The sequence below is a fragment of the Medicago sativa genome, chromosome 6 (genome assembly GCF_051527215.1).
Source record: "Medicago sativa cultivar Bolivia chromosome 6, Bolivia_mono, whole genome shotgun sequence".
Taxonomy (NCBI): domain Eukaryota; kingdom Viridiplantae; phylum Streptophyta; class Magnoliopsida; order Fabales; family Fabaceae; genus Medicago; species Medicago sativa.
In genome coordinates, this window is record NC_140754.1 from 10,727,266 (window position 1) to 10,798,633 (window position 71,368).

The following is a 71,368-nucleotide window of genomic DNA, read 5'->3' on the forward strand; positions in this document are numbered from 1 at the left end:
CCTTATTGCGATCATCATTTTATCATCCAACAATTCCGTTACTTACATATCTCATCGATGTATAAGCCTTCCTCATCAAATGGTGAATATATTCTTTTATTTTATACATTAATTTAGTTTGAAGCAACCCATTTATTTATTTATTGTTTTCTTTATTTATTATTATCAGTGTTGTCTTCAAATGAGCCAGAAATAGCCAGGATCCATGACGTTTTCTTAAGTTTTAGAGGTGATGATACTCGCGCTTCCTTCATTTCACATCTCTATGCTTCTCTTCAAAACGCTGGAATCAACGTTTTTAGGGACGAAGATTCGCTTCAAAGAGGAGATCACATTTCATCTTCATTGTCACGAGCAATTGAACAGTCTCAAATTTCTATAATTGTTTTCTCAAAAAATTATGCCGATTCCAGATGGTGTTTGGATGAGTTGGTAAAGATAATGAAGTGTCGCACAACCATGGGACAGGTGGTTTTGCCTGTGTTCTTCGACGTAGATCCCTCTGAAGTGCGTAATCAGAGAGCCGAGTTTGGAAGAGCATTTCGAAGTCTTTTGGAGAAAATATCTAACGAGGTGGAATTAGTGCAAAGTTGGAGAGGTGCTCTGCTTGAAGCAGCTAGCATAGCAGGGTTTGTAATACTCAACTCCAGGTAATTTTATTCAACAATTACTACTTTTCAAATTTTTCAATCTTCATTGCCATTATTATAGTTTGTTTGGACATACAAGAGTGGTTGTGTAAAATACCACGAGTCTATGATGCACGAACAGAACTATGGACTATGAACATGTTGGTGTCCAACACCGGACATGTCTTCAATAAGTGTCACTTCATTAAAATGTTTTTAATTATCGAAATAGTTTGTCATTCATGTTGTGCCACATGGACGAGATTTACAATTTGTTATAAATCTACAAGTGTTGTAGATTATTTGACTTGCTTGTAGCTTTGTTTCACCAATGCTATTGACACTTACTTTTTGTAAGCATTCCAGCTTACACACACACACGTCCTATCCAACCATAGTTTGATTGTTGAAACTTCCCCTCTACTTTTGACATATATTAGCATGTATATGTCTATACATTTATACATATATTCTATTTTTGTAGGAATGAAAGTGACAATATCAAACGTATTGTTGACAACGTTTCTCATTTGCTAAACAAGAAAGACTTGTTTATTGCTAATAATCCAGTGGGAATTGAATCTCGAGTACAAGATGTGATTCAATTGCTACCTGTCCAATCAAACGGTGTTCTAATACTAGGGATGTGGGGCATGGGGGGAATTGGCAAAACAACCATTGCAAAAGCCATTTACAACATAATTGGCCACAATTTTGAAGGTAGGAGTTTCCTTGCAAATATTAGGAAAGATGGGGAGCAAAAAGGTGGACAAGTGGGTTTACAAGAACAACTTTTGTTTGATATTTGCAAAAAAACTATCAATATACCAAACATTGGGTTAGGAAAAAAGACATTGAAGGATAAACTCTGCCATAAAAGAGTACTTATTGTACTTGATGATGTAAATACGTTAGACCAACTGAATACTTTCTGTGCAAGTCGTGAATGGTTTGGTTCAGAGAGTTTAATAATCATCACAACCAGAGATCTGGATTTACTTGAAGGGAGAGTTGACAAAATATACAAAATGACAATAATGAATGAAAGTGAATCTATGGAGCTTTTTAGTTGGAGTGCATTCAAGCAAGTGAGGCCTATCGGAGATTTTGATATAATCTCCAAAAATGTAGTTGAATATTCTGGGGGATTGCCGCTAGCTCTCGAAGTCCTTGGATCTTATTTGTCTAATAAGACGAAATTAAAATGGGAACTTGTATTGGAGAAGCTCAAAAGAATCCCCAATAAACTAGTGCAGGAGAAGTTAAGAATAAGTTATGATGGATTAAATGATGGTGAAGAAAAAGAAATATTCCTTGACATAGCTTGTTTCTTTATTGGGATGGACCGAAATGATGTTATCCTTGTATTAAATGGATGTGGATTTTCTGCAGAAATAGGAATAAGTGTACTTATTGAGCGAAGCCTTGTGACTGTTGATGAACATAACATGCTTGGAATGCATAGTTTGGTGCAAGATATGGGAAGAGGAATCATTCGTGACGAATCACCAATGATTCCTGAGAAACGTAGCAGGTTGTGGGATCAGGAGGATGTGATTGACGTATTATCAAGACAAACTGTAAGAACTTTGTATTTTTATATTTTTTTAATTATGGAGTTAAAATATCTAAAGCTTAAGAAATGAATGGAAACATATTTAGTTGTCGGCATCCAATAATTTTTTTTTTTTTTAATGATGAAATCATCGCAAATTAGTTTCATTGTGAACTTTTTGTGCTTCATGACTTCTAGCTAGTAAGGAATGATTAGTTTCATGGAAAGTTTTACATCCGCCTTGTTGCTTTAATTTGTGGATGTTTTTTCTTTTTGGTCCATTATATTTCACAGGGAAAAAAAGGTGTTTTGGGACTGGCTTTGAAGTTGCCTACAACTAATGCAAAATGTTTTAGTACTAAAGCATTTGAAAAGATGAAGAGACTCAGATTTCTTCAACTTGCTGAGGTAAAACTTGAGGGAGATTTTGAATATGTTTCTAGAGATCTAACATGGCTGTCATGGAATGGATTAAACCACATACCTACAAACTTCTTTCGAGATAATTTAGTTTCCATCGAGTTAGAGAACAGCAATTTGGAACATCTGTGGAAGAAGACCATGGTATTACGTTGGATTTTAGTTTTTTTACACTTCATAAGTTATTATCACTTCTCATATTTATGGTTGAAATTTAAATTAAAAAAATGTGACCTTTCAATTTTAGAATTACATTTTAAATTTCAACTTTATGAATTCAAAGTAGAATTCTTGGACAAAACTTAGTAATTTTCTGCAACATTATATACCAAAATTCACTTCTTTCAAATATTTTACACTGATATTGGTATTTAAAAGAATAACTATACAATAATATAAACGATTTACTCGCCATTATTTCAATTTACTTCTTGAATCCTCTTCCCTATGTTCCTCAATAATATTTTTTTGTTCTTGCAGAAGATGGAGAAGCTAAAAATTCTCAATCTTAGTCATTCTCACTATCTCATAGAAATCCCTGACTTTTCAAACATGCCTAATCTTCAGAAGTTAGTACTCAAAGATTGTCCATTGTTGTCTGAGATTTCTCCTAGCATCGGACATCTCAATAAAATTCTTCTGATAAACTTGGAAGACTGCATTAGCCTATGTAGCCTCCCAAGAAGCGTCTATAAGTTGAAATCTCTCAAAACTCTCATTCTTTCTGGTTGTTTAAAGATTGACAAGCTGGAAGAGGAATTGGAACAAATGGAATCTTTAACCACTTTGCTTGCAGATAACACTTCAATAACAAGACTACCCTTATCAATAGTGAGACATTGCAACTGCTCCCATTTATTTTTTGAAGTTTCTTTGTCAAATTTCCTTTTGACAATTTTGTTATTGCAGGCGATGGAAAATCTGAAAAATGTCAGTCTTAGTCATTCTCACTGTCTGACAAACACCCCGGACTTTTCATGCTTGCCTAATCTTGAAAAGCTAGTACTCAAAGATTGTCCAATGTTATCAAAGGTTTCTCCTACAATTGGACATCAGAAAAAAATTCTGTTGATAAATTTGGAAGATTGTATTTGCCTATGTAGCCTCCCAAGAAGTATCTATAAGTTGAAATCTCTAAAAACTTTGATTGTTTCTGGTTGTTTAAATATTGATATATTGGAAGAGGACTTGGAACAAATGGAATCTTTAACCACTCTGCGTGCAAATAACACTGCAATAACAAGAGTACCCTTTTCAGTTGCAAGGTCAAAAGACTTTAGATTTATTATTTCTGGGTGCAGATATGAAGCATTCTCACATGATGTATCTCCCACTACCAGCTCGGAACTTGAACTTTCTCATCAGATGGCATTATTTTTGGATGATTTGCATGCCTTGCAACCAACTGCAACTACATCACAAATATCAAACCATTTCTTGAAGTCTCTTTTAATTCAAATTGGAATGAATTGCGAAGTCACTAATATTTTGAAAGAGATAATTTTACAGGTTTGACATTCTCTCTCTCACCCGCCCCCCAAATGTTTGTGTGTGTATCCCCTCCTACATTTGAACTCTTAAGTGTATAAGTCTATAACAATACATGTAAGTGTATATGATTATTTGCATTAGGTGTAAAATACTTTTTTTTTATCAAAGGTGTAAAATACTTCATTCAAAATAATGAAATCCTTAACATATTTATTTTTAAATTGTCATCCAAATTCTCACAAATTTTGGTATCAATCACTGACAGCTTACTTGATACGTGGAAGAATTATAGTCTTTAAAATCACTAATCTAAAATTGAAATGCTTGTTCTTTTATAAGAAAATTTCTATCTTTATTTGTTTAATGAATGACAAGGTGGTATATATTTGTCAATTAAATTTTTTGCTTATCTCTACTTTCACAGAATATGGATGTCAATGTGAGCGGTGGTTGCTTCTTCCCCGGTGATAGTTATCCAAATTGGTTAACCTTTTATTCTGAATGTTCTTCTCTAACTTTTGAAGTCCCTCAAGTGGAAGGGCATAACTTGAAGACAATAATGTGCATAGTCTATACTTCAACCATGGACAACATAACATCAGAATGCCTTAAATGTCTGTTAGTGAAAAATTACACGAAGGCCACCATTCAGCTCTATAAGTGTAATAATACATTAGTTTCCTTTGAAGATGAGGACGGGCAGAGGTTAGTATCAAGTATAGAACCTGGTAACAAAGTGGAGGTCGTTTTTGTTTTTGAGAATGATTTCATTGTGAAGAAGACAACAATTTATCTCGTATACGATAAACCAGTTTCAAAAACATTGGAGTTGTATCACATACCAGATTCGAATTCAATTGCTTGTATTAATGAAGAAAATGAACGCCCTGTCAAGAGATTCTCTACTGAAGAGGAGCCCACTGATGACTTCAATCAGAACAGAAAAAAGAAAAGCCGTGTGGAATGAATCGATGAAAGATAGTAAAGCAATGGCCAAGCAAAAATCAATTCTTATGGTGACTGCAAACTTGTTTATCGGCAACAATTGTTTTCCATTTCTGGCTGAAGTTTCTAGATTTTATCCATGGTGACTGTTGAAAGATTTTAATTTGTTCTGTACTACCAATCTTGCTGCTAAGTAGATCAGTACTTTTGGGGTATGAACCCCAAATTTGAAGAGAGCCAGACCAAGTTACTTAAAGGGGTGAGGATATTATTGTAGAGTAATGCTCCACTCACTTTATATTATTGGCTTAAATTATGGTAGATCTTACATTTAAGAATGAGTTTTATTTAAAGTGGTGCGGTTTGGATCAGTGTAGAGGTAAAATATTGTCCGATTCAAAATAAAAATCATATGTGGTTCGGTTCGGTCTTCATGATTATTTCAAAATAAAAATCATATGTGGTTTGATCAGTTTTTGGATATCCAAAATGCAAAGTATTTTTTTAAGAATATATTTTTTTTATTAAAATTAATATTAAACAAACACAGTAAATAATAATATGTTTGATGCAAAATATATTAAAAAATTAAAATTATAGTATGAAAATTATCGATTATTTTTGCAACATACAAAATAATAACATAGATTAAATTAGTGCAACATATAAGATTAAAAACCAACCAGCAACATAATAATGCAATATATAATACTAATAAAAGAATAAATAAGTATTAATATTAATATTTATAAATAGAGACAACAAAACTTTCATAAAAGTAAATTGACGATAAAAAAAGGGTATCTTTTTCTGGTTTTGAATACAACAGCTATTCCACCCACCAACAAAAAGTATTTTCTTTCATTATTTGTTGAATTGAATCCACACACTTCACCTGTTAGTTCATTGATTCTCTTTCATCTAACCCACCCGTTTTATTAATGTTATCATTCCTCACACACATTTATCATTAAGCTCAAAATCAAAGTGCAACATAAAATAGTCTTTAATCTATTCACTTTCTCCCATCATCATCTCATCTAATCACTCCGACTCTATTTCATTTTTACTAAAAAAGAACACTAGCTTCCAACCACACCTTACCAATATTGTTCTTCACGGTCGTTGAGATATTGTCTATCTCTTGGTTAGCTTTCCATATGTTAGTTATACAAAGTCGTTTGAAAAACAGAGAGCATGGAAAACAAAGTTATATGAAATATTAGAGTATGTTGTATGCATGAAATATAAATTTGTTGAAATATAAATTTTTTTAATTGTATTTTCAAACAAACAGTTCAATCGAATCAATCCAAACTGAACCAAACAAGTTAGGTTGGTTCGATTTCTTTTTTGAAAAACAGTAAAAACCGAACCAAACCAACTAATTTTTCATTGGTTTTTTTATTAAAAATTTATCTAAACAGAACCATTACACCCCTACAATCTAGAATTCTCTCTTTCTTTAAAACAAAAATCTAGAATTCTCTCTATTTTTTTTACAAAAATAAATGATATTCATTCATTCAAATTGATAGAGTACATCGATACAGCGCAAATTCACTAAAAACAAAAAGGATGAATTTGCGAACAAACTCACAACATCCATGTTAATAGCATAAAACGACAAAGTACAAAAGTCATTGATTGGATCTGCTCTGGATCGAAGCTGCTCTGACAAAACAAGAAAGACAAATAACGCCGCACAAAAACGACGAACAAACCAACGTCGCACAAAGACGACGAAATCACTAAATCAAATAAAAAACGAAGTGATTTTGGGTCAAAAATTGACCATAAATCACCCCTCTTCGATAGACGAATGAGATAAAACTAGAGTTTTGATGACGGCTCACCAGAGAGAAAGGGAAGAGAGAGAATCTAGAATGAGAAGGTCTTAGGTGGTCACATGACCAAAAAATTTGATTTGGTCACTAGACACCAAAGCATTGCCAATTTCTTTCTTCTTCTTTTTTTAGTTTTTTTTCTCTCTCTCATTGTTGTGGGGTGTCATTCATTGATTGGATGTGACCAAATTCATATTCATGATCCAAGACCACCCAAGAATTTTCCATCTAGAATTCTCTTGATTCCATTGGTTGGAAGATAAATATGCAAAGAAATTTGAAAAAGAATTTAATGATAATATTAATAAGCATGACCCACTGCCCACTATCAAATTTTCGTGTCTCCATTTATCTTTGACGAAACAAACGAATAAACCCGGCGACTCCTTGAGAACATTACGCTGACTTCATTTTTCTGCTCCCTTTCTTCGGTTTTTTTCTCTCTTTCTTTCTTTGTTGAATCCACACACTTCAATCACTTCACTATTTAGTAATAATTTTTCTGTTTCAGCAATTAGCTAGTTCGTTATTCTCTTACATCTCAATTCATCCATTCATTCATGTCTTCCTCCAGTAAAGCAATTTCTAAATGGAGAAAAGTAAGTATAGTAATAAGAGCAGTGTTTCGCTTCAAATCTCTCAATTTTGGCGAAAGTCGAAACGGCGAAACAAGGATCCATGATGTGTTCTTAAGTTTCAGAGGAGAGGATACTCGTGCATCATTCACTTCACATCTCTATGCTTCTCTTCAAAATTACGGAATCAAAGTTTTTAGGGACGATGATTCGCTTCAAAGAGGAGATCACATTTCAACATCACTCCTACGAGCAATTGAACAGTCTCGAATGTCTATCATAGTTTTCTCAACAAATTACGCGGATTCGCAATGGTGTCTTGATGAGTTGTTGAAAATAATGGAGTGCCACAGAACCATTGGACAAATGGTTCTGCCGGTGTTCTTCGACGTAGATCCATCGGAAGTACGTCGTCAAACTGGTGAATTTGGAAAAGCATTTCAAAATCTTTTGAATAAGATTGGGAAGGAAGAAAATGAGTCCCTAGCATTCAACTTGGGGTTTACTGAGTATCTGGACAAAAAGTGGAGAGAAGCGCTTCGTCAGGCAGCTGGCTTTGCTGGGTTCGTCGTTCTAAACTCAAGGTAAAAAAAAGTTTTTGCGTAACTATATGTGTAGAAAGTAAAATCGAAATCAAAATGATGCATTTTCCCAAAACAAAAATAATGGTAAATATATGTTATAAATTATATATAGTCATAAATGATCAGTTTAAAGTCCACAAAATATTTAGGCTTAAACGTACTATTCACCCCCTAAGTTTGTAAAAGTAACGATTTTTGTATGAATTCCACGATTTTGTGCGATTTTGATGCGATTTTACTAGGATTTTGGCTCTTTCGGAATTTTGCTATGGATTTGAGTCATTGAAGGTGAATAAAGTCGCAAAATCCTGAATTTTAGGATTTAAGTCGGGATTTTGACAACAATGGTCGGTCTAAGTAAATATCAATAATATTATTTATTACTAATATTATCATATTATATTTTATACTGTGGATTAAATTATAAATTTGTTGCCTTTTCACAGTAACTTGAGCTTTCAGTATACATTAATTTTTGCATATTTAAATGTATTATGTGTTAGAACTGAAGTAATTCTCTAAAATTCATGTTAGATAGCAAAAGGCGGTTTATTGATCTATTAGTTTGCTAGTCTATTTAAATTTATATCACATTATTTATTTAAAGATATTCATATATTCATGTTAGATAGCAAAAGGCGGTTTATTGATCTATTAGTTTGCTAGTCTATTTAAATTTATATCACATTATTTATTTAAAGATATTCATATGAAATAGACTTTTGTACGGACTATCATGCCATATCATGCTTTCAAAAGGCCAGAGATTCTAACCTAAAAAATAAGTCTATGGTAAGCCACATGCCAAACTTAGGCCTTAAAAAAAAAATTCAGACCATATTTAGGTCTTGCAAAACCTATCTCGGCCTAGCCTATTCCCACCCCTATACTTGAAATCAATCATTAAGTTGGTCTTAAACTGTTTTTTTTAAAGAAGTTAGAAAATCCAAAAACATAGGTATGTATTTATGCACCTTTTCTTTGGTTTATTTTTTGTAGGAATGAAAGTGAGGCTATCAAGGATATTGTTGAAAATGTTACGCGTAAGCTTGACAAGACAGATTTATTTATTGCTAATAATCCTGTGGGAGTTGAATCCCGAGTGCAAGATATGATTCAACTGCTGGACCAAGATATACACCAATCAGATAATGTTCTTCTACTAGGGATGTGGGGTATGGGGGGAGTTGGTAAAACAACCATTGCCAAAGCTATTTACAATAAAATTGGTCGCAATTTTGAAGGTAGAAGCTTCCTTGCAAATATTAGGGAAGTTTGGGAGGAAAATGCTGGAAAAGTGAATTTACAAGAACAACTTCTCTTTGATATATGCAAAGATATGACAACCAAAATACAAAGCATTGAATTCGGAAAACTTGTATTGAAGGATAGACTCTGCCACAAAAGAGTACTAATTTTACTTGATGACGTTAATACATTGGACCAACTAAATGCTTTGTGTGGAAGTCATAAATGGTTTGGTTCAGGGAGTAGAATAATTATCACAACAAGAGATAGACATATACTTTGTGGGAATAGGGTTCATAAAGTATTCAAAATGAAACACATGGATGAAAGTGAATCAATTGAGCTATTAAGTTGGCATGCCTTCAAGCAAGCGAGTCCTACAAAAGATTTTGCTGAAATTTCTAGAAATGTAGTTGATTATTCTGGTGGATTGCCACTAGCTTTGGAGGTCCTTGGGTCATATTTGTTCGACAGAGGGATTACAGAATGGAAAAGTGCATTGGAAAAACTCAAAAGAATTCCTAATAATCAAGTACAGGAGAAGTTAAGAATAAGCTATGATGCTTTAAATGATGATACTGAGAAAGAAATATTCCTTGACATAGCTTGTTTCTTTATTGGGATGGACAGAAATGATGTTACACTTATATTAAACGGATGTGGACTTTTTGCTGAAATTGGAATAAGTATCCTTGTTGAGCGGAGTCTTGTCACTGTTGATGATAAGAACAAACTTCGAATGCATGATTTGTTGCGAGATATGGGAAGAGAAATCATTCGTGGGAAATCACCAGAAGAGCTCGAGGAGCGTTGCAGGTTGTGGTTTCATGAGGATGTGCTTCATGTATTATCTGATCAAACTGTAAGAACTTCGTATGCTTTATTTGTTGATTTTCACAAGAACTTAGAAAAATTTGTCTGGTTATGAATCATGTGTCGCTTCCTTGTTTATCTGCCTTGTATCTTTAAGCTTTGCATGTTTTTCTTTTTGTTTCAAAGGGAACAAAAACTATTAAGGGGCTGGCTTTGAAGTTGCCAAGAGCTAATGAAAAATGTTTTAGTACTAAAGCATTCAAGAAGATGACGAGACTCAGATTGCTTCAACTTGCTGGGGTAAAACTTAATGGAGATTTTAAATATCTTTCGAGAAATCTGAGATGGCTGTCTTGGAATGGATGTTGTTTACCACATATACCTGCAAACTTTTATAGAGAAAATTTAGTTTCCATCGAGTTAGAGAATAGCCATGTCAAACTTTTGTGGAAAGACGCCCAGGTATAGGTTTTGATTTCTTTTTTGGCTCTTCATGAGTTGTGTTCACTTTTCAAATTGTAATGCTATTTTATTACGTTGTACTTTTAAACATTTTTTCGTCTTTATTTCTGCTTGCCTTTCAATTTTTATAAGTACTGCAGTGAGACTATTTGAAATATTCAAGTTGTTAAGCATATTGTTTTCTGTTGTGAAACATTAGTTTGTTTAAATTTTGAAGTTAAAAAATGTATACTTTTCCAAAAATACTTGAGGAATTAGATGATTATTTTCACTTTGATTCTCTTTTAGATGTTAAATATAATCATTTTACACTATTATACAATGATGTTTTAGCACTTTATTCAGAATCTCAGTTCTCCAATTTGGTGGTTGTGAGAATGAGACTTGTCTAAGAATTTAGCAATAGATAATTGGTTATTAGTGTAAAGAGGTTTTACACCAAGCAGGAATTAAAATTAAATATCCAATATGATATTAAGTAGGAAGATGGTTGACACATTGACTCTAGTTAATATGCTCAGACATGGCTTTTTCTGATTTCTGCACTAATTTTGGTATTTGAAAAAATGGCACTGCATTATTTCAAATATTTTACTTACCACATTCAAGGTAAGTGAGACGTCCTTAAGTTTCCCTTTGACATGTCTGTTTTTGCAGTGGATGGAAAAGCTGAAAATTCTAAATCTTAGTCATTCTCATTGTCTGACGCGCACCCCTGACTTTACATTCATGCCTAATCTCGAAAAGCTGGTGCTCAAAGATTGTCCAATGTTGTCTGAGATTTCTCCTAGCATTGGAAATCTCAGAGAAATTCTTCTAATAAATTTAGAAGATTGTGTTCGCCTTCAAAGCCTTCCAAGAAACATCTATAAGTTGAAATCTCTGAAAACTCTCATTCTTTCTGGGTGTGTAATGATTGACAAGTTGGAAGAGGACATAGAACAAATGGAATCTTTAACTACTCTGATTGCACATAAAACTGCAATAAAAAGAGTACCCTTTTCAGTAGTAATGTCACAAAGCATTGGATACATCTCTTTGTGCGGCTATGAAGGATTTTCACGTGATGTGTTTCCAGCGATCATTTGGTCTTGGATGTCACCAACAAATAATTTCCCACCTCCATTTCAAACAACTAATATCATGTCATCTCTTGTTCCTTTAGATGTACCACGTAGTAATTCCCAGGAACTATCATCGATTTCCCAGTACCTTCCAAATCTTCAAAGGCTTTGGGTAGAATGCAGCTCAGAACTTCAACTTTCTCGTGATGCAGCAATAATTTTAGATGCCTTGTATGCCACAAGTTATAAGGAGTTGGAACCAACTACTTCTACATCCCAAGTATCAAAACATTCCTTAAAATCTCTTTTAATTCAAATTGGAATGAATTGCCAAGCCTCTGATATTCTGAAAAAGATAATTTTACAGGTTTGACATTCTCTCTCTCTGCCCTATTTTATATGTCTGTGTGTGTATCCACTCAAACATTTGAATTTCTTAGTTTATAAGTCTATAACAGCACATGTAAGTGTATACAATTATTTGATATAGGTATAAAATACTTAAAAATCAAAATAATGAAAATTGTCTTCCAAATTTTCACAAAGTTTGTTATCAGTCATTGACAGCTTACTTGACACATGTGGAAGAATTATAGTCTTTACAATTTTTTCAAGATATAATCTCTTATTTTTCTTGCTTTTACATAATTTGATCCTAAATCACTAATCTTTAATCGAAATGCTTGTTTCTTTATAAGCAATTTTTTTTTATTAAACCTCAACAGTGAAATTAATATACTTTCGATTAAATTTTGCAGAATATGGATCTCGATAGGAGTGGTTGTTGTTTGCTTCCTGGTGATAGTTATCCAAATTGGTTAACCTATAATTCTGAAGGTTCTTCTGTGAAATTTGAAGTTCCTCATGTGGAAGGGCTTAACTTGAAGACAATGATGTGCATAGTCTATACTTTAACCCCTGGTAACGTAACATCAAGTGGCCTTAAAATCATGTTATTGAAAAATTACACAAAGGCCATCATTCAGCTCTATAAGAGTGAGGCATTAGTCTCATTTGAAGATGAGGAGGGGGAAAGAGTAGTATCAAGTATAGAACCTGGTAACAAAGTTGAGGTCGTTTTTGTTTTCGAGAATGATTTCATTGTGAAGAAGACAGTAGTTTATCTCGTATATGATGAACCAATTGGCAAAAAAATAGAGTTATATCATGTACCAGATTTGAACGACGTTACTTGTAGAGGTGATGAAAATGAATGCTCTGTCAAGAGATTCTCTACTGAAGAGGAGCCTGCTGATGACTTCAATAGTTTGAGTAAAATTTGGACAGAACTGTTTTTAACCTTAATTCATCCTGAATGATAGCATATATGGATGCCAAGAAGAAACTCTGATTTGTCTATTTTACCACAACTTCATTCTCAGACTCAATGATTATCTTTCTCAAAGCTCATTTCATTTGCTTAAACATCCTGCAACAACATTTATTTTTAACCAACTTTGTGCGACGAGTTCTTGGCAAATTTCTCTCCACGATGTGGTAAGCAGTTGTTTTTAATGACAAATGTTATCATTGTTAGTATTATGTTGAGACTTGAGAGCGAGGATCAAACCTCGCTCAACTCTTTAAATCTCCAATTTCAACTACCGAACCAACTTTATATTCCAAAAATGTTTTAAGCAGTTAGACCGAGTATTTCTCATTTTTCTCCAGGTGACAAATAAGCTTAATTTCTTGAAGGCTGAATGAAATTTTGAGCAGACACTTTATTTTCCTCGCGCTCGCTACTAGAAGAAACCATTTGTGTTCGGAAGTCTCAGACGACACAAGATTAGTAATTTTTTATGTGTACCGATGATGAGTGAAAACTGCATTGATTTGTGCCAACTATGAATCTATATATGATGGTTTTCTTTGTATTCCAACTACAACAGTTCATAATGCAAAATGTATTTAATTGTATTTCTTGTCTAGCTTAATGAATGTTTTTGATGACTTTCAATTAAAAAAATTGATTTGAGTTTAGTCTAAAAAATTTAAGAGATCAAATCAAAACAGAGTCTGGAAGTTGAAGTCAGTCTAAAATTTATATCTTGAGACAGTAAAATAGAATAAAAATAAATAAAAACATGTATGTACTATGAAACCACTTCAGATTCTGATCTGAATTCTAATTCTTAAACAAAAATCCCATTTCTTCTTCTCAATATTTCCAGAACTAGATCAATCAGAAATTCCAGATGAATACATATAATTTATTCCAATCAAATATGTATGAAAAGCAAATATAAAAGATATATCATATATATTCCTTCAAACTAAAGAAACATGTGTTGAAACATATATCAATCAAATCAATTTTAATAGTTGAATAAGTTCTCATAATCTTTTCCATCTCACATGGAATTATTCACAGCAACAAAAATTCACAGGTAATAAATAATATAATAAATAATATAAAACTCTAAATAACTAATAGCAATTACATCTTCACATTAGAAGTTCATTACACAATCAGTAATCACACACATATAGTTTCTTTACGCGGATTTAAGCATTTAAAATCTTTAAAGGGAACAGTGCAAACATCGAACGATGTTTTGCATATAAAATAAAATGTTTTTACATATAAAATAAAAAGTTACTTCCATCCGCTCTTTAATACTCCCTCCGTTTCAAAATGAGTGTCGCTTTAGCCAAAAAAATTTGTTTCAAAATGAGTGTCGCTTTCAGTTTCCAATGCAATAATAACTTTTTCTTTTCAATTGTACCCTCCAATTAATACTCTGCACACTACTTCCAAAGTATTACTTTTAAAACTAACCAATAGTTAATAAGGATAATTTGGTAAAATAACCATTCTCTTTCTCTTAATCATTGCATTTCTTAATATGTGTGCAAACACCTAAAACGACACTCATTTTGAAACGGAGGGAGTATAAGATAAAATAATAATAATAAAAATAATGGTCCAGTTATAAGAATATGACATAACTTTTAAGTTGTAATTATTAATTATTTAAATGACTTTTTTAACAGACCCAATTCTCACTTCCAAACAGACCCAATTCTCACTTCCAGTTTCCTCCCCACTTTTGCAACACCAACTCCAGTTGATTGAAAGCAAGGAAAGAACACATTTCAAGAACCTTTCCATCCTTTGGTTGCACAAGAGAGAGCAAGGAAAGAACATTTTTTGGTGGGTCCCACATCTGAAACTTTTCCTTCTCAAATTGTGAAGAAAGCATGCTTTGGGCATCTATCATGGTAAAATGACAAAAACAACCTCACTTATCAAGAATTATTTTTCTAAAACGGTGCAGCGTTTTTTCTTTTCTTCCTTCAATTATGTTCTATTTTTTTAATATAATGTTCCATTTTTTGTGTGACTATTGTTCCAAAAAAAAATCTATGGTAATTTTTTATGGATATTTTTTTTTGAAGAAATAAAAATGGGATATAATAACAACGGCGATGTAATACTCCTTAGTACAAGGTGTACCAAAGGAGCCACCCCAGAATCAAACAGTCATACACAGAATTTACATGAATGGAGGTCAGACAATACCCAAACAAAATAAGGGATCCGACCACCACCTTTGAGTACCATAAACAAAAACAGTGTTATGAGCTTTTAACCACCATAGAGAGTGGAATTTTGCCTTTTCTAAAAGCTAATCTATAGGTGTTTCAATGTTATTAAATAACCTGTTATTGCGTTCATGCCACAGAAGCCACACACAAAGCAACCAAACCAATTGAAGAAACGACCGTCGAGCCTTTGAATAACCAGGATAATGTATAAATTGATAAAAATGATCCATGATATTTTATGGATATACATCATCAACTTTTATCACTATATTTTTATACATAAATATCATGGTCAATATATATGTTCATATTGATACAAGGGTATTTATATAAACTAATAATTATATATCTTTCTTTCCTTTCCACTTTCTTATATCACTTTCACTTATATCGTTTAGCTCAATTGGTTGGGACAATAGATAAAATATGCAAGGTCCAGAGTTCAAACCCCGGCCACTACCAAAAACAACTAAAATAATCATCTCCCTTTCTGCTCACTTTCTACTCACTTTTATTCCTTTATCATTATTTCCCCTTACTATCTTTCCTTAAACTTTCTTATCTCATCCAAACGAAGCCTTAATGATTATCTTTTTAATATTACTGAATGCATTCAATGTTTCACAACTTTCTACAAGGGTATATTTGTAAAAATATTAAAAAATTACAACAATTAATGATTGCAATGATTTTGATGTTTTTTGGTTTTTCTTATTATAAAAAGGATTTAGTGAGTATAGAAACACTACGTTAGTTTTAATTTTGAAAGTAGTGATAAGTTTTCAACATTTTATCAGCAAATAAAATTCACACTAGTGTGATTCAACTATTTAATAGATTTTGTATTTACAAGACATTATATCAATACTTATAATTTTTATTTAATATTTGTAAATATTTTTTTATATAACTATCACAATATTACTTGATCCGTGCGAAAACACGGGTCTTTTAATAGTATGTGTAATAATATAATATATATATATATATATATATATATATATATATATATATATATATATATAGATTTTGCTAGAAGCCACTCATGAATGTATCTTTTAGCAATCCACACTTTAAGGTGCGATTTCCACTTTTTAGTTATAACTTTGCTAAAAGACGCCTTCATAAAAATTAGTTGGTGTTTTTTAACAAATGCTCATAGAATAACTTGTTAAAAGACACCTTCATGGTGACTTCTAGCAAAACATATAGGGGAATGCTACAACACACCCACTCACTTTTGTGAAGGTGTGTTTTAGCAAGGTACACCTTCTTGAGTTGGACAAAAACACCATTATTTTTAAATTAAAAATAAATAAAGATGGGGATGAAAATGTCATTTCACTTTTTGTTTCCTCTCACCTCTCTTCATCTTCCTCGTTAGTTAAACACGCCGCCCAACATTTTTCCCTTCTCCGATGTGCAATTCATATTTCCTGGAGAAGCACCACACCAATTGAGACGACCGAACTCCCTTTGATCCTCTTCCCCGGAGCAATCTTCGCTACCAGAACTTCGAGTTTCTCTACCGCATCATGATGCTCACACTTCGTCACACTGGTTTTTGATTCGGCGTCATCTACACCGATGTTGTTTCAAGAATAGCAGAAGTCGATTGAGAAGTCATAAAACACACCAATTCAGATTTCTGTTATAAAAAAGATTCAGATTTTTTAATTAGTTCTTTTAAAAACAAAACAAATTTTTTAATTTAATTTCTCGTTTTTAATTCATAATATGAATTGGGGTTTCTTTGATTTTGTATTTCTCCTAAGGTAATATCCCTGAGATGTTTCATGACCAAATGCATTTTCTTCATTCTTCACAAGCTCACAGGGTTCGTTCTGTTGAGGAAGATGGAGACAGGAGAGAGGAAACAAAAAAAGCAAAATGACATTTTTATCCCCAATTTTATTTATTTTTAATTTAAAAATAATGGTGTTTTTGTCCAACTCAAGAAGGTGTACCTTGCTAAAACACACCTTCACAAAAGTGAGTGGGTGTGTTGTAGCATTCCCCAAACATATATATATATATATATATATATATATATATATGGTTTGTTACAATAGACCCACTCATTTTCATGAATGTCTATTTTAGCCCCCAACACCTTTTCATTTTGACAAAAAGATACATGTTTTTGTTTTTTGGGAAAATTAAAATTGAAGGGCACACATGTAATTTACTTAAAGGTTAGATTTTCTTTTTATGAAGCATCAAATTCAATCTTTTTTAATTTGTATAAGGATGAATGTGAAATTAGTCATTATTGTTACTTTCTTTCTTCTCTGTCTTCTACGGTCTCTCTCAATCAAATTCAATCTTTTTTAATTTGTATAAGGATGAATGTGAAATTAGATTTTCTACTCATTATTGTATAACAACTTCTTCTTTCACGTTTCTTACTTTCCCCTTTTCTATTCTTTTTATCATTTCTTCAATCAAGTGCATCAACTTGTTGTTAAAACCTATTCTCATTCATCCATTCATGTCTTCTGCAAGAACCGACACAAGTTTCCATGACGTGTTCCTAAGTTTTAGAGGCGAAGATACTCGAGGATCGTTCACTTCACATCTCTATGCTTCTTTTCATGATGCTGGAATAACTGTTTTTAGGGACGATGATTCTCTTAAAAGAGGAGATCACATTTCAACAGCATTATCACACGCAATTGAACAGTCTCGAATTTCTGTTATCATTTTTTCAACAAATTACGCGGAATCGCGATGGTGTCTTGATGAGTTGGTGAAGATAATGAAGTGTCACACAACTAAAGGTCAAATTGTTCTACCGGTATTCTACGGTGTAGATCCATCTCAAGTACGTCGTCAAACAGGTGAGTTTGGAAAAGTCTTGGAAAGTCTCTTGGATAAGATTTCAAAGGTGGAGAAGGAGGAAGACGAGTCATTGAAATGGAGAGACGCACTTCGACAGGCTGCTGACCTTGCTGGATTTGTAGTTTTAAATTCCAGGTAATTAAATTTATTCAACTATTATTATACTTCTGATTGTGCATATAGAGAAAATATTTGTGAATTTTGTAGTAGGAAGAGTAGATGAGTTAAATAATTAGAGGTAGAGACAGATCTAGTGATTTTTTTTTTTCTGGAGTGTTATTTGAACAATTAATTTACAAAGGAAAAGTAGGTATTGGCACAAAAATCAAAACAATAGAGAGATAAAATAAAAAATAATGTGAGTATGAGAGAGAAAGTTGTCACAAAAGTTGTCAAAAATGGATGTTCAAATATCATTTTTTTTCTGAGATCTCTAGTGATTAATGAATCGAATAAAAATATGGTTTGAATTACTATGCCGACTTTGATTTATTGAGCCGACCATATAAGTTTGGTTTTTGACAGTTGGTCGTTGTAACTAGTGCAAATTATATTTTAAACGTTACTTTCTCTGTTTTAATTATAAGCAAATTTGACTTTTTAGATCCATTCAATCAGTGGCGGATCCTTACGTTAGGTTTTGAAAGTTCAGAGTCACTCCTCAGTCCTTTTTTTTATTATGATGTTACTAGATTTGAGACCCGTGCGCCGCACGGGTCATATTGACTGTATAATACAATTTGTATTGTATAAAGTATATCATAAAAATAAAATAAAAAGTTGATGTTAAATAAGGTCTCCAATTTTATTTTTATTTTTAATTTACTTGATAAAAAGATCTCATTAATTTTGGTTAAATATAAAGGTCTCATATATGAAAACTTCTGTTGTCCAGAAAGTCCATTCCACGTCTGTCATTATACAATCAAACTTGTTATTTTTTTTAAAAAAAATAATAGACAACAAATAAATTCATTAAGTTAAGGCACAATAATGAGCTAAATGTGGTTTACATCGTCAAATATTTGCTCTGCGTATATTTACAACTTTGAATTACACAAAATACTTAAAGTACAACACCAATGTATCACAAACTATACATACATAATTAATAAACATTTATAGTATTCTCGTTGAGTCATTCTCGTGCTACATTTATGCATAAACCAGTATACCCAACAACTAAATTATCTTCCTTCATACTTCAGTATTTATTTTAACTTCAACAAATAAGCAAAAACCTCCATACATGTTTGCCAAATGCCTTGCAAAAACAGTCCTGAAACTCCAAAAATTAACATATCTTTCTCTCGTAATATAAACCTCCAAAGATTGCATTAGTGAACCTACACATATATGACAATCATGAGATATTATTGCATTAGTAAACCTCCAAAAATCATGAAATTCAATATACATGATGTGGATTAGTTATGCAAGAATGAAGTCTCTCAACATAAATGGGCAGAGAACAAAATCTGTAAGTTCTCATTGGTTATTACTAATCCCAACCTAGATTGCACCAGAAAAAACATACTTTCTATCTCATGTTATTCAAACTCATTATCTAGAAGGTATTAAAAGAAATAAGATATCATAAGTCTCCTTGAAATTCACGTCTAGTTATAAACTCACTACGGGGAAGGTAGAAAATGAAGGCATATTATACGCAAGCAGTGGTTAATTCAAAAAGAAGATAGCATAATCTATGAAACTTGAGTTCTTAAAAGGTCAAACACAAAAAAGGAGTACAGACTGGAAAAAAAAGATCAACAGTAGAAGAATCTGAGGACTGAGGACTTGCCATGCTCAGAGTAGAAATATATAGAAGAACAATGAACAAAAATGAACTCCATGATTTCATATGAAAAACACTAAACCCATGAATATGATTATACCTTCTAAAATTCCCTAATTGGTTAATCCATCTTTGTTGTTAAAAAAGTGCCCTCTTAAATGCATAAGCATAAATAAACAACATTTAGGCAGACCTCAAAGAACCTTAACAAATCTTCCTCAAAGACACAATGATTTATGACAGAAATACTTGAATACATACATAGATCCATACATACATACAATTAGTAAATGACATTTCCTTCATAACTAAATTTTTTTGCCGTAACTCATGTATTATGTTACTTCAATATTCCAGGATTGTGTGAACTTGTGTAAATAGGTACATATCCAAAATGCCTCAACAAAAAATAATCAGAAAACTGCAAATTATATTGATCTAAATTATATATATGATGTATTCAACAACACAGAAGCTTCAAATTGATATACCACGAATTGTGGCCAAAGCAACGTTTAGGAAAAATCACTCTCGAAAAGAACTCAATTGAAGGATTTGTGTACTATCACTTTGATATTTCACCAGTTTGATTCATGAACCACATAATATAAAAGATAAAAGAATTAAAGCACAAACTTAAACATATTGGCATGGATATTTGACGTATAATAAATTGAAATTCAAACAAATATATGCTACTCATTCGATTATCATGTTCACCACATCAGTTTTTTCTACATGAAATTGGAGACACTTCAGTAAAAGGCAAATAGAAAGAGAATGAAACTATGAATATAAAATTGTTAAGACAACACCAATGACAAAATGAGGAACAGAGAGTAATAAGCTTTGGAAGAGTGATAAGCTTCCTCAACAACATAATAATTTGAAACTAAAATAAATTTTCTTCATCATATTTTTTAGAAGTCAATCAATGTCCATTCTTAGAACTTTTTACCTGCAAACTTTTATATGAACTTTAACCAGCACCAAATTAACAGTCGACCACTCCCCTAATTGTCATCACCGAACACAAACAGCAGCAGCACCCACAGATAACAGCACATTACAGCAACAGCTCACGATAGCAGCAGCTCGTGATTGTCCAAAAACAGCCTCTGCAGGTGCCAAAAAACGCAGGCAGCAGCACAGGCCTGTGCAAACAGCTCACAACAGCGGCACAACACGCCTCAAAACATCCCCTCGTCGAGCACCCAACCTTGTATTGTAAATTGAAGTAGAAATTTAAATACCATACAAATCAAACACAATGACAACAACAAAAATCTACCTAAATTTGATCAAAAGAAACAAATCTTTCCATTGGCTATTAAATACCAAAACAAAACCAGAGAATTAGTGAACCAAAACAGATAAGGCAACATTAGTCATTCGTGGATTCATCAATTATCTTCAGTTAAATATGGAGAAAGCAAGTTTGATATAACAAATTGCATTACTATAGTTGGATTCCTATAATGCATTACAACTCTCATCAAAAACTCATTTTAATACCAAGCTAGGTTGTGTGCGTATATATGAAAGTTCAAGGCTTCAAGCAATCATAAAAAACTGCATTTGGTTGTGATGCACCTTCAGTCTTATCTATTTCTTTCGCAACAATCATTCTTCAGCCAAAATCAATGGCTTCCAACCGATATAACAGAACAACACTTCTTTGAAGATCTTGATCAGCATATCAATTCACTTACCAATCAAATGTCCAAAAAACACAATAAGAGAAATACAAAAATTTCAAGTTAAAGTATTTTCTCCAGGTTTTCAAGTAAGCAAACCAAAAACATGTCTGTTTATATATTAAGAAACATAATTTCATTCTAAAAAAAATCACACAGAATCACATAGAATATTATATATGTCAATCCAAAAAGGCCCTGCGTTAAATTCAACAAACTTAAGTTCAACGAATCGAATAAAAAATAAACCATCTTCAAATCCTAACTCTGAAAAATTGGAAAGAGAATGGTTTTTTGTATTTTTTTTTTCAGTTGGGCTTTTCATCAAACAGTTAGAATACATGTGAAAAATATACATGTAACAGTCCAAGAAATCATGAATTCAAAAGGTTTATAGATACTAACATGAAAAAGTTACATAAAGAAAAGAGAAAAGATATGCGAGGATGTAACCTGCGGCGAAGGCGTGACCGGTGAAGGCGTTGATGGTTGGCATGGGATGAGAGAGAAGTTCGGAGACAACAGAGCGGAGGCGATAGTCGATGAGGATCATGCGAGAGCTGTTGTTTTGTGCCCGATCGACGTCGTAGCCGTTGGAGAAGAATTTGCGCGGTGGTGATGAGGGCGGAGGAGGATGGATTTGATTGAATTGAGAAGTGTGGGGTTGAGACACTGTTCATCGTTGCTGGTTAGTGTTAGGATGAAGATGTTCGAAGCAAATTTGTGCGGAAACCGACGGTTGATGGCTATGTAGGTGCTGGCGTGGAGGAAGAGAGAGATTCTAGGTGTGAAGAAATTTGAATAAGAAAGGTCTGTTTAATAATTGAATTGAAAAATCAAATTGCATAAATAATATAAATAATAGTAAGCCTAAAAAAATGGAAAGGCAAACTGAAAATGAAACTTCCAAGACAATTTGAAATTCAAATTCAACAATTAGTGGGAGGGAAATATTTGAAGGGTTTCATAGTCAGAATTAATTGCATGGAATTAGAGGGAAAATATTAGGGTTAATGGTTGCATGACCTAATAAGCTTTTAGAGTAAGGGATGTATGCGCCTTTTCATTGCTAATTTTTTTTTAGAGGTTTTTGGTCATCTTTTTATCGGTATAATATAACTTTTGGTTCATGTACACATGCATATGTTCATATATGCATTATTTGTCAAATTAAAATAATAATTTATGTTCTTTTTTTAAAATTTATGAGCTAAGGAGTAACAATTAATAGCCCAACATTCATTTATTTGGCTATTACTTTTTCCACCCTACAAGGTTCTTGCGCGTCCTACTTTTTTAAAAATTTATTTGGCTATCACTTTTCCCACCCTACAAGGTTTTTGCGTGTCCTATTTTTTTAAAAAGTATGTACTTCGGATTTTATTATCCGAAACGAGTTTGGATTCTAAAATCCGAAACCTTTCTATATATAAAACGCATAGTAGTCAATAGCGGCGCTATAGCGGCGAATAGCGGCCGCGCGGTGCGGTGCGGTCCCGGACCGCTATGCAATAAGCCATAGCGTAGCGTTATGAGATAGCGGCGCAATAGCGGCCGCAACACTGCATAGCGGTTTTGCAGTCTAGCACCGCTATTTCATTTTACCTGAAAATACAAGTTTGTCCTTGGTTTTTAAAAAAAAACAAGGGTATTTTTGTCATTTTCGTCAAACCCTAATAACTTCAATTTCTCTCTTCATTCTTTCATTCTTTACAGCCGCATCTTCTCATCTCAAAAACGCATCTCATCTTCTCACTGTTCATCTTCTCAAAACCGCATCAAACGGCAGATCTGTTCATCTTCTCCTTACAGCCGCCGTTCCTCAGGTTTGCTCTCTTCTATAAATCTTCCTTTCTGTTTTGTTCATAAACATATCACAATATGTTTTGTTCTTCCTCTCTGTTTTGTTCTTCCTCTGTTTTGTTCATAAACGTATCACAATCTGTTCATAAACATATCCTCTGTTTTGTTCTTCCTCTCTGTTTTCTCATGAATGATTGAAAAAAACACAAATGACTTCGGTTATCTGTGAGATCTCTATGATAAACTCTACTCTCAGACGCAGGACACATTTAGTTCAATCTTTCTCTGTTGTTTTCCTCTACTGTTTTGTTCATCCTCTATTCTGCTCTCTGTTTCCTTATTTTTGTTGTTTTTGTGGACAACACAGTCATGGCAGCATCAGGTTCTGGTGTTCAATCAAACTCTTTGTCTGTTGACTCATGTGCTCAAAGACATAAGCGGACCGGTGATAATCTCGACATTGCTTGGCAATTTAATCACTGGAAGGATTTGAATGATAAGAAAAAGATTTACTGTGATTTATGAATGTGTCATGAGATTTGAATGTTATATTTAATTTTATATTAGATATATGTTTGTTTATAATTTATAGTATTATTTATATAATTTGTCCACAAAAGTGATGAAATAGCGGTCATAGCGCTAGGCGCTATCCCGCTATAGCATTTTTGGGGTCGGCCGCTACGCGCCGCTATCCGCTATTAACTACTATGATAAAACGAAAACATTAACTTCCCCATTTCAGCAGTCTTATGTTTGAACATTTGGTTTCTATTTTAAATTTAGTGTTTGAAAATTGTGTTGTTTTTTATCGTTTATATTATATTATTTATTTTATACGATCACGAATGCATGTTTATATCAAATTCTTATCATATGTATGTCTCAGCCAAAACAAAAAAAAAAAAACTATTGTCTCTGTGCTGAGACAATTTGGATTATATAATCAAAAATGGTTTATAACATTTCAGATTATATAATTTGAAAATTGTCAAACACCCATAAATGTCAATTTTTTTTAGTAAAAAATGCACTTTAGATTATATAATCCGAAATGTCATACAACCATTCGGATTATATAAACCTTTTTGAGTAAAAAAGACATGATTTTTTTACCCAGAACGTGAAAACTCCAACAAATCCTTTTGGAGGTACTAAAAAACAAAGAACACCAAGTGAAATACAAAGGGGAACAACCCACTTGGGTTGGCCTGGTGGTATTGGCTTGTGTCTTGAGAGTGTGCTCCTCCGCAAGGTCTCAGGTTCGATTCTCTCCCGTACCAATTTAGGTGGGCTATTTAGCTTCTTCAAAAAAAAAAAATACAAAGGGGAAATTGTTTCAAAGTTTATTTGTCTATGATGTTTATAATAATCAGAATAGAAAAAACAATGATTGAATTAATCACCAATTTAACAAAAAGAAATTAATGAAACATTGTGTTTGAGATGATCAAAATGTAGAAGAGAGAGTATTTTGGAACTGGGTGGAGTAAAAAATGGTGTCGGCCAAGAAACTCAAAATGTAGAAGAGAGAGTATTGTGGAACTGGGTGGAGTAAAAAATGGTGTCGGCCAAGAAACTAAGTGGAAGAAGATCGCCAAACTTCTTAGGAGAGAGAAAGTTATAGAGAATTATAATTAAAGTTGTAAACTTCCAAGAAGAAGAAAAAGCAACCGGCTATAAACAGACACTTTTTAAGGTTCACCGATGGTCTCATTAAAATGAGGTCCATATTAGGGGATTCCTTTTTTTATTTACAAAATTAATTTAAATTTTTTTTAAAATAAAATTTTATCCAATGAATTGTTATTAATATTTGAAAGAAGGTGGATGGATTGAATAGATTAAGAGATTGATGGATGGTAGATTGATGTATCAATTTGTCAACCTAATGCATATACATGCATGTACCTATATACCTCTATGCATGCATGTCTGTTATATGTAAAAGCACATGTTCTTGGGTTTGTTTTTATAGGAATGAAACTAAGGACATCAAGGATATTACTGAAAAAATTACTCATTTGCTTGACAAGAAAGACATGTTCATTGCTGATAAGCCAGTGGGAGTTGATTCTCGAATGCAAGATGCTATTCAACGGCTAGACATCCAACAATCAAATGGTGTAATACTACTTGGGATGTGGGGTATGGGGGGAATCGGAAAAACAACTATTGCAAAAGCCATTTATAATAAAATCGGCCGCAATTTTGAAGGGAGAAGTTTCCTTGCAAATGTTAGGGAAGTTTGGGAGCAACCAACCAAACAAGTGGATTTACAGGAACAACTTCTATCTGATATCTTCAGAGGAACGACGACCAAGATACAAAGTATTGATTCTGGGAAAATTATATTAAAGGATAGGCTTTGTCATAAAAGAGTACTTGTTGTACTTGACGATGTGGATAAGTTGGAACAATATGATGCTTTGTGTGGAAGTCGTAATTGGTTTGGTTTAGGGAGTAGAATAATTATCACAACCAGAAACATGCATATACTCAGAGGGGATAGAGTTGACAAAATATACTCAAATAAAAAAATGGATGACAATGAATCACTTGAGCTTTTTAAATGGCATGCATTCAAGCTAGTGAATCCCAAAGCAGAATTTGTTGAAATTTCTAGAAATGCCGTTATGTATTCCGGGGGATTGCCGCTAGCTCTAGAAGTTATTGGGCGATATTTGTATGAGAGGGATGTAACAGAATGGAAATGTGTTCTGGAGAAACTGAAAACAATTCCCAATAATGAAGTGCAAAATAAGTTAAAAATAAGCTATGATGGTTTAGACGATAAATCCCAGAAAGCAATATTCCTTGACATAGCTTGTTTCTTTATTGGTAAGGACCGAAATGATGTTATACATATACTAAATGGCTGTCGATTGTTTGCTGAAGATGGAATAAGAGTCCTTGTTGAGCGAAGCTTAGTATATATTGATGATGACAACAAGCTTGGAATGCATGATTTGTTGCGGGATATGGGAAGAGAAATCATTTGTAATGATCCACAAAAGGATCCTGAGGAGTATAGCAGGTTGTGGCTTCCTGAGGATGTTGATGATGTATTAGCAAGACAAACTGTAAGAACTTTGTATACCTTTATTTTATTCTTTTATCTAAAATATGCAAATCTTAAAGAAGAAAAACTAACATATATTCATCTATGATTAAAATCCATTTGTTTTGTTGATTATCACAAGAACATCAATAATTTGGCTATGTACCATTTTGTGCTTCATGGTTTCTGGTTTCTCACAAGGAAGCTTAAGATAGTTTTCATCGCAAGATTTTTTTAACTGCCTTGTATCTATTAGTTGTGCATGCTTGAATTTCTGGCCATATCTATTGCATAGGGAACAAAAGCTATTGAGGGATTGACTTTGAAGTTGCCAAGAGATAGTGCAAAATGTTATAGTACTGATGCATTTAAGAAGATGAAGAAACTCAGATTGCTTGAACTTGCTGGTGTGCAGCTTGATGGGAATTTTGAACATCTTTCAAGAAATCTGAGATGGCTTTCTTGGAATGGATTTCCTTTATCATGCATACCTACAAAATTTTATCAAGCAAATTTAGTTTCCATCGAGTTAGAAAACAGTAATGTCAAAGATTTGTGGAAAGAGACCCAGGTATTAGTTTTGATTTTATGTTTTTGCATGTCATGAGTTATTTTTACTTTTTCAAATTTATGGTGAGATTTAAATGAATAGTAGTATCAATTGCGATACTAATATATGGATAGTCCTTTTTTTTTTAACAAGGCAAAATAATAAACGAATAGTCTTGAATTGTAATTCTAATTTAAATAAATCTAATTGTGCAAGAAAGTTTATGTAGTTTTGTGCAAGAACTTTGAATGTAGTTGAAGAATTGGAAAAATACCTCCAATATTGACTATTTGATTAAAGAAACTTAAAATTTAAATTTCAAAACTATGAACTAGTACTACCTTTGTCCCTAATTATAAGCCTCATCATTTGAAAGGAAAAAAAAATTAACTTTTCTTAATATATATGAGGAGTACTAAAGGAGCTTATAAATAGGAAAGGATGTAGTATCATTTTAAATCTTTGAACTACATCAGCAAAATTTTCAGACATGGCTTTCATAATTTCTACAACAATATTATACGAAAACGTCTCCTTGTTTCGAAGTTTTTTCCCGAAAGTAATACTACACCAATGTATATTGTTGGTATACCCCCTCCGTTTTCAATAAGCAAATTTGAATATTTAGGTTCATTCAATTAATGATGTATGCGGTCCACAATATGAACCGCATACATCATTAATTGAATGAACATAAAAAGCCAAATTTGCTTATAATTAAAAACGGAGGGAGTAAGAAATAATGATGTGCTACATGTCCCAATAACTTTTCTCACGATAACGTAAGTGTAACTGCAGCAGGGTTTTTTTCATTTCCATCTACTCATGTATTCCAACAATTCCAAAATCTAACGCATATCCTTCATACGTGATACCCTCATGATGTGTTTTTTAGGGATAAATAGCACCACTGTAGAAATAAATAAATACAAATCTAATGTAAATGTCTTACTTTAAGGTTAGTGATACATAGTAGTTGCTTTCGTTTATTATTTAATGCTTCTTCCCTATGTCTTCTCTTTTATTTGTGTTCTTGCAGAGAATGGAGAAGCTGAAAATTCTTAACCTTAGTCACTGTCATTATCTGACACAAACACCAGACTTTTCAAACTTGCCTAATCTTGAAAAGTTAGTACTCACAGATTGTCCAAGTCTTTCTGAGATTTCTCCTAGCATTGGCCATCTCAATAAAATTCTTCTGATAAATTTGGAAGATTGTATTGGCCTATGTAACCTCCCAAGAAGCATATATAAGTTGAAATCTTTGAAAACTCTCATCCTTACTGGCTGTTTAAAGATTGACAATTTGGAAGATGACTTGGAACATATGGAATCTTTAACCACTCTGCTTGCAAATAACACTGCAATAAAAAGAGTGCCTCCTTCAGTACTGAGATCAAAAAGCATTGGATATATCTCTTTGTGCGGTTATGAAGGATTCTCACACGATTTATTTCCAATCATTCAGTCTTGGATGTCACCAACAAATAATCTCTCATCCCCAAATCGAACATCTGATTTTTTGATGTCACCTTTTAAACGGATGTCAGCTTCAAAGAGTCGTCCAGATAAACTGTCACATTGTAGGAAATTTAAATCAAAGAGTCGTCCAGATAAACTGTCACATCGTAGTAAATTTAGACCTTTTACATTTTGTTGTAAACTTAGTTCAGATGAAGTTAGTTCAGATGCAGTTTGTCGTTTAAATGAACTGTCGTCTACTTCCAACCAGCTTTCAGGGCTTCAAAGTCTATGGGTAGAGTGTAGTTCGGAATTTCAACTTTCTGAAGATGCAAAAATAATTTTGGATGCCTTACATGCCACAAACTCTAAAGAATCTGTACCCACTACAACTACATCACAAGTATCAAATATGACTACTTCTACATTGGTTCAAAGCTGCAGTGAAGTGCACGTTTTAGGATCAAAACATTCCTTCAACTCTCTTTTAATTCAAATGAGAATGAATTGCAAACTCACCAACATTCTCAAAGAGATCATTTTACAGGTTTGAAATGCTCTCTCTATCCCCTTATTTTATGTTTGCTTTGTGTGTATCACATCATATATTTGAATTCTATAGCATGTGCGTGTCTATATAAATATCAATACATGCAAGTCTATACAATTATTTTTTATAGGTGACCAATACTTCAGCAATTATTTGCTATCAGTCATTGACAAGCTTACATGACACACATATGAGCGTGTGGGAGAATCATTGCCTCTACATTTTGTCTCTCAAGATATACTCTCTTATTTTGCATTCTTTTACCTAATTGATACTAAATCACAAATGTATAATTGAAATGCTTGTTTTTTCATAACCAAATTTTTCTGCTAAACCTGATGCATAAGAAATGTGAGTGTTACGAGCTGAGCGAAGATTTATAATTGGAATGCTTGTTGAGATGGGAGGGTACAAAGAAAGAATATCCATTTAACGACATCTTGGTCATGATCATATCTTCTAAATTTTCTAAAAAGGGTAATTTTTTATTAATACTTTAAGTGATATTGATGAACATTTTCTTGAGATTACAAAGTTTTATCATTGAGTTGACACCTTATGGAAAGATAAATTGAAATGGGCTAACTGAATATTTTTACTAGTCAAAATTAAAATTTACAAAATGGCTCACTGAATATTTTTAGTAGTCATAATTAAAATTTAAGAAATAACTCTTATATGATTGAACTCGCAAATTCAAGAGAATGAAATTGTATTTTATTTAATAAAAAGTGATGAACTTAAGAGCTGTACAATGGTGAAAACAGAAAAATGAAAGAGATAAACCAGAGTCAAAGACTCCTAATTCAGAGCATAGGCACTGAATGTCTTCAACACACTCTTATTCTCCCTTATAAACTAACGTGGTCTCCTTAAATTGTGGTTCAAGCCACTAATTAATTGGTCTCCTAAAATTGTGGCTCAAATCACTGACTAATTATTCTCCTAAAAGTGTGGGTCAAACCATTAATTAATTATTATTCCTAAGACTCTGGTTCAAGTCACCAAGCTTCCCTCAGCTTCTACCCCTTCCTAAGAATCATGCTTGTGTGGGTTGCGCCCAATGATTGGGTCATAATCCTATTGGATCTTCGTGTCCTAAAATGTGTATGCATCTTCCATGTAAATTATATATTTGTTTTACAAGTAATCCTTGGATAAGTTTTGATTTTGGTAGCATGTTGAGTTGCGGTATCCTTTGAATGGACTTTGTTTTTATGAAAAGAAACTATTACACACTTACAGTTTTCAAAATTTTAGAGAGTGGTACAATTTGTCATTATCATTATCTCCCCCTCACTATTATTTTGGTTAATATGGAATTTTTAAGTGAGACCAATAGTCTGTATAATGAATCGAAGCAAATATTTCTGTGTAATTTCTAAAAAATTGACAACTAAATTATCATTAATTACTTTATGAGAAAATTTGTGTCTTTAGTTGTTGAATAAATGACAACGTGATATTAATATACTTGTCGATTAAATTTTGAGCTTATATCTGCTTTCACAGAATATGGATGTCAATGGGAGTGATGGTCGTTTTCTCCCCGGTGATAGTTATCCAAATTGGTTAACCTTTAATTCTGAAGGTTCTTCTGTAACTTTTCAAGTCCCTCAAGTGGAAGGGCGTAATTTGATGTCATTGATGTGCATTGTCTATTCTTCAACTCCGGATAACATAACATCAGATAGCCTTAGAAATGTATTGGTGATAAATCACACAAAGGCCACCATTCAGCTCTATAAGAGTGAGGCTTTAGTCTCTTTTGAAGATGAGGAGGGCCAGAGGTTAAAATCAAGTATAGAACCTGGTAACAAAGTGGAGGTCGTTTTTGTTTTCAAGAATGATTTCATTGCCAAAAAGACAGCAGCTTATCTCGTATATGATGCACAAAATTTGAATGCTGTTGCTAGTTGATGTGATGAAAATGAACGCCCTGCTAAGAGATTCTCTACTGGAGAGGAGCCCACTGATGACTTCAATCGGAACAGAAAGAAGAAAAATCGAATGGAATGAAAAATGGTAAAACAATTGCTTGGTAAACATCAATTCTTATGGTTCTTGCTTTCTAACCTTTGTATTGGCAACAATTTTTTTTTTTTAAAACTCGTATCCATATTGGCAACAATTGTTTTCCATTTTAGCTGAATTTTATTGATTTTATCCATTGTAATATTTTGTAATCCTAAAGAGAGAAGTAATCAGTTTTGAAAATTGAAATATTTTCGTTGAATATATTTGTGTTTTCAATTAAAAATCTAAATGAAGAAAGTGAGTTGGTGCTCTATAAGAAAATGTGGTTCACAGTTGTATATATGCTGAAGGATTTTACTTTTTAGCAGCAAATAGCAGATTCCATTTACTAGAAAGAAAATCAATAAATAAAGCTTGTGGAATTTGGGTTGGGACATTTCCCTGGTTCAAGTTCTAAATGCTGAATGATTAGCTATTCTAACCATACCATCAACTATAGCATTGAAATGTGTTTTAACAATTTGGACAGAACTGTCTTCAACCTTGCTTAGCAAACTTCTGTAGTTTTGAATGATAGAATATAATTGCTAAAAAGAAACTCTGATTATCTTGCTTGAGCTCATTTCCGTTGCACAAACATCCTGCAACAACATTTATTTTTAACCAACTTGCAGCCATGGGGATATGGTTCAGTTGCCTGATTTCTTAATTTTGGGGTAGACCTGATTGAATTCCTTGACATTGCCAAGGTTTCTGTAGCAATATATCATGTTTCCAGAAGGATGACATAAATTGTCCGAAAATGCACTTCTAGACTGCAGAAAATTAGTGTTTTTTTTCCTTCCAAATTTTACATCCGAACTCATGTTGAGGGGTTGGGAAAGCTTTTCAAAGCCTGCCAACAAATAGCTTCAACATGACTCCCTTACTAGATTGAACCTAGTATATAATATGTTCTTGGCAAATTTCTCTCCACAGGTTTTTTATCATTTGAAGTGGATGGCTCTTTAATTCTGAAATGGGATCATGGGTTCTACGGATGAACCGATAGAATCTAACTCTCAAAGTAGGAATTCTAATGGTTTCAAACAGAATATGATGTTTCAGACAACACAAAATTAGTGTTTTTTTGGATGTGTACTGATGATGAGTGAAAATTGCACTGTTAATGATTATTATTGTTGACTTTCTATTAAAAGAAATTGATTTGAGTTTGGTCTACAAAATTTTAATTTCTGAGCAAAACATTATTAAGACTTTATTTTTAAAACTTGGTATTCGGTCCAAGAATTGACTAATTCGGGAAGCTCAATTTCACCGTCCACTTGTTAAGGCGTCCATTTAAAGTATGAACTTAGCCGACCAAAATTGACACTAGAGAAAATCAAATTTGAGATTTTGAGAGGAGCAAACTAGAAAGTCTTAAACGAACATGCCTAGACCAACCCAAATGAGTTAAACATTCTTAAGATTTAAGTGATCAAATCAAAACAGAGGCTGGAAGTTTAAGTCAATCTAAAAATTTATATCTTTAGTCTAACATGTATCATGTATGCACTATGAAACCACTTCAGATACTGATCTCAATTCTAGTTGGTAAACAAAAATCTCATTTCTTCTTCTCAATTTTTCCAGAACTAGATCAATCAGAATTTCCAGATGAATACATATGATTTAACTTTGAACAAAAACCAGATATGCAATAATCAATCAAATATGTATGAAAAGCAAATATAAGAGATATTCCTTCAAACTAGAGAAAGATGTGCTGAAGCATAATTAATCCAATTAACAAAAAAGAGTTGAATTATGTTCTCACATGGAATTATTCACATCAACAAAAATTCACAATAATAATTAATATAAAACTTTAAATAACTGATAACAATTACATCTTCACATTAAAATTTGATTACACAATCACATATATAATAAACACAAATGGAAACATGTACTCCAATATTATTCCAATATCTTGAATTAATGAAAAGGAAATCAAGATATAATAATTTTCTTAGCAAACTCTATTATAAGTACCACACCTATTGTTAGGTCCACCTCCATTCTGAGAAGGCAAGCAAGTACGATAGCCTTGACGTATTGGACACTTAACAGCAGCACCATTGTTATTACCAGTTCTACCAGTTTGTGTTTGACTCAAATCCAAAAGCATTCTTGCTGCATGAGAACTCATAGAAAATTCTTCTGATTCCAAATCATTGTTGATCAGACAATCCTCTGAGGTACAACCTTTTATCTTCAATGATGTTGTTTTGCTTAGATGTAATTGGATCAATAAGATAAGGAACAATAGTGATACACCCTTGTTCATTTTCTTCTTTGGTTACTCAACTTTTTCTTCTCACCAAGAAAAAAGACTTTTGGTTGTTCACTTGAATAGCCCCCAACAAGTTGTATTGTATTTGTAATAAAATATTGATAAAATAATGAAGAAATCTTTTTTATATACATAATTAAAAATATAAGTGAGTTGGGTCCGGGAGCTCATCATATCAAGAAAGCCTCAAGGCACATGGACCACTAACAAAGATACTTTCTCTTCTTATTTATAAGAGATATTTGAGTCAACAAAAATAGATGTATCTAATCCAATTTTTTAACCAGATATATTAACTTTTGTTGATAAAAATTTCTTTTATAAATAGGATACATATATATTCTCCATTGATGTGATAATCACTTCAACTACGAAATTTTAAATCAATTTATTTGTGAGATTTGAGTTGGATTCTTAATAACTGGGATAATCTATATCGGCATAAGGAAGGAATCTTCTATATAAATCCAACAATAAGAGTGTATGTTAGGCTGTTAACATTATAGATTTTTTTTATGTTTGTATTATTGTGGGAAAAGCATATGCATTGACTTGTCCTATTATCATTAGTCTTCTTTGGAAAGGCCTATACCTCATAAATTTTATTTTAATAATTTTAAACATGATGAATATAATATGATGAAAAGGAAATGGGTTAGGCGGATATTTTGTATAATGTTTATTTATTGTTATTGAGTTGATTGTATGGTTCATGTACTCAATTTGTATATGAAGGGACTTGATTGGTAGTTGCTCTCACAATGGGATAAGGTTAAGGTGTGGTTCTTGACAACCAGTAGCTCAATAATTTGGTAGTGTGGCATTTTCAAGGGTCTCCTTCCTTTTATACTTTTGGTGGCTTTTGGATTTTATACTTTTTTGCAATTTTACCTTTGTGTTATCTACCCTATATTTCTTTTTTTAAATGAAAGTGGCACAACAAACTAATTTCTAAAAGTATTTGTGACCTTAAAAGAGGTGAACAAATTTCTCATCATGAACTTTTTCTATTTTTTGAAGGACTCATCATGAATTATTGTTTACTTCATAAAAAAATTAATTTTGCAGTGGTACACTATTGCTTATAACTATTATTATGTTTTTTTTTTCTTCTTTTGATAGATAACGAGATGATAAAGTCATTAAAAACTCACACACATAATTAGAGGAGTCGGGATTCGAACCTTGGTCATAACGTTCAGCCTAACTATTTCAACATTTTTACCAATTGAGTTACAACTTATAAACTATATTATGGTGTTGTTTGAAGTGTGAACATATTAATAAAATAATAATGATAACATTTTTTTAAGGCTTTCTAATAATAATATTATTTTGAATCAAAAAATAAAATAACATTGTACCAAAGAGAAAATAATTTTATTAAATTGTTCTTCAAAAAAAAAATTATTAAATTGGTCATGAGTATTTTTGTTCTTCAACGGCAGGTTCTTGTAAGATTTAAGTTGAATCTTTATCAACTAAATATAATCTACCAATAAAATTCTCACACCGATATGAGTTGCCAAAAAAATTATCAATTAGATCAATTTACGTTGACAATGACCGACGAGCATCGTTGTATTTTAGAATATAAATAATACATCTTCTCGATATGTATTAATATAAGATCATATATATCAACTTTCACCAAAAAAAAGATCACATATATCAGCGGTCGACATTAACCATTTCATTATCAACCAATTCAACTTTTTGTTTATAACTTATGAAAGTAGGTAATAAGTCACATGTAAGTGTTACTTTAGTTTTTGTCACGAGCTAGAATAAATATGGATTTCTGATCTTCCTCCCACACAAAACACTTGCGCCCTACAGCCATGCCCAAAATGTCCCTGCGTTAGTTAAGTAGCGCAAGTGTTAATCTTTGCGCCACTTAACTAACGATGTCTGAGTTAACTAACACTGCGTTAGTTAACTCATGTTACGTGCTGTTTTAAACAAGGCAGAACACCTCATTTCCTCATTTCTCATCTAAAATCTCAAAAATCTCTCTCAAATCACCCAAATCCAAAATTCCTTCAAGTTCAAATCAAACAACACTCCAATAACAAGTAAGTTTTCATAATCAAACACCATTAACCTTTTATGTTTATATGTTATATTTTTTCTCTTAAATTAGAATTTTTTTAGATTTAGAGTTTGTTTAAATTTTGGTGTTTTTGGCAAGAAATCATACAATGTTTACATGTAAATGACTTGTGTTGCTTAAATGTTTAGATGTTTGCATGTGTATGTTGTAGTTTTGAGTTTTAGAGAATTTTTTTAGAATTAGGGTTTGTTTAAATTTTGATTTTTTTGCAAGAAATGATACAATGTTACATGTAAATGACTTATCTTACTTAATTGTGTTTGGATGTTTGCATGTTAATGTTGTAGTTATGAGTTTTAGGGTTTATGTATAATTTGCACTCCAAGTGTTTGATGAAATGTTTGAATGAGTTTTTCATTGATTGTTTTTAATTTCTTGTTGTGTAGATTTGAAGCAATGGTCGGGTGGATCGACGTTCATGCACAATTCAACGACGGAGAACCTCAGAGGTTGAGAGGTTAAGAGGTCTCAAGGATAAACTGAATGAATTCAACCAAGGAGTCAACCCCAAAGACACAAGGTGGGTGGAACACGTTCGGTATAAACGTCAAACGCTCGACGAGGGGAGAGTATCATTCAGTTGAGTGGAATTAACGAACGACGAAAACATGACGAGCATGTTTTGGGAGCACAACATGTTCCAGTGGATCGATATGCGGGTAACGTTGCTGAGATCAACTGAAGATATCATCAAAAGTTTGATTCCGCCAGAAGTTCGTGATTAGGTAGGGAAATGCACCTTCCAACTACAACAATTGTCTTTCTTTGAATGAGGTAATTCAAACTTGCCAAACGACAGTTCCCAAGCATTCACCCGGAAGATTAAATTCTTGTTAGGCTGGTTTAAATGAAGGTATTGAAGTGCCAAAGAATGCACCTCATTCTTTTGACACTTGAATACCATCGTTTTAACCAAGTCTAACAAGAATTTAATCTTTTGAATGAAACAATAAAACTTCCGGATGAATGCTTGATAGCTGTTGTTTGGCAAGTTTGAATTTACCTCATTCAAAGGTAAGATAATTGTTGTAGTTTGAAGGTGCCTTCCAACTACAACAATTGTCTTCCTCTGGATGGGATAATTCAAACTTGTTAAACGGCAGGACTCAAACATTCGCCCGACATTTCTATTGTTCCTTTCAAAAGATTAAATTCTTGTTAGGCCGGTTTAAATGAAGGTATTAAAGTGTCAAGGAATGCACCTCATTCTTTTGATACTTGAATACCATTATTTAAACCAAGCCTAACAAGAATTTAATCTTTTGAATGGAACAATAGGAATGTCGGACGAATGTTGGAGTCCTGCTGTTTAGCAAGTTTGAATTTACCTCATTCAGGGATAAGACAATTGTTGTAGTTGGAAGGTACATTCCCCAATGTAATGTGATGTAATATAATGTAATGATAGAACATATTTATAAACATGTATTATGTGATGACTCGTCTTATATGAAGGAATTTGATGTGATAACATATATAGTTGATATACATGTTGTTTATGTAAAGTAATGTAACTTTTATTTGAATTTATTCAATACGCAACTTTATTCGAATTCACGCTGAGTTTAATTTGACATTTTTTTATTTTTTTAATACGTAACTTTATTCGAATTTATTCAATACACAATTTTTATTCTAATTCACGCTGAGTTTAATTAGGCATTTCTTCGATTTTTTTAATACGTAACTTTATTCGAATTTATTCAATACGCAATTTTTATTCTAATTCACGCTGAACTTATTCTAATTCATTTATTTACTTTATTAAAAATTTATTAATTCAATACGCAATCATAAAATAAATGCAAAAATTAAAATATATAAAGAAACAAAAAGACCATTTTATTAATATAATTCTTATTACATTTACAATGGGGTAAAACTAAATTTGCGAAAAAATAAAAACCACCAGAAAACCGACCTCCCTGGAGTAAAACTAAAAAAAAATCACTAGAAAATCTAGCTTCCGGTGGTAAAACTAAAAGAAATCCACAAGAAAACCAGCTTTCCTGGGGTAAAACTAAATATGCACATTTAGTTTTACTAAATCTGGTTCTTTTCCCCAAGAAAGGTGCTCACTACTTATCTTTTCCCCAGCATTCCCACTACTTATCTTTCTTTCTCTTTTTACACCAAAATAAAGAAGGAACAATAGAAGGAAAGGAAGAAGATTCATAGGGGGAGAGAGTGAGGAGGAGAGTGAGAATGTGAGATGGTGTGAGGAAATTGGGAAGTTTAGAGGTGTATTTATAGGGGGAGATTGTAACATAGGTTATATCTACCATAAATATAGTCAAAAAACGTGAAAAAACTTAACAAAAACGTGCAAAACCAATTAAAATGCATTGAACACCGTCCAAAAACGTGTGTTCTTCAGTTCTGACCATTGGTCAACCTGCGTGAGTTAACTCGCGCACATGTCAGTGGTGCGTGACTTAACTCACGCTAAGATTATAAGGTGCGCGCTGCATGACTTAACTAACACATGGGCATTAATGTCTTTTCAGGGCGAAAAGTGCAGGGCGAAGAGCAGAAATCATAAATTTGAAAAATATCTAGCTGTCTGAATTATATGGACCAGTTCTGGCCTTATTGTGTAGGAATCTGATGGGCCTAAATTGCTTTCGGTGCATAACTTCTGGAAGAAAATATTTTATACACCCCACACCTAATCATCCTACCCATTTTAAAAAATTAAGGAAAAAAAAATCTTATTTAACCCTTTTGAATTTTAAATTATTTTATTTTATTCCCTCAAAAAACTTATTTTATTTTATATTGATTTTAATTTCAGAAAAACTTAGAATTTGAACTTTCATTATAATTTTTTATTTTGAAAATTCGTTGTCCAAAATATTATTTTTGTTCATTAAAAATATTTTATTGTCATTTATTGTATTCATGACCAACTTAAGAATGTTATTTTTTTTAAGGAACAATGTTATTATTTCCCATTATTGAAAATAATGTTATTATTAGAGCAACAATACTCGATTAAATTAATCAAGTGATTGGACTCAAATTTGTTAATGAGTTTCACAAGGATAAATCGTTCGGAAGAACTCAAGTTCAATTCTTGGATGAAACAATTCTTAACAAAAAAACGATACTAGATTAAATTGACAAGTAATGTTATTTTTTTTTCTTTTTAAATTTTAATACTTAACCATGGTTGGTTAAATGTTTTGTTTAAATATCACATTCCCAATAAAAAAAATTCACAATTTTGAAATAAGAACTTAATCCAAATTTTTATTTAACCAAGTGATTGAGCTCAGGTGGTTAATGACTTTCCAATAGAGGTGTCAAAACTGGCTACCCGGCCCGTGACGGGCTTGCCCATGTCGTGCTCGAGCTTTTTCGGGAAGGACCAAAAAGGCCCGGATGATAAACGGGCTCGAATATAGTCGTCCAAGCCCGGGCTACGGGCTTTCGGGCCTGCCCAATTAATAAAAAATATTAATTTTAAAAATAAAAATGACTTAAAATTATTCACACCATATATAGCTTTGTTTCCAGACAACTCCACGTAGAATTCTTAAAATTATGATATTACGACCTGTAGAATTCATATAAAAAAGCAAATAAAAGGGACCGAACCTGTGATAAGTTGGAAACTTTAAATGGATAAGAAAAAACAACTATAGCCACGGCATAATAATAATGATAATTCCCAAACAATTGAACATGCACTGCAACAGCAAAGTGGTGGAATTGAATTGGAAATAGAGGCGCATCAACAAGGGAGTCAAATGGAATTGAGTAATAACATGGCAGCGCAGCAATTACACTTGGCAATAAAGGATTTTAATTTGAAATAGAATGATAAAATTATAGCAGGAGCAATCGAAATTAAATAGAATAGTACTACCGAATACTTAATAGATTTTCATAAAAATAAAGGTTATGAATACTCAAGCCAAAATAAAACAGTGGAGTGGGCAATAAATTTTTTTTTATTAGTTATTAATAAAAATTATCGGGCTTTCGGGCTACCCAGAGCCCGATCGGGCTAGCCCGCCATGGGCTCGGGCTTATACGGGCTCAGGCTAAAAAGCCCCCGTACTAATCGGGCTAAAATTTTGTTGTCCAAGCCCTTCATTTTTCGGGCTTTCTCGGTCCGGCCCATTTTGACAGCTCTACTTCCCACTAAGACGGAATCGTTCGGGAGAACCTGCGTTTGATTCTTGGCAGATATAATTGATGCTCATACTTTACTTACCTCTGAGACGAACTCTTGATTACTATGTCCCCTTTCCCCTATGAACCAAAAGGTTAACACACAAAAAATTAAAATAAATTATTTTATGATATTTCAGCAAACTCAGATATTGATTTTTCGAAACGAATTTTAGTTATGGAAACAATGCTAACAATGTCTTCTTCATCATGTGAGAGAATGTTCTCTTAAAATATAACAAGTGTATCCTCGTAAAGTCGTCCTGGTTTTGTGAAAAAGGATACACTTGTAATTTTATAAACGGGTTTTCATTTATCGCTCTAGAGTCTAACGTAGCGGTTGAAGTTCATTAGACCTCAAAAGGTGTACTCCTTTACACCCTTGTTCCTCTATTATCTCCCTCATTGAGTGCCTTAAGAAAAGGGAGTGTCAAGTCTCAATTTCTCATTTATAGCGAGACAAAGCAGGTGACTGATTGGTTTGCGGTGTATATATGTTTTTTCTCTACCTTCTGATATTATTTACTTATCTCATCCTCCGTCAGATTGTGCTAACCTTTTATAACATGACGTTGTTGGTGTTTATTCTAATCATCATGTTCGTTTATGGTTTGGTCTAATAGTCTCTCGCTTATAAAAAAAAAATGTAGCTCTAATATTCACCATTAGTTTATTAATCAATAGTTAATATGTTTTATACTTTTTCGAGAATTCAAATTCTTATGCGTTAGTTCAAAAGGAAATTATACAATATTTAATTAGAACAAATGGCTACGAAAATTCTTACGAAAAATAACTATTTTTCAAAAAGCCAATCCTAAGTCTAACCGCGTAATATGGGTTACAAAGCAACCATATATAAATTGGGATATAGAAGCAATTTTGATGTAAATTATCCAAAGAACATTTTTTACACAAATCATTTTTACATTCAACACACTTTTCATCAAAATCAATTTTACAAAATTAATTCTATCAAAATCAATTCTCGTCACCGCAAAATCAAACACACATTAATATACTAGATGCGGAGAATACATGCAGCAGGTAAATATACCTAACAAAATCAACTAGATGCAAAAGCAGATAGTTACACACAACTATCATAAGAAAAAATGGCACATTAGGTAAGACTAATTTATTCTGAATAATTCCAATTTCAATTGATGTGATGCATAAAGAAAACTTCTACATTAAAGTAAATAAAAGTGGAGACATTACATTTTTCAATTGATGTAATGCATAAAGAAAACTTTTACATTAACGTTACATTTTCATTGTCATGTTTTGTATAGAAAGTGTGAGTTAGAAGTCCCACATTCGTTAGAAAAGTGGAGATTGAGTATTTTATAAGTGAGAGAACTCATAAATCAAGCTTGTCTCTTGAAACTAGCTTGGAAGTTGAAGAATGGAGATAATGCATTGTGGTGTCAAGTTCTTAAAGGTAAATATGACAGGGAGAACATGAATATGGATTTAGTGGTGTCTAAACCCAATGATTCTAGTCTATGGAAAAATTTGGTGTACTTGTGGCCAAACCTTCGTGACATGGTTTTTTGGTCCATCAGAAATGGTAACTCAGTGCTAGCGTGGGAGGAATGTTGGATTGAGGAGGGGTTGCGTGTTATTGATTTAGACATCTCCATTCCCACTAGTTTGAGGTACGCAAAGGTTTCAGACCTTGTTGACGATAATGGGGAATGGAACTTCCAACAGTTATGTAATTGGCTGCCTAATGAGGTGTTGCGCAAAATTCATGCTATTCTGCCTCCTAGTGTAGAGCATGGGAGGTATATTGGTGTTTGCTTGGGTGGTTCAGTTGATGATTATTCAGTCTCATTCGCCTATAATTATCTTTGCAATTTCAGTTTCAATTATGATAACTCAAATTGGAACCGTGTGTGGAGGATTAAAGCTCCGGAACGAGTTCGATACTTTGTATGGCTCATCAAGCAAAACAGATTGTTGACGCGTAGCAGACTTAGCAGCATGCATATGGGCTCTCCGTATTGTTATCATTGTGCGGATATTGAAGAAACCACATTGCACGTTCTTAGAGATTGCCCGATAGCAATGGTTGTGTGGTTAAACACCGTTCTGGAGCAGTTTCGTACTGATTTCTTTGATGCAGATTTGGATGCATGGATTGATTTTAATCTCAGCAAACCACATTGGATAGATTTTTGGGCAACAACAACTCATACTTTATGGTATTGGCGCAACAAAATGGTTCATGAAGGGAATTTTGTTTTGCCTCATTCTCCTTGGCTGAAGATTCATGTTCACTCCCAACTCTATAATTCTCATATTTGTAGCAGCAGGGCAGCGAGTGTGAGTATTTTTGTAGAAGAGCATATTCGTTGGCAGCCTCCGGAAAATGGTTGGATAAGGCTTAATACAGACGGAGCTTCTAAAGGTGGCCTTTTTGCTGGTTGTGGAGGAGTTATCAGGGGAGAAAATGGTGATTGGATGTGTGGTTTCTCAAAAGGTTTGGGCTGCTGTAATGCTTATATTGCAGAATTATAGGGAGTCTTTGAAGGTTTGAAAATTGCTCGTGCACGTGGGATTCAAAAATTGGAGCTTCACGTGGACTCTTCGGTAGTAGTCTCTACTATTACTTTGACAAAAGGGGGTTCAGCTGCAGCTTGGAGTCTTTTGCAAAATATTAGGAAGCTGCTAAGTTTGAATTGGGAGGTCCCAATTCGACACTCATACAGAGAAGCAAATGCTTGTGCAAACGCATTGGCAAATATGGCTTGTGAGGGGGGTTTTTCCTTGGTTTTATATGAGCATTCTCCTGCTCAAATTAGTCAGTTAATGTTAGCTGATTCTATTGGTATTTTCACACCGCAGATAGTTAAGCGGTAGTTGTTTTTTCTTTGGGCATTAGCCCTCTTGTAATCCAAAAAAAAAAAGATTTTTTTTTGAGTAAGTCTTAAGATTTTTGATAAAAGTGTTGTGTCCCGCACACATATGCCGTTACTTTTGTCTAATGAGGATGGTCCCTCGAACTCTCCTCATGACCCAACACTATGAGGTTGCATGCTGCCGTGAGACCCATATTTATCAAAGTACTCCCTCCGTTTCAAAATGAGTGTCGCTTTAACCAATTCCACACAGATTAAGAAATAAAATTAAATAATCATTAGACATGACACTTTTACTAAACTGCCCTTACTTTTTAAGAAAAAGACAAACTTAAAGTTGCATTGAATATTGTGTGAGAGAAAAATTGGAGAGGGTAAAGTTGGAAGAAAAAAATTAAAGTTGTATTGGAAATGTAAAGTGACATTCATTTTGAAACAATTTTTTTTGGCTAAAGTGACACTCATATTGAAACGGATGGAGTATATCTTTTGATGGTGTACTTTTTTTTTTTTTTTTTACCATTTTTATTATGAGAAGATATCTTTTTCGATGGTATATTTTACTTGTTTTGAGTAACACAGCTGCCTAAAGAGTAACCATCAAAAAATCATGAGTTGGAGTTGTAATAAAATTAAAATTTTACAAATACAAGACTAATCCAACAATCCATTTATCCTAATAACTAATCTAACAATCCTACTCCATGTTGATGAGAGTTTTACTTTATAGCAATAAGTTCAATGCCCAATTTAGTTACATTTCCACCTTTGATTTGGCACTATTGTCTTCTCTTATTTAACAAATGAATTAATTTTGACTAGATAGCATTATCGATTAATAGATAAAAGTGACCGTCCCCCCAAACAGATAAAATTGACCGTAATTTATATACTAAAAAAAGTGGTCCTAATTTGAAAAGAATATTTCTTTTTCTAGATAAATGTTAGTTGTTGGTGTATATTAATTTATTAATTAGAAGGAGAGAAGAAATGTTAGCACCTCAAAATCAAATTTTGGATCTCCTTCTTAAACTCTTTCAACGTGTGTCCTTGAATATCCTTCTTAAACTCCTTAGGTTTTGTTTGCTAGTTTGGAGGAGAAGGCTTGAGAAGAAAAAAATGAGCAAGTTGAAGACACATAGGAAAATGGAGGGGAAGAGTTTTGAAGGTTAACTTTTCTTCATAATATTAATCCCTCCCTATTTGGCGAATTAAAAAATTGTATTGGAGGAGGAAATTAAAGTTGTGCAACTTTTCAATCACAGAATTTTAGTAACCTTAATTTCACAAGAGCTAGCTGATGCAAACTCACGTAATATTGTCTTAATTATGGTAAGGAGTGCTAACATACTTTGACCAAATCTTCTAAGGTGAACTCAATGTCTCCCACAAAGTTAAGTATTAAGGGTACGATTTGATGGACATTTTTAGAGAGATATGATATGGTAAACAATCATATTTTATCTTCATTAATTTTATGTTTAGTGAGTCAATAGGATATGATAAATTAATGAGTTCATTTTATCATATTTTATTTATCTACTGTAAATCTTATTCTTGCGTGAGACCGAGTTAGAAATCAACAAGATAGAATAATGAATTGCTATTAAAAATTACCCTTCACAATATAATTAAAAAATTATTCAAAAACAATATATTATTTTTCACTCTTTACATTGTAATGTATGTAATAACTTTTCACCAAAAAAAAAGCTACTATCACCAAAAAAATGTATGTAGTAACTTTCAAACATAATAAAATCTAAAATTCCTCCCCTAAAAAAAAAATCTAAAATTCCTATAGTATAATTATATTTCATGTTATCCAAAGAAAGGAAAAAAAAATCCACAGCCAACAAGTGTGAAATTCCCTCTTCAATCAAAATACTTGATGAACCAATTTTCTGTACACAACCATCAAAATTTCTTCAACTTGTAATACTTTGATCCACTTTGACAAAAACATTTGCAGTCACAGCCACACTTGTTTCAATCACAACAATATTATGAGACACATTTCTAAGAGCATGATTAGGAAATGTATTACCACTAGCACTTAAAGAATATTGAACATTTCTAATAAGGTTAGGAAAAATCAAAATTTTGTTAAAATCAGCAATCCATGAAGTTCCATTTCCATGCATAGATATCATTGCTGAAGTAGCCTTTAAATTCATACCATTCACAACATTTCTTGCAACAAAAACTTGTTCAATTTGTTTAAAAGGACAATTTGATGTGTCTAGTTTCACAATTTCATCACCATGATTTGATCCAGAGAACATGTTGTCAACAATGTTGAGACCATTAACTATGCCTTTGATTGATTTTAGAAGAATCTTTGCATCACCAAGGAAGAAACTACTTGAGATGTGAAGTTGAACAGGATCTTCAGCAACAATGTTTGTGTAATCCATGTAAGAATTTACAATCCTTGTTTGTGTTAAACCTGTTGAAAAGTTAGACATGTAATAAATTCATGTAGGAGTTTGAAATAAATAATTAACTTTAACTTTAAAATATGATTTTAGTACCTGCAAATTTACCATGTTTCGCACTTTTTTTAAGTAGTTTAATGGCTAAATTTGCACACCTTAAATGTGGAGAAGTGAAAAATTTGGGGTTCAAATCTCGGTCCTTGCGCAAATAATACCTCAGGTAGCTATCAACTAAGCTACACTTACGGGACAATGTTTTTTAGTCTTAATAAAAATGTTCTTTTATCTTTATTCATTGCAAATATACTTCTTTTTTATTCTGATATTTGATGTTTTATTTTAATCCTTGTAAAATTTGACAAAGTTGAATTTGTCCCTCTTAATATCCATTTTAGTCCTCATTTTGAGGACTAGAATCAAGTGCATGTTACAAGGACCAATTCAAATATAAATAAATTTTATAGTGATTAAAATAAAACAAGGTATAAAAGAAAAAAGTTGAATGTTTAAAAAAAAATTGGAAGGAGAAATTATCATTAATTAAGTGGTATTAATTCTACCGTCTTAAATGAGATTTGAACCTCATCCTTTAAAATTATAATGTCAAACTTTTATCGGTAAAAAAAAAACAGTGGTAAATGTGCAGAGTAAAAAAAAAAAATAGTAAAGCAAAACATGATATATTTGCAATGGCAAAAACATATTTAAACCTTAACTTTAATATAAATAATCATCATATAATCAAAAACAATTACCTGGTAGTTTCAAGTAAATTCCTGTGCCACCAAATCCACTAGCTTTATTATAGCAATGTACACCAGAAATTATGTTAGCTTGACCACTAATCATAATTCCAATATCAGCAGAAAAAATCACAACATCTGTAATTGCATTATCATTCCCTTGGAGACTAATTCCAATGCCTGAAAATTTTCTTTCATTTTTGTCACCTCCTGCAGTTATGTGTTGACCAATGAAAGTGTTTCTAATATATGTTTCATGACCACTTTGGACTAAAATTCCATTTGTAGTGAAATGTGTTATGTAACAATTGTCTATGTTGATTCTTAGTGAATTTGTGATTGAAATTCCTCCACCTTTGAAGTTTGAGTCTAGAAAGAGATCTTTGAGTGTTATGTACTCATAATTGTAGGAGGGTGAGGTTGAACCAAAATTTGACAAATCAATTAGATTTTTGTTTGATGGAAAATCGTTTGAGGCTTTTATTGTTCCTCCATGTATCTGTTAACATCAAATTCACAAAAATAAAATCAAAGTTAGATGTCAAATTTGATGTCTTTTGGAGGACTTATATTGACTCAAGAAAAAACCAAAATAATGTACTTTACCTTGATATGCTGCAACTTCTTAGTCTAAGAAACTTTTGTCTAGAAAAGTTTTTTTTTTTTTTCTCTCTTTATAATACTATTTGCACGTTTCGATTGAAAGTGAGTTTGACAAAATCATGGTATAACATAGTAGTTTTTACAAAATATAAATAAATTATGAAGCTTCAACAAAATTATAGTGTCGATAATTTTGTCAAACTTATTTTGATTTCAAACATATATCTGTTTGGATTGAAAGTAAGTTTGACAAAATCACGATGATAAAAACTACACTTTTAAAATGTTATCTGTTAACATCAAATTCACAAAAATAAAATCAAATTAGATGTCAAATTTGATGTCTTTTGGATGACTTGACTCATATTGACTCAAGAAAAGAAAGGGAAAAAACAGTGTATTTTACCTTGTTTTGCTGCAACTTCTTAGTCTTGGAATGCAAAAAAAAGTCTTTTGTCTATAAAAAGGTTTTTTTTCTCTCTTTATAATATTATTCGCACGTTTCGATTGAAAAAATTATGGTATACCATAGTGGTTTTTACAAAAATTAAATTTTGAAGTTTCAACAAAAGTATAGTGTCGATAATTTTGTCAAACTTATTGCGATTTCAAACATATTTGTTTGGATCGAAAGTAAGTTTGACAAAATCACGATGATAAAAACTACACCTTAAAATTTTAACAAAATTACAGCGTCGCTGTAAAAACTTTATGAAGGTAGACATATCTTTTCATATTCTAGATCATTGACCTAATAATTTACCAAGAATGGTTTCTTCAAACTTACCATAAGATTTCCAAAACCAGCCACTGGAAAATGCAAAGGTTTGCTAATCAAGTAACTTCCACCTTGAAGATTAATTTGAGCACCTCCAAGGTCAATTATGCCATTCATCAAAAACCCTTTACTTGGACCTTTTGCAGCATCAGCTATGGCTGCAAGAAGTGCTTCAGTGCTATCTGAATTTCCTGTTGGATCAGCACCATATGATGTCACAAGGTACTCATGTGGTTTCTTCAGATCCTGCATTAACATTAAAATTCTAAAATATAAATGCTTTTGAAGTCGATTGCATCTTCGACCGTATCATCCATATTTTTCTAAGGATGAGTTAGGTCTCGATTTTCGTGACAATTACCTGTGATGATGACATAGGAGAAGGGCTAGGAGATGACATAGGAGAAGGGCTAGGAGAGGGTGAGAGTGAAGATGGTGGTGAAGCAATGGAATCATGTTTGGTTAAAGAGGCTTTGAATGCATTAAATTTAAGCATTGCATCATGATGAGTTCCACCAGAAATAGTGCTTAAAGGTAACTTAACTTTATAAGCATGAGTTACAAAGAAACAAGGCATAATCAGAAGCATGAACCACAATGGACTTATTCTTGCCATTGTGGTTTTCATTTGGTGAACTTGTTTGAGAAAATCAGGTTATAGAAGAATCAATTTTGAAAAAGACTAAGGAGGAAACAACTTAAAAAGGAAAGAGGAGATGGAATGTCAATATATAGATTGTGGAATGGTTTGCTAAGATTGACTACATTAAAAAATGAATAAGGCTCTGTTTGGTAAAATTAGCTGATAGCTGATAAGCTAGCTGATAGCTTTTAGCTGATAAGCTAGCTGATAGCTTTTAGCTGATAAGCTAGCTGATAGCTTTTAGCTGATAAGCTAGTTGAAGTGTTTGGTAAAATTAGCTGATAGCTTTTGCTTTGAATAATAAGGGTAAATATGGAAGAAAAAATGAGAAGCTAAAAGCTATAAGCTCAAAAGCTACTTGAAGTAGCTTCTGAAAAATAGCTTATAAGCTCCTGAAATAAGCTATAAGCTCGTTGTACCAAACAGAGCTTTTAGTGTTACCAAACAGAGCTTTTTTTGTCAAATGAGCTTATAAGCTAAAAGCTAAGAGCTAAAAGCTCTTTTTTTGGGTTTACCAAACAGAGCCTAAAAAGGCACGTGAATATAAAGCTCTCGCATACGCAGTGTCCGAGAAAGGATGCTATCAATTGGTATATCGTACGCAGCATTACCTTATTTTTTATACAAGAGTTTGTTTTCTGAACTTAGTTTAGTCACCTGACAACACTTTTACCGTTGCAACGCTCCCCTTCGTATTGATTGCATTATAAAAAAAATAACAACTAAGAGTTGATTATATACACACATCGCCAACATCATTTGAACTATGATTGTAGTTGTTGGGTTGATCTTTAGATTATGTAGTAAATTTTTTGCCACTTCACCTGACAGAAAAGTAAGCAGTGACATTAACAAGTTTGACATGAACATGATGGAAAATAAATTTTGGAAATTGAAGAGAATAGGCACTTTTGTTGAACTAAAATTCTGTCATGAAATTATTGGAATAGGGAGGGACCACCATTCATGTCATAGACTATAGGACAATTGGTTTGGTTGCTTGATTAGAGAAAAATAGGAAATTTATTTGAAGGGTTAAAAATATTTCATATTTCTTAATATTCTAATACATTCATTACTTTAGTAAAAAAAAAATACATTCATTTCTTTGATATTCTATGACAAATGTTTCAACAAAATATACAGAGAAAAAAAAATAACAATTTGATGTTTACGGGAATACATATTTCTTGGGAGAAACTCAATCTTTCAAAAATTAATAAAGAGTAACATTTGTCATCTTATAAATTAATTTTGTAAGGATGAATTAGATCTAATATAAAATCTTAATATGATATTAAAGTGTACTGATTTAGACCATCCACACACTAAAATTGATATTTTTGAGTGTAAGAAAATATAGAGAAAACTCATCAGTTTACAAGCATATATCTTAGATAATATTCCCTTCGATCATAATTAAAAGAGACAGTTGAGTCAACAAAAACTAATGTATTTGGTTAAAAAATTGGATCAAATACATTAATTTTTATTGACTCAGACATCTCTTATAGATAGGATCGGAGGAGCAATATTAGAACATTTTTTTAGGAAATTATTATTACAACATAAAAAAGTTGTAAGATGGATTATGTGACCATATAAAGATTGTTAAATGTATTACCCTTAGATACTTGTTAGCAAGACTCTTTTTTTAATTGTGTTTACATAACATCAATAATTAGGTTCACATAACATCAATAGTTGTTAGGAGTATTTTATCAATTTAATTTTAGGAAATTATTATTACAACATAAAAAAGTTGTAAGATGGATTATGTGACCATATAAAGATTGTTAAATGTATTACCCTTAGATACTTGTTAGCAAGACTCTTTTTTTAATTGTGTTTACATAACATCAATAATTAGGTTCACATAACATCAATAGTTGTTAGGAGTATTTTATCAATTTAACAATTTGATCATTTATTTCTACGTTGAGTTTATACAGTGTTTTTTTAGATAGACGAAATGGTAAAGCTATTAGAAACTCACACATGTAAATGGAGGAGTCGGGGTTTAAACCCCGATTATGGCAAGTTAATAATCACTTATTTTACAAAAGCTTGTATTGTCATTTGTAAGAGAAATTCTAATAAGCATCATTTTGTAAGTAGTCCATTGTGGACTAGTACTTAATAATGTTTAAAACTCCAACGATGCTATATATCGTTTCTTGGTATTTTGTCAAAAAAAAAAAAAATCGTTTCTTGGTAATAGATGTTAATGGTTCTTGTTATTTTAACGATTGAAACAATGACAACTAGTTTGATTAAAACAACAAAATATGAATATGCAACTTAAGCAGACATCAATCAAGTCATCATTTTTGTTGTAAGTAAGAAATATCATAAGTTTTAATTTTTTGATTAGTATCTTCAATTGTGCTTGAAATTGATCTAATAATTCTAAGTATTGTTCTACGATGAACCAGTTATGAAGTTGGTTTCACCTTAGAACTCATCCATTTGTAAATATATAAAACTTTTTACATTGGCTTAAACTCGTATATTTATTTATTTATTTTATAAGAAACTCTTCAAAAGGATCTTCTTTATTTGGTGAAACTCTTCAAAGAGATGATGAAACCTGTTGTAGAAGTTTTGGTGAATAAGATTAGTCCATAATTTACCACGCAATTCCGCAATCTACGGAATCCTTGTCAATAGGGTGACTAGGGCACACAAAAGCAGACAAAGGTACGAAGACTAGGGCACACAAAAGCAGACAAAGGTACGAAGACAAAGTTACGCAATGAATATGACTCATGTTTCTAAGTATGTGGATGGAAACACCAAAATCATCAGTAAAAATTCATATTAAACCAGTAAATTCAAAAAATTACGGCAGAAAAATTCTAAACACATGCTAAGTTCACATTTCAATTTCACAAATTGACCTTTGTACGTTCACTCAGAATTGTAGGTACACCAAAACGTAATATTAACCAACTACGTTCATGACCCCTTCAAAAAAAAAAAAAAAAACAAAACTACTTTCATCACATTATTTCCATTATATTTCACAATTAGTTGTAAAATAAACTCTCCCTCATAGTTATTCAAATTCCCACCAGATTCATATTTGTTTATTTTTCAATTTCAAATGAAATAAACAATATAGTAATAATTAAAATGCACAAAACTGTTTTAGAAATTCTTTCTACGAGAAATTATTGTCATGAAATTTCCAAATTCAAATGGTCAAATTACCTACAAGCACAAACTATATTCAGTCAAGGACCAATGATAAATTTAGGGAAATAAGGAATCACAAACATCATGAAACATGCGTCAAAATTTAATAAAGAGCAATGCTAAATATCGCGACTACTTTTTCCACAAAGGCATCACGATTTTGCAATCAACCAATAAAAAGCATGCATCAGCCGCGCAAATCACGATTTTAGCTTCGTGATGTATTCGAGATTACATTTTTTGCGATGATATCATTTCCGTTTAAAAAAAGGGGAAAATTTGTGATCCGTTATGGCCGGAAAACACCGGTCAATATGGCCAATAATATCATTTCGCGATGCATCCTAAGGCAAGCTTTGATGAGATAAGCATATTCCTTAATTAAAATAAACTCAATTTTCATATTTGCAATTATTCCATAAAACTGCAGATTAGCTAGGTAATTGAATTGCAGGCCACTTCAACTGCCAAATTATGATGGCTAGAAGGAACAAATAATGCACTACATGAGAAGTTAAGATATTATGATTGTGCTTACCTTCCCTTCAATGGTTCTATTGAATTTAGTACTTCATTTTGCTGCGTCATCTTGTAGGGAAAGTAAAGACAAACCTCATTTGCTTATACTTGACTCTAACAATAAATGGACATGACATGGCTTTTTAAATAAGTCCATTAAATATGGGTTAGGTTTAGCTTAGGTTTGGGTCAGTAATAATACATAAGATGATGAATTTTATTGACTTTAATTACCACCAAACACAGTACATGCATTGTCCTCTTTTACGCACCAGATCTTGTGTTTGAGGGGAAGTTAACTATTATTCATTACAAGTCTGTTTCAGAAATATTTTTTAGAATTAAACTACAATTAACTATAATTAGATCAGTGTAAAAATTATAATATACAAAAGTTATAATAAAAAAATTTCTTCTAAACAAAAAAAGGTTATAATAAACATTTCTATACTAAAAATGTATATAAGTTAAATTTTATAAATTATTGTATGTGTTGACGTCTCACATTTGTCTTGTAATATCTATCTTACTATGACTAAGAGAGGGCTGCATCTCTTTTCCTCCATCTTGTATTCTCGTGGTACGCCAATCAAACACTTGCTCAAAATATACATTCCACTTGTATTATTATTTTTTTTGTTACAATTCCACTTGTATCTTTCTTCACTAATAATTATAATATATAAAATATTGTAACAAAAAAGTTATAATATATAGAATATATATATATATATATATATATATATATATATATATATATATATATTTGTGATTTTTTTTAAGGGACCCCTTCCCGGACCCTGCGTATGCGGGAGCTTCAGTGCACCGGGTTGCCCTTTATAATCAGATATTAGTAAAAACTAAAAACAAAGATAATACGAGATAGTCTATGCTTCTTACAAAAAACAGATATTTTTTTTAAGGCTTGATGATGTGTTTCGTCCCTGCAATTAGGAGTCATTTAAAAATTAGTCCCTGTAATCGCTAATCCTGGCAATTTATCCTTGCATTGTTTAATCATTTAAAAATTCGTCCTTTGACCAACTTAATCACCGCCACGTCAGTAATTTGATGATGTGGCAGTGTTGATCCATCAAAAGTTTACGTGAACAGACCGAAATGCCCCTAAGGTTCTAACACATACGCGTAATGACCGTTTTACCCTTAAGTTCATCTTCTCCCTCTTCATCTTCAAAACCCAGCACAACAACCACCACCATCTCCTCCATCCTCATCATCACAAACAACACCACACAACTCAGATCTGTTGGAACAAAATGTGTTTAACAATGAACCTTAAAGAGTTTTGATGATAACAAGGTATTAAAAATTATAAATTGGACTAGCTAATATTTGTTCAAGTGTACAGGACCATAATTATAAAGTTACATCATCATTGGTTCTGAATGAGCAAATAAAGAGCAAAAGAAAATGAAGCTTAGATGATTCTGAAGGCAAAGCGCTCCTGAAGTCAAGCTGCTCCTGAAAGAAATGGCGCTCCTGAAGTAAAGCTGCTCCTGAAGAACAGTGCTTCTGAAGACAAGAGGTCCAGAAGCCACATCATCAGAAGCTGCACCATCAGAAGCTGCAGAAGTTGCTTCATCAGAAGCTGCATCATCAGAAGCTGCATCATCAGAAGCTGCCTCATCAGAAGTCATTTCACCAGAAGCTGAATCTCAACTGGATTTGCAAAAGATTCAAGATTTGAAGAATTATCAATGCAAAAGCTGTCTATTGGATTCGTAAACACAAACAAAGAATTAGTGAAATTTGCAACGGTCATTTCAAAGGTGTTTGAAGGCTTGTGCTTGCAATTTGGACGAAAGCGTTGACATTGTACTTTGTACGAATTGTACAACCACGTTCTCCACTACTCTGTTTTGTGTCCACGCTACAAGACAAGAAAACAGCTCCAGAATACAGCTTCGCCTGCATAGATGTTCCTTTGGATAAGGAATGGATTTCAAATTGGTTCTTCATAGGACAACAACCAAATCAGGCAAAAGATCATTGGTGAAAGATCAAGCTTCAATAACGACTCTTTGGTGCGCTGGCAATTTCACAACGTCTCTTTCACACCTCTATATAAAGGAGTGAAGACCTAGAGATTTGGTAATGCAAGAACGCTGAACGAAAGACTCACAAGATTTTCACAAGTACCAAACCTCTGCTGAAATTGTTCTGCATTCACTTAGAATTTCTGTGTCTCAAAGTCATATCTTAGAAATTCTTAAGTCCATTGAGTCTGTATCTGATTTGTATTGTGAGCACCTCTGATTGTATATCAAGTGTTCAACCTTAAACAATTTTCTGTGTAATTTTGTTTAGTTAGGAAGTCTCTTGCAGTTGTGCTTGAGCAGGAAGTCTCTTGATTGTGTTCTTGAGCAAAGGAAGTCTCTTGCTTGTGTGCTTGAGCATTGGAAGTCTCTTGCTTGTGTGCTTGAGCATTTGTAATCAGATATTACTCATAGTGAAATCTCCTTGGAAGTGCAAGGGGGACTGGACTACTTCCGGATTGTGGAAGGAACCAGTATAATTGCTTTGTGTCGTTCTTCTTCTCTCTCTCTGTTTTATTCCGCTGCATTTAGATTCTGATTATCACTTCAGAAGCTGTCTCACCTAGCTTCTGATCAGTGTGTTCAGTTTTTAGGAGAAACGAAGAATTTTTCAAAACACAATTCAACCCCCCTTCTTGTGTTTTTCTCACCTTCAATTGGTATCAGAGCCTTGGTCTGTTGTGTATCACTTAACCGTGCAACAGTCAAAGATCTGAGAAAAACATGTCTACTCCTCCTCCTACTGGTCCTAGTGATACTAGCTATAAACATGTCTCACATGATTGTAGTGATAGTAAGAAATCCAGTGTTGGAAAAGTTCCAAAGTTCAATGGAGATGCTGAAGAGTTCTCTTGGTGGAAGACCAACATTTACAGTTACATCATGAGCCTAGATGAAGAATTATGGGATATTCTGGAAGATGGTGTTGGTGATTTAGTCCTTGATGAAGAAGGAGCTGATGTGGATAGAAAGAAACATACTCCAGAACTGAGGAAACTTTACAAGAAGCATCATATTATCAGAGGAGCTCTTGTCACTGCCATACCCAAAGCAGAATACATGAAGATGAGTGACAAATCCACTGCTAAAGCTATGTTTGCTTCTCTCTGTTCAAATTATGAAGGGAGCAAGAAGGTCAAAGAAGCAAAGGCTCTCCTGCTTGTACATCAGTATGAGTTATTCAAGATGAAGGATGATGAAACTATTGAGGAAATGTACTCAAGGTTTCAAACCTTAGTTTCTGGGCTACAGATTCTAAAGAAGAGCTATGTTGCTTCTGATCATGTAAGCAAGATACTCAGAAGCTTACCTGCCAGATGGAGACCAAAGGTGACTGCCATTGAGGAAGCTAAAGATTTAAACACTTTAAGTGTCGAAGATCTTGTTAGTTCTCTCAAAGTTCATGAGTTAAGTCTTAATGAACATGAGTCTACTAAGAAGAGTAAATCAATAGCTCTTCCATCCAAAGGCAAGTCATCAAAAGCTCTCAAAGTAGTTGAATCTGAAGAGGAAGAACAGTCAAGTTCAGATTCTGAACCAGATGCTGCTGAAATGGCCATGCTCTCAAACAGACTTCAATATCTGGCCAAGAAGAACAGAAAGTTTCTCTCCAGAAGGGGTAACTCCAGAAGCTCAAAGAAAGAAGATCAGAAGGGATGCTTCAACTGTAAGAAGCCTGGACACTTCATTGCTGAGTGCCCTGATCTTCAAAGAGAAAAGTCAAAGGACAAGTCAAAGAGGTCTACATTCAAACCAAGCAAACTCAAGAAGCAGATTAAGCAGAGTTTAATGGCAACCTAGGATGATTTGGGTAGTGAATCTGGATCTGATAAAGAGGAAGCTGATGAAGATGCAAAGGTAGCTGTTGGGTTGGTAGCAACAGCAACTTCAGAAGCTGGATCAGATTCAGACTCAGAAGATGAAAACGAGGTATATTCCAAAATTCCCAGAGATGAACTTGTTGAGTCACTTAAAGAACTTCTTACACATTTTGAAGTAAGAACCAATGAGTTGAAGGATTTAAAAGAAAAATATGCTGATTTGGTACAACAGCAAAAATCAACTCTATTGGATCTGAAAGCTTCTGAACAAGGACTTAGGGGCTTTGACTTCATGTGTAAAACATATGAAGATCAGCTCAGGTTCTTATGTCAGAAGCTACAAGAAAAGTGTAATGAAAAACCTTTAAGTAACCATGAAATTGCTCTTGAAGATTTTATTATATCTGGCATTGACAGAAGCAGAGTAGCTTCTATGATTTATAGCATTTACAAGAACAATGGCAGAGGAATTGGTTTTCCAGAAGTGAAACTTGAGAAAACCAATCTAAAATCTTGTTGTGAATGCATCAAGGAAGGTCTGAAAACATTCTTTGTACCAGAAGGGGCTGAGTTGGAAACTGTTGTTCAATCAGAACCTGAAGCTTCTAGTCCTAAGGCTAAGATTACTTCAACGCCAAAGAACTCTAAGTCAAAGGCTATGATCAAATCTGATTCCAAGACTTCAAAGGTCAGGATCCTGAAAAGATCAGAACCTATTCCTCAGAGTCTGGTGAAACCAAAATCTGGGGTTCTGAAGTCTAAGTTTCAGAAGAAGATAGTTACTGCTTCTGAAGTACCAAAACCTAAGGTGATGGTTAATCAGAAGCAACCCAACTCACAGCACAAGGTACAAGAAGTGAAGAGTAAAGCCTTAAGTACTAACCTTCCAGGACCCATAGAACTATGGGTACCTAAATCTAAAAATGTCAATGATGCAGGTATGTCTAAGAGCAGTGCCAAAGCAAAGATCATGGTACCTAGACAGCGGTTGCTCAAGACACATGACAGGAGACAAGTCCATGTTCCTCAGCCTAACAATGAAAGACGGAGGAAATGTGAAATTTGGAGGCAACCAGTCAGGCAAGATCATAGGTACAGGAACTATTGGTAATTCCTCTACCTCAATTAATAATGTATGGTTGGTAGATGGTCTTGAACATAACCTTTTGAGCATTAGTCAATTTTGTGATAATGGTTATGATGTGCTTTTTGAAAAACCCAACTGTATAGTAATCAACAAGGAAGACAAATCCATTCTGTTCAAGGGAAAGAGAGTTGACAATGTCTATAAAATCAATTTTTCTGAACTGGCTGATCAGAAGGTGGTTTGCCTACTATCAGTGAATGATAAGAAATGGATGTGGCACAGAAGGTTGGGACATGCTAACTGGAGGTTAATCTCTAAGCTTAGTAAGTTACAACTTGTGAAAGGGCTACCAGACATTGACTATCATTCAGATGCACTCTGTGGTGCATGTCAGAGAGGGAAAATTGTGAAATCATCTTTCAAAACCAAAGACATTGTTTCAACCTCAAGACCTTTAGAATTACTCCATATTGATTTATTTGGACCAGTGAGTACTACATCCTTATATGGAAGTAGATATGGATTAGTCATTGTTGATGATTACAGCAGATGGACTTGGGTGAAATTCATAAAGAGTAAAGATGTTGCGTGTGATGTATTCAGTAGCTTCTGCACTCAAATTCAATCTGAAAAAGAATCAAAAATTTTGAAAATCAGAAGTGATCATGGTGGAGAATTTGAAAATGAGCCATTTGAAGCTTTTTGTGAAAAACATGGAATTTTCCATGAATTCTCTTCTCCTAGAACACCACAACAAAATGGGGTTGTAGAGAGAAAGAATAGAACTTTACAAGAAATGGCCAGAACCATGATTCATGAAAACAATTTACCAAAACATTTTTGGGCAGAAGCAGTGAATACAGCATGCTATGTTCAAAACAGGATCTATATTAGACCTATTTTGGAGAAAACAGCATATGAACTCTTTAAAGGAAGAAAACCCAATATCTCTTACTTTCATCAATTTGGATGTACATGTTACATTCTGAACAACAAGCTCTACCTAAAGAAATTTGATGCCAAGGCCCAAAGAGGAATCTTTTTAGGTTACTCTGAAAGGTCAAAGGCATACAGAGTGTATAATTCAGAAACACTCTGTGTTGAAGAATCTATGCACGTTAAATTTGATGACAAGGAGCTTGAAGATAAAACTTCAAAGCAAGGTGAAAGTTTTGCAGAGATACAGGTTCCTGAAGCTACTCCAGAACCTGATCAGATAGCTGAGTCTGAAGATAGTCCAGAAGCTGAACCCACATCAGAAGCACAAGATGAAGCTGCTTCTGATGAAGCACAAGATGGCTCACATCAAGCAGATCCTCCCAGAAACACATTCAAACACAAGTCTTCACATCCTGAGGAGCTAATCATTGGAAACAAAGATAGTCCAAGAAGAACAAGATCACATTTCAGACAAGAAGAGTCAATGATTGGACTAATCTCAATGATTGAACCTACAACAGTTGATGAAGCACTTTCAGATGATGGATGGATCCTAGCTATGCAAGAAGAGTTGAATCAATTTCAACGAAATGATGTGTGGGATCTGGTACCCAAACCTCAGCACAAGAACATTATTGGAACAAAATGGGTATTCAGAAACAAGCTGAATGAGCAAGGTGAAGTAACAAGAAACAAAGCCAGGCTTGTTGCACAAGGGTATAGTCAACAAGAAGGCATTGATTACACTGAAACGTTTGCTCCAGTTGCAAGATTGGAAGCAATCAGCTTACTTCTTTCCTATGCAGTTAATCATGGCATAATATTATATCAAATGGATGTCAAGAGTGCATTTCTAAATGGTGTCATAGAAGAAGAAGTGTATGTCAAGCAACCTCCTGGATTTGAGGATATTAAATATCCTGACCATGTTTTTAAACTGAAGAAATCACTATATGGCTTGAAACAAGCTCCCAGAGCTTGGTATGATAGACTAAGTAATTTCTTAATCAAAAATGATTTTAAAAGAGGACAGGTTGATACTACACTCTTCAGAAGGACCCTTGAGAAAGATATTCTTGTTGTGCAAATATATGTTGATGATATAATATTTGGTTCTACTAATGCATCTCTTTGCAAGGAATTTTCTGAGTTAATGCAGGATGAATTTGAAATGAGCATGATGGGAGAGCTGAAGTTCTTCCTGGGCATTCAAATCAATCAATGCAAAGATGGAGTCTATGTTCATCAATCAAAGTACACAAAGGAGCTTCTGAAGAAGTTCAAACTTGAAGATTGTAAAGTGATGAACACTCCAATGCACCCTACGTGCAACTTAAGCAAAGAAGATGAAGGAGCTAAAGTAGATCAGAAGCTGTATAGAGGTATGATTGGTTCTTTGTTATACCTCACTGCATCTAGGCCAGATATTTTATTCAGTGTATGCTTGTGTGCAAGATTCCAATCAGATCCTAGAGAATCTCATATGACTGCTGTCAAGAGAATCTTCAGGTATTTGAAAGGAACAACTAATCTTGGACTCCTTTATAGGAAATCCTTAGATTATAAGCTAATTGGATTCTGTGATGCTGATTATGCTGGTGATAGGATTGAAAGAAAGTCAACCAGTGGCAATTGTCAATTTCTGGGTGATAATCTTATATCCTGGGCTAGCAAAAGACAAACAACTATTGCTATGTCTACAGCAGAAGCAGAATACATTTCAGCTGCAAGTTGTTGTACACAACTACTCTGGATGAAACATCAGTTGGAAGATTATCAGATAACTGCTAACAGTATTCCCATTTATTGTGATAATACTGCTGCTATTTGTTTGTCTAAAAATCCAATTTTGCATTCAAGAGCGAAGCACATTGAAATCAAACACCATTTTATCAGAGATTATGTTCAAAAAGGAATTTTAGATATACAATTCATTGATACTGAAAATCAATGGGCTGATATATTTACTAAGCCTTTAACTGTTGAAAGATTTGATTTTATAAAGAAAAATTTGAACATGCACTTTGTATCTGATTAAAATGCTTGCTTGCTCCTGAATAGGGTTTTAGGTTCTGAAGTCAGTTCAGAAGCGGTAGTCCATCATAAGCTCTTTATTGAGGTTCTGAGGAAAACTCGCTTCTGATGATGACGTCAGCATCTGAAGTCCAGAAGCTGGATTTGTTGCTTCTGAATAGTTGAATTAGTGGAAACGTTGGAAGTTACCTTTTAAAAAATAACTTCTGGCCCACTAACTTGGTAGTTACTCTGTGAACTTCTTACGTGGCCTGTATGTGTTGGTGTATAACTAAAAGGGCAATGATGATTTAATAGCTTTGAAAGTACTTTTCACGCGCCCCCAATTTTGTCATTAATGTTATGTCTGTTTGTCTCTTTTGAATTGCAATCGTTTTACTTTTAACACTTTGACAATTCACACACTACTCACTCACAACAAACACATTTGCTCTCAAACCTCTTGCGAAGTAAGCGCATTTTCTCAACCTTAGAACCCTAAAATCTTCATCTTCTTCAAATCTTCGTCAATCATCAAATGGCATCATCAAGCTCAAAAGTTTCAGAATCTACATCAAACAAGCAAAGCGTATCAGAATCTGGGTCCATCTACAAAGAGAAGACTATGGATATTCCATGGAAATCCTTAATCGTCCAAGTAGAATCACCAGTGGACTTCACTTCACTCAAGAAGTACGAAGTGGACATGGAAGGCTATGTAGAAACTCAGAAACTGTCTGGATACTTCAACATGCTAAATGGGCCAACATATGTGAACTTGGTCAAAGATTTCTAGTTAAGGGCTGAAATCGTCAATAGAAAGCCTGTGAAGGCAGCAGATAAACCAGCTGGGTCGAAGAAAGGAAAGAAGGAGATTGAGTTGAATCCCACTTCCTTCAGTAGTCTTGAGATAAGGTCTGAAGTGATGGGTATTCCCGTAATCATCACAGAGGAGATAATTGCTAAAGCTTGTAGAATGGATGCAGAAGGAAGATTTCAAGAAATAGTTAAAAAGGATGATGTCCTGCTGCAAAACTACTACAACACTCTTCTGGGTGGTAACAAAGATGCTAAGCCTTCTGAAATGGAGATTCACAACAGAATGTTGGTGAAATTCAGTAACGATTGCTTCTTTCAAAGAGCAGGTGGGTCTGATCAACCCAACAACCAACAGAAGCTAGCAATCTATTTCATGACCAATCTGGAAAAGATAAACTTCCCAAGATATGTATTGGATCATCTCTGCTGGGCTATTAATGAAGGCACAGTCAAAGGAAGGAAACAAGTGCCCTATGGAAGATTGCTCTCTGAGATCTTTTATCAAGGGAGAGTGCTGGATTTATTGAGAAGAACAAGGGATGCTTCTGATAAATGCTTCGAAGTTTCTACTGCAGAGAAGACTATCAGTAGCAAGACTTTGCATTCAATGCACTTTTTCAAGACAGCTCCTAAAGATGAGAAGTGGTTGGAGATGACCACAGAAGAATCTGAGATTATCAGGGACTTTCCTTCCTTAGTTAAGGAAAGTAATCCTGAACACTTAGCTAGATTAGTAGCTGAGTACGTCTTGGAGGATGATGCAAGTTCTCAGAAGGAAGCTGCTCTTGCTAAAGGGAAAGGCAAGAAGGCCAAGGCAGTTGCTGTGTCAGAAGCTGCTGTTTCTGATGCACCTAAAGGGAAGAGGGCCAGAACTAGTTCAGAATCTGTTGCTGCTCCTACTAAAGGAAAGAGGGCCAGAACTAGTACTGAGTCAGAAGCTGCTATTGCTAAATCTGAAAAGCAAAAAGTTGCTAAGTCTGAAGCTAAACCTGTTTCTATCAAGGATAAAGGAAAGATGCAGAAGGTTGGTGCTGCTTCTATTCCTCAGAAAAGAAGAAAAGGTAAGGCAGATTTAGTAATCACTGAAGAGCAGCTGCAGGAAGCTCTTCAAGAAATAGAGAAAGAAGAGGCTGATCCTAAGCTAAAGAAGAAGAAGGCTCCCCTTCAACTTGTGAGTCCTATGGTTGAGATGACTCCAATAAGGAAAAGGATGGCAGATGAACGTGCTTCTGATCTTATTTCAGACAAAAAGGATCTAAAAGCACAATACAATCATCAAAGAGAAGAAAAGCTCAAGGCTCTGGGTATGGAAGATTGTGATAGGTACTTCAAAGAGAAACTGGCTGAAGTAAGAGCCATTGCTGGTAAGTCTACTGAAGACAATGAGGATGAAGAAATGATGATTTTTATGGAAGATGTTCCAGAAGAGGGAACTTCAGAAGTAGTTCCTCAAGCTGCTGGTCCACAGAAGATCACTTCTGAAGCTGGCCCTGCAGCTGAGGTAATCCAGATTCCAGTCACCTCTATCCCATTTCACCTTCTTCACCATCAGTACCTGAACCAATAGAAGACACTTCTGTCTTAGACAATCTTGCTCTCCACTACTCAGGTGAGTTACCTATAGACAAATTTACCTCAGAAAAGGCCTCTGAAACAACTCCAGAAGCAGCTGCTTCTGAAAATGTTGTTTCAGAAAACCCCCATCAACACACACCTGAACCACATAAACCCACATCACCCCCACAATCACCAATAGCTACCATTGACCCCCAACTCAACACTCAAACATCAACTTCACCACAACAACCACCAACTGAAATTGAACACTCCCCAGAACCAACTCCTATGGATGTTGACATCTCTCAAGTCAATGTTCAAGCCTCAACCTCTACCACACACATTGCTTCTGACCAGCCTTCATCTTCAAACACACAAACACACCTTACCATTCCAGTTCCTAACCCTGTTCAAGACCTGGAAATCAGTGATTCTGATCTTGAAACCCTTGAACAACCACCCACAAACATCCTGGAATCTGGATATATTAATTCTGAGCTTCTGACAATCCTTAGTCAATTGCATAATCTGGTGGATCAAAGAAGGACAATTGATCTCACAAGTGCATATGAAGACTCCTGGGCATCTCTTCAGAACCGGGCAGCTGAGCTTATTGAAGATATCAAGGCTAAATGCATCAGAGTCAAGCAAGCTTCAGTCAGAAGGCTAATAGAGCATTTGAATCAGAGTCTTAGAGTAAGAAGTTCTACACTGCTCCTGGCAAACCAGCTTTTCTTCTTAGAAACGGATTACTTGACCAGAGAAGCAAGGTTGTGTAAGCTTCTAAAGAAACAGATGGCACAGCAGCAGCAAGAAGCTAGAGAAAGGGAACAAGCTCTTCTCCAGAGGCAACAACAGCTTGAAGAAATGTTGCAGAAGAAAATTGAAGAAATGGAGGAGATGAAGAAACAACAACAAACCAACCATTAGTTGCACACCTTAGTGTTATCTTTTGTTTGCTGTGTGTTTTAAATTTTTAGTCTTTGCTTCTGAAACCATCTTGTTTTATTTTTTTTATGCTTCTGAATGCTTACTGCTTCTGACTGCTTAGCTGCTTCTGATAATTGGATATTCATGCTCATATATTTTGATCTGTTTTATTTAATTTATTTCTTGTATACTCTCTCTTGTTTGAGTTTTTCTCAAATCTTTTTGTCTTTTATGCTTATTTGTTTATCTCATTTTTTTTGATAATGACAAAAGGGGGAGTATATGTGACAAGTATTTAAAGGCTCTGAGCCCCATTAATGGCATTTGAAATTTTTGAAAAACTTCTATCATTTTGACCTTATTGGTATAAGCTATGAACGAACGAAGAAGTATCAAAATTCAAGTAAAATTAATTGAACCATTCTTCTTTTCTATAAGTTAATTCTTTCAATGATTCAATTTTTTTTTAAAAAAGCTCTGATATTTTTATTGTGCGAAAAATGAATTTAATTAACCTGGATAGAACTTAGGGGGAGCTTACAAACCTCACCTTAAAGACTATCAGACTCAGGGGGAGTTTGAGCTTACAAACCTCAGACTTTGAGCTTACAAACCTCAGAACCCCAAAGTCAACTTGTTAATTAGATTAACAACAATTGATCAATTTTAAATACTTTTGTTTGTCATCATCAAAAAGGGGGAGATTGTTGGAACAAAATGTGTTTAACAATGAACCTTAAAGAGTTTTGATGATAACAAGGTATTAAAAATTGTAAATTGGACTAGCTAATATTTGTTCAAGTGTACAGGACCATAATTATAAAGTTACATCATCATTGGTTCTGAATGAGCAAATAAAGAGCAAAAGAAAATGAAGCTTAGATGATTCTGAAGGCAAAGCGCTCCTGAAGTCAAGCTGCTCCTGAAAGAAATGGCGCTCCTGAAGTAAAGCTGCTCCTGAAGAACAGTGCTTCTGAAGACAAGAGGTCCAGAAGCCACATCATCAGAAGCTGCACCATCAGAAGCTGCAGAAGTTGCTTCATCAGAAGCTGCATCATCAGAAGCTGCATCATCAGAAGCTGCCTCATCAGAAGTCATTTCACCAGAAGCTGAATCTCAACTGGATTTGCAAAAGATTCAAGATTTGAAGAATTATCAATGCAAAAGCTGTCTATTGGATTCGTAAACACAAACAAAGAATTAGTGAAATTTGCAACGGTCATTTCAAAGGTGTTTGAAGGCTTGTGCTTGCAATTTGGACGAAAGCGTTGACATTGTACTTTGTACGAATTGTACAACCACGTTCTCCACTACTCTGTTTTGTGTCCACGCTACAAGACAAGAAAACAGCTCCAGAATACAGCTTCGCCTGCATAGATGTTCCTTTGGATAAGGAATGGATTTCAAATTGGTTCTTCATAGGACAACAACCAAATCAGGCAAAAGATCATTGGTGAAAGATCAAGCTTCAATAACGACTCTTTGGTGCGCTGGCAATTTCACAACGTCTCTTTCACACCTCTATATAAAGGAGTGAAGACCTAGAGATTTGGTAATGCAAGAACGCTGAACGAAAGACTCACAAGATTTTCACAAGTACCAAACCTCTGCTGAAATTGTTCTGCATTCACTTAGAATTTCTGTGTCTCAAAGTCATATCTTAGAAATTCTTAAGTCCATTGAGTCTGTATCTGATTTGTATTGTGAGCACCTCTGATTGTATATCAAGTGTTCAACCTTAAACAATTTTCTGTGTAATTTTGTTTAGTTAGGAAGTCTCTTGCAGTTGTGCTTGAGCAGGAAGTCTCTTGATTGTGTTCTTGAGCAAAGGAAGTCTCTTGCTTGTGTGCTTGAGCATTGGAAGTCTCTTGCTTGTGTGCTTGAGCATTTGTAATCAGATATTACTCATAGTGAAATCTCCTTGGAAGTGCAAGGGGGACTGGACTACTTCCGGATTGTGGAAGGAACCAGTATAATTGCTTTGTGTCGTTCTTCTTCTCTCTCTCTGTTTTATTCCGCTGCATTTAGATTCTGATTATCACTTCAGAAGCTGTCTCACCTAGCTTCTGATCAGTGTGTTCAGTTTTTAGGAGAAACGAAGAATTTTTCAAAACACAATTCAACCCCCCTTCTTGTGTTTTTCTCACCTTCAATTGGTATCAGAGCCTTGGTCTGTTGTGTATCACTTAACCGTGCAACAGTCAAAGATCTGAGAAAAACATGTCTACTCCTCCTCCTACTGGTCCTAGTGATACTAGCTATAAACATGTCTCACATGATTGTAGTGATAGTAAGAAATCCAGTGTTGGAAAAGTTCCAAAGTTCAATGGAGATGCTGAAGAGTTCTCTTGGTGGAAGACCAACATTTACAGTTACATCATGAGCCTAGATGAAGAATTATGGGATATTCTGGAAGATGGTGTTGGTGATTTAGTCCTTGATGAAGAAGGAGCTGATGTTGCTTCATCAGAAGCTGCATCATCAGAAGCTGCCTCATCAGAAGTCATTTCACCAGAAGCTGAATCTCAACTGGATTTGCAAAAGATTCAAGATTTGAAGAATTATCAATGCAAAAGCTGTCTATTGGATTCGTAAACACAAACAAAGAATTAGTGAAATTTGCAACGGTCATTTCAAAGGTGTTTGAAGGCTTGTGCTTGCAATTTGGATGAAAGCGTTGACATTGTACTTTGTACGAATTGTACAACCACGTTCTCCACTACTCTGTTTTGTGTCCACGCTACAAGACAAGAAAACAGCTCCAGAATACAGCTTCGCCTGCATAGATGTTCCTTTGGATAAGGAATGGATTTCAAATTGGTTCTTCATAGGACAACAACCAAATCAGGCAAAAGATCATTGGTGAAAGATCAAGCTTCAATAACGACTCTTTGGTGCGCTGGCAATTTCACAACGTCTCTTTCACACCTCTATATAAAGGAGTGAAGACCTAGAGATTTGGTAATGCAAGAACGCTGAACGAAAGACTCACAAGATTTTCACAAGTACCAAACCTCTGCTGAAATTGTTCTGCATTCACTTAGAATTTCTGTGTCTCAAAGTCATATCTTAGAAATTCTTAAGTCTATTGAGTCTGTATCTGATTTGTATTGTGAGCACCTCTGATTGTATATCAAGTGTTCAACCTTAAACAATTTTCTGTGTAATTTTGTTTAGTTAGGAAGTCTCTTGCAGTTGTGCTTGAGCAGGAAGTCTCTTGATTGTGTTCTTGAGCAAAGGAAGTCTCTTGCTTGTGTGCTTGAGCATTGGAAGTCTCTTGCTTGTGTGCTTGAGCATTTGTAATCAGATATTACTCATAGTGAAATCTCCTTGGAAGTGCAAGGGGGACTGGACTACTTCCGGATTGTAGAAGGAACCAGTATAATTGCTTTGTGTCGTTCTTCTTCTCTCTCTCTGTTTTATTCCGCTGCATTTAGATTCTGATTATCACTTCAGAAGCTGTCTCACCTAGCTTCTGATCAGTGTGTTCAGTTTTTAGGAGAAACGAAGAATTTTTCAAAACACAATTCAACCCCCCTTCTTGTGTTTTTCTCACCTTCAAGATCTCACTCTCCCTTTCTTTCCTTATCACAACATATACAGTTATAAAATCCCTAAATCCACTCCTCCCTCAAAGTTCCAACCACTGATCCAAAATCCACTGTTAACTCCAACACCACCGCTTCTGATAATCAACGCCGCCGCCGCCGCGCTCTGCCGTCTCCCGCTGCTTCTTCAACCTCCGCCGTCGCGCTCTTCTCCATGGCATCAAACACAGTGTCGGAGCGTCCAGTTCTTTACCACACAGTGGCGGAGCCAGGAATTTCATAGAGCCTGGGCCAAAAATATATGCAAAAAAATTTAAAAGAGAGGTTCGTCTTTTTTTGAACAAAATTACAATTTGAATTAAGAGAGATGGAATATTACCTGCCAACATTCATCTATATCCAAACCAATACCGACGAAGCAATGAGCACACCGATGTTGATTGAGAAGTAAAACCAGTTGAAGAAAGAGCTCTTATTTTTCCTCTCTTTCTCATCTGTTTCATCAAATTGGTCTGCACCAAAAGATGAGACACATGGTTTGATACCACCAGTTCCAAGAGCAATCAAGTAGAGAGCTATGTACATTGCTGCGGTTTGTGCCGATGTTGGATGGCAAACATTACCATCACATGATGGCTTAAGTCCAGGTGCAGTAGCAGACAATGTTAGAAGTACCATTCCCTGCAGAGAAAATCAACATTTGTTACTAATATTGTGCTCAAAATATAATGAAACTGAACATGATTTGCACCAATAAACAATATTCTATGTGGTCTTAACTTACAATGACATAGATAACAGAGAAGCTAGCAATTGTCCAATATCTTCCCACGTATGAATCAGCTAAAAAGGCTCCAAGCAATGGTGTGATGTAGCATGTGCCAGACCAGGTTTTGACACTTTTAGTAGCAGCTGCATTTCCCTGATTGAAACGTTGCCCGAGATAGTTCACCAAGTTTGTACTCATACCATAGTATGTCAATCTTTCACAGCATTCATTTCATGTCACAAAAATGTTTCAAAATTCAGCATCTTAGTATCTTCAAATCATAATACACAAGCATATATACAAAAGTGTTGTCAAATTACGGCTATATAGTGTAGCAGTATTTGAACAAATTGCTATAGTTCTGTAATACACGATAAACCAGCGCTATAGCATAGTGGAATTTGAAAAAGCGACTATTTCCCGCGATTGACAACACTGATATACAAACATTCAGATACATTATTATGCAAAGTTTACACAACATTGTTTCAATAAAGATTAATCATATACCAAGAATGAACCAGCAAGCTTTCCAGTTTCCAGTCTTTTCCTTGTTGCGCAATTTAGTCAATTTTTCAATTCACATAACAACTACTAATCTCAATTCACATAACAACTACTACTAATCTTTTACTGTAGTAGTCATTCTAAGTTCATTCAAACTTCAATTGCAAATAATCATTCCCAATTTCCCATTCGAACTTCATAGCTTTTCCCATTCAAACTTCACATATTTTTCAATTCACATAACAACTTCTACTAATTTTTCAATTCACATAACAACTTCTACTAAGAATATCGTTTAAATTTGTCCTTCAAATGATCAATTTTTCAATTGCACAACCAATTTTACAATTTTTCTAAAACCCTAAAACAAGGAAAGAAAGGAAGGAGAAGAAGAGATTACCTTTAGAGAATTAGAGTGAATGAGAAGAAGAGATTAGCAACCAGGAGAGAGAAGACACACTTCTCGAATCTTCACAACAAAACGACACCGTCAACAGACTCCGTCTCCGCAGATGACATTTTCCACAGAACGGCCAGATCAAAACCATCTTACCCACTCTTCGATCAATCTTTACTAAATGGCGTCGTTTCTGTTTCTCCCGTTCTCCCTGAAACGGTGCCTCGCCGTCGTCGTTTACCTCTGAAGAAGCTCATGGCAGCGAACAGAGAAGTGAGTAGTAGTGAGTACGCGTGTGATGTATTTGCCCAATTTGCCCAATTTTTTTTTTGAAGTGTGTAAATGGGCCTATAGGTTGGGCCTAATGTGAGAAAATTGCGGATCGAGCCCGGGCGACCGCCCGGGGTCGCCGGGCGCTGAATCCGCCCCTGTTACCACACGTGTATTTTGGAATGAAAACGACGACGGCGACCTCACAATGTGTGTTTTTCATATCTATAAGGTGGGAAGGGATGAGTTGCAGCTGGAAAAGGAACGAGGCTAGGGAATTGAAGTTTGTAACTGTCATCGGTGTTGTTTTTAACTGCTTCAAGAGTGTGAGATTCAGATTTTTGTTGTTGATGAAATCACCAAACTCTGTCGAAGTTAGTTTATCAAGTATTGTTTGAACAGAAGCAGAGAGAAATGAGTTGCTGCCATCTTTTGAAGTTGTTTTACTGAATGTTGAATGAAGGTAAGGTAGCTTAAAGATCTATCAAGTTGGTTACAAATTATCAAAGGGATGAGTTGCAACTTTGGGATTAAATTTCTATGAGATAGAGTTTTTTAATTTTCGAATTTGGGGATAAATTTCTGGGTTGTTTATGCATGAACCTATGGATGAATTTCTTGAGGAAAACTTCCTTATTGTTTACTGGAATCAATGAGTTTGGTGTTGGTTTTTGTGGGTTCTTTTATTTTTTTTGTGATTGGTGTGATTGTGTGCATTCTTGTGATAAATTGGCACTGTTGATTTATGTGAGAATAATTAGTGTTCAAAAAACCCAGATTTTGGTATTGTTGATTTTAGTTCCAGGGGAGGAAGAAGAAGACATGGATAGTATGGTAATTTCACGTTTGTTTGATAGTCTCAAGGGTATTTTTGTCCTTTCAAGCCGTATTACTGACGTGGCGATGATTAAGTGGGTCAAAGGACGAAATTTTAAATGATTAAGGTTTGCAACGGTAAATTGCCAGGATTAACGATTACAGGGACTAATTTTTAAATGAGGTCTAATTGCAGGGACGAAACACATCATTAAGCCTTTTTTTAATTAGACACATTAATATTTCAAGCTCACTCTATTTTAGCCACATTAAAAGGGTACGACATTAGAGAATGACAAAAAATCCGCATATAGAAATATAAAAATGGTTGTTAGGTGTTCCACATCGACTAGATTAAAGTGATTGACGTGGTATTTAAGTCATGAGACTCTCCCACTTAATGAACTAATTAATCTTTTGGGTTGGGCTCTCCTCGTAGGCTTAAATCCTAACAATTGATGCTTTTTTCATTGAGAGTTAAACCACAGAAAGAGCTACCTATAGGCTAGATTAAGGTGTGTCCATCAAATACTGATAGGTGAATGAACTCGCCAAAAAGGAAAGGGATACCACGTCCACTTAAAATGATTGATGTGATGAACTAGTCTTTTGGGTTAGACTCTCCTCATGGGCTTTCCTAAGTCAGTGCTAATAAGGTCAAGTTGTTTTGGTGGTGGTAGCCTTGAAGCCGAAATGGTGACGGCGTCCGATGGTCTAGGGGTGGCGCCAGCGGCTGAACTCGAACTAAGGCCATTGGATTTGACGGATGATTTGAAGCCCTGAAAACCCCTTGGTTGATTACAACTGGATAGCTTTTTTGCTTTCTATCCATATTGAGTGGTGTCACCTTTGTGCTATAACAATCATGTTCAACAACGGAATCGTCGACCAGACGCTAAAAAATGAATGAGACTGCAAAAGTAGTTTTGACATCGGTTTTGCTACAAACATATAATTTCGACGTCTTGCTTAGCTTTTGTGTTATTTCCTCTGGTAGATCTACCATTCCCCCATTGAAATCACTTGTCGAATTTTCCGTCGATGTTGTTAAATTCGGCTCATGCAATGGACTCGCCTCTTGCAATATCTCGAGAATTCTTGCATGCGACTCTCAAATTTCTAGTGCATAATTAGTCGTACTAAAATTGTGTTGTCCTTTCGATTCAGCCATGGAAGATATAAACAGAGGTGAACATGGTTGTGTTGGAGTTTTCTCGATTGAGTTCTGAACACCATGGGAAAAGCTTCCGGAGAAGTATTTACGTCGCAGATCCAATTTGGCTTCAATTCGGTCTCATGCGATATATCCCGAACCGTCCAGATACACCAATTTCGCCCATTCAGCATTATACTCGGCTTCTATTTTTCCCAATGAGCTCCTACGGATGTAGCCCATGTCATGGTGACAATGAAAGCACCAATGTAAGGGTTCTCAAAATTGACAATGTAATAATTGGATAATTGCAAGTTGATTATCAATTCAAAAAAAAAAATTGATAGATGAGAGCCCAATTATAGTTGATGTTAGTACATAAAAGAAGAGAAAAGAATAGATACAAAAAGATTGAGTCCTAAGATTAAGTCATTACTCTACTAGAGAATACCAAATGGGGAGAGGAGTGACTTCATCAATATTCTTCATGTTCATTTTCCTATTTATGCACAATCAAACTTTCCTTGATCTTAAAATCACTAGTCACAGGTCCATTTGTCTCGACCAATTATGTTATGTAAGTGTAATTCCTTATATGTCATTTTAAATCATAACATTGGTCTCTAAAGGAATACCACGTGACAAAATATTATGAATGCTTTAGTGGGGTGCCATTTGTTTTTGTTTCCAAAAATTAATCAAGTAAAAGATTCCTCATTATTTAATATATAGAATATAGATTACAATTATTTCTATTATTATAGTGGTATGCATTTTGAGTATAATTTTTGTCGTTCCACTATTCTTCTCTTTAACCGGATCTGGATTCGCTCCAGCAAGATTCTTCGAAACAACATCACTGATTTTGAAAATTTCTAATCCGTTTAAAAATGGGTCACCATTACCACCATAAGCATGCATTTGAATTTTGAGGTTAACTTTTTTGTTACTATTACTTTCACTCTTTGGAATCAAAACTGCGTAGTTTCGTTGCACTGCAAGACCTTTTTGATTTTGTGTCCATTTCAAAACATCAGCTTGTTCTTCAGCCACATTTCCTTGTAGATAAACGGTGAAGACTCTATCGCTCGCCCTAGTTATGTTCGGGTCGACTTCACAGAAATGGAGCCTGACAAAGTAAGTGAAGCCAGAATCAACGGGGAATTCCCATGTTAGGTTCAAGAGTCTGTTGAGAGTAGCATTGATTCCTAAGTCACGTGATGATCTGAAGAGGTCTTTTGGTGCTATGTAATCGGGTGTTACAGTTATGTTCCTCGTACCTGATATGTCTGCTAGGACGAAGTCACGTGATGTTGGTGTTCTTAAATAGGTTGTGTCATTGAT

General features: G+C 34.0%; 6 protein-coding genes and 2 long non-coding RNA genes across 11 annotated transcripts in view; 4 read left to right on the forward strand and 4 right to left on the reverse strand.

The window, feature by feature from the left end:
• Positions 1 to 4: 4 nt before the first annotated feature.
• Positions 5 to 5,393, forward strand: LOC146912757 (disease resistance protein RPV1-like). Its single transcript, XM_085722240.1, has 7 exons — positions 5 to 82; positions 170 to 650; positions 1,114 to 2,209; positions 2,479 to 2,748; positions 3,085 to 3,435; positions 3,514 to 4,113; positions 4,520 to 5,393. Exons 1-7 carry the CDS (start codon positions 58 to 60, stop codon positions 5,060 to 5,062), a joined length of 3,366 nt encoding a protein of 1,121 aa, XP_085578366.1. The 5' UTR covers positions 5 to 57; the 3' UTR covers positions 5,063 to 5,393.
• Positions 5,394 to 7,247: 1,854 nt separating this feature from the next.
• Positions 7,248 to 13,553, forward strand: LOC146912758 (disease resistance protein RUN1-like). 3 transcript variants are annotated; one of them, XR_015016878.1, is made up of 6 exons: positions 7,248 to 8,046; positions 9,046 to 10,156; positions 10,294 to 10,569; positions 11,227 to 12,000; positions 12,392 to 13,130; positions 13,305 to 13,553. XR_015016878.1 is itself a non-coding variant. In XM_085722243.1 (5 exons), the coding sequence occupies exons 1-5, from the start codon at positions 7,448 to 7,450 to the stop codon at positions 12,950 to 12,952; spliced, it is 3,321 nt and encodes a 1,106-aa protein (XP_085578369.1). In that variant the 5' UTR covers positions 7,248 to 7,447; the 3' UTR covers positions 12,953 to 13,553. The 3 variants fall into 3 exon arrangements, 1 of the variants encoding a protein (XP_085578369.1); XR_015016879.1 differs by having other exon boundaries at positions 13,332 to 13,553; XM_085722243.1 differs by having other exon boundaries at positions 12,392 to 13,553.
• A 3,903-nt stretch (positions 13,554 to 17,456) lies between these two features.
• Positions 17,457 to 31,182, forward strand: LOC146912759 (disease resistance protein RPV1-like). The gene is made up of 5 exons (XM_085722244.1): positions 17,457 to 18,161; positions 25,303 to 26,407; positions 26,681 to 26,956; positions 27,975 to 28,943; positions 30,459 to 31,182. Exons 1-5 carry the CDS (start codon positions 17,677 to 17,679, stop codon positions 30,864 to 30,866), a joined length of 3,243 nt encoding a protein of 1,080 aa, XP_085578370.1. The 5' UTR covers positions 17,457 to 17,676; the 3' UTR covers positions 30,867 to 31,182.
• On the reverse strand, positions 18,980 to 22,944 carry LOC146912760 (uncharacterized). Of its 2 annotated transcripts, none has more exons than XR_015016882.1 (3): positions 21,975 to 22,944; positions 20,783 to 21,043; positions 18,980 to 19,372 (listed from the first exon to the last, which is right to left on the reverse strand). It is a non-coding gene; the product is annotated as an uncharacterized LOC146912760 (long non-coding RNA). The 2 variants fall into 2 exon arrangements; XR_015016881.1 differs by lacking the exon at positions 18,980 to 19,372 and adding an exon at positions 20,084 to 20,222 and having other exon boundaries at positions 21,975 to 22,387.
• Positions 23,208 to 23,909, forward strand: LOC146912761 (uncharacterized). Its single transcript, XR_015016880.1, has 2 exons — positions 23,208 to 23,347; positions 23,692 to 23,909. It is a non-coding gene; the product is annotated as an uncharacterized LOC146912761 (long non-coding RNA).
• Positions 31,183 to 44,048: 12,866 nt separating the features above from the next.
• Positions 44,049 to 47,682, reverse strand: LOC146912762 (polygalacturonase QRT3-like). The gene is made up of 4 exons (XM_085722211.1): positions 47,344 to 47,682; positions 46,992 to 47,228; positions 45,614 to 46,100; positions 44,049 to 44,869 (listed from the first exon to the last, which is right to left on the reverse strand). Exons 1-4 carry the CDS (start codon positions 47,608 to 47,610, stop codon positions 44,349 to 44,351), a joined length of 1,512 nt encoding a protein of 503 aa, XP_085578337.1. The 5' UTR covers positions 47,611 to 47,682; the 3' UTR covers positions 44,049 to 44,348.
• An 18,742-nt stretch (positions 47,683 to 66,424) lies between these two features.
• LOC146912763 (protein NRT1/ PTR FAMILY 8.1-like) lies at positions 66,425 to 70,267 on the reverse strand. The gene is made up of 4 exons (XM_085720780.1): positions 70,199 to 70,267; positions 67,392 to 67,431; positions 66,897 to 67,114; positions 66,425 to 66,793 (listed from the first exon to the last, which is right to left on the reverse strand). The coding sequence occupies exons 1-4, from the start codon at positions 70,265 to 70,267 to the stop codon at positions 66,506 to 66,508; spliced, it is 615 nt and encodes a 204-aa protein (XP_085576906.1). The 3' UTR covers positions 66,425 to 66,505.
• A 406-nt stretch (positions 70,268 to 70,673) lies between these two features.
• The window catches only part of LOC146912764 (receptor-like protein kinase FERONIA), a 2,334-nt gene continuing 1,639 nt past the window's right edge, over positions 70,674 to 71,368 (reverse strand). The window contains exon 2 of the mRNA XM_085722245.1: positions 70,674 to 71,368. This exon is cut by the window's right edge and continues 74 nt beyond it. Coding sequence (XP_085578371.1) covers positions 70,742 to 71,368 — 627 coding nt within the window. The 3' untranslated portion in view covers positions 70,674 to 70,741.

Excerpts from the sequence above, each read along its gene's own strand:
- LOC146912757 (XM_085722240.1), top strand. The coding sequence starts at position 58 with ATGTATAAGCCTTCCTCATCAAATG. Across the intron at positions 83-169 it reads TAAGCCTTCCTCATCAAATG|TGTTGTCTTCAAATGAGCCA; the intron begins GTGAATATATTC and ends TATTATTATCAG. Across the intron at positions 2,210-2,478 it reads ACGTATTATCAAGACAAACT|GGAAAAAAAGGTGTTTTGGG; the intron begins GTAAGAACTTTG and ends TATATTTCACAG.
- LOC146912758 (XM_085722243.1), top strand. The coding sequence starts at position 7,448 with ATGTCTTCCTCCAGTAAAGCAATTTCTAAATGGAGAAAAGTAAGTATA. Across the intron at positions 10,570-11,226 it reads TTTTGTGGAAAGACGCCCAG|TGGATGGAAAAGCTGAAAAT; the intron begins GTATAGGTTTTG and ends CTGTTTTTGCAG. Across the intron at positions 12,001-12,391 it reads TGAAAAAGATAATTTTACAG|AATATGGATCTCGATAGGAG; the intron begins GTTTGACATTCT and ends TAAATTTTGCAG.
- LOC146912759 (XM_085722244.1), top strand. The coding sequence starts at position 17,677 with ATGTCTTCTGCAAGAACCGACACAAGTTTCCATGACGTGTTCCTAAGT. Across the intron at positions 18,162-25,302 it reads TTTGTAGTTTTAAATTCCAG|GAATGAAACTAAGGACATCA; the intron begins GTAATTAAATTT and ends TTGTTTTTATAG. Across the intron at positions 28,944-30,458 it reads TCAAAGAGATCATTTTACAG|AATATGGATGTCAATGGGAG; the intron begins GTTTGAAATGCT and ends CTGCTTTCACAG.
- LOC146912762 (XM_085722211.1), bottom strand. The coding sequence starts at position 47,610 with ATGAAAACCACAATGGCAAGAATAAGTCCATTGTGGTTCATGCTTCTG. Across the intron at positions 46,101-46,991 it reads CTGGTTTTGGAAATCTTATG|ATACATGGAGGAACAATAAA; the intron begins GTAAGTTTGAAG and ends TGATGTTAACAG. Across the intron at positions 44,870-45,613 it reads AATTTACTTGAAACTACCAG|GTTTAACACAAACAAGGATT; the intron begins GTAATTGTTTTT and ends ACTTTTCAACAG.
- LOC146912763 (XM_085720780.1), bottom strand. The coding sequence starts at position 70,267 with ATGGGCTACATCCGTAGGAGCTCATTGGGAAAAATAGAAGCCGAGTAT. Across the intron at positions 67,432-70,198 it reads ATGCTGAATGGGCGAAATTG|GAAAAGACTGGAAACTGGAA; the intron begins GTGTATCTGGAC and ends TTGCGCAACAAG. Across the intron at positions 67,115-67,391 it reads AGCTTGCTGGTTCATTCTTG|GAAATGAATGCTGTGAAAGA; the intron begins GTATATGATTAA and ends TTTTTGTGACAT.